The 72,089-nt window shown below is 42.4% G+C and overlaps 2 protein-coding genes across 5 annotated transcripts; both read left to right on the forward strand.

The window, feature by feature from the left end:
• Positions 1-8,335: 8,335 nt before the first annotated feature.
• On the forward strand, positions 8,336-27,365 carry LOC117053267 (kynurenine/alpha-aminoadipate aminotransferase, mitochondrial-like). The gene is made up of 14 exons (XM_033160880.1): positions 8,336-8,351; positions 9,388-9,525; positions 10,788-10,959; positions 11,570-11,702; positions 13,460-13,534; positions 14,533-14,742; positions 15,142-15,207; positions 16,437-16,519; positions 17,206-17,302; positions 17,556-17,617; positions 19,386-19,450; positions 21,228-21,334; positions 22,601-22,702; positions 27,220-27,365. Exons 2-14 carry the CDS (start codon positions 9,459-9,461, stop codon positions 27,262-27,264), a joined length of 1,284 nt encoding a protein of 427 aa, XP_033016771.1. The 5' UTR covers positions 8,336-8,351; positions 9,388-9,458; the 3' UTR covers positions 27,265-27,365.
• A 6,637-nt stretch (positions 27,366-34,002) lies between these two features.
• MFAP3L (microfibril associated protein 3 like) lies at positions 34,003-57,244 on the forward strand. Of its 4 annotated transcripts, none has more exons than XM_033160344.1 (3): positions 34,003-34,412; positions 51,442-51,852; positions 56,164-57,244. In XM_033160344.1, the coding sequence occupies exons 2-3, from the start codon at positions 51,570-51,572 to the stop codon at positions 57,033-57,035; spliced, it is 1,155 nt and encodes a 384-aa protein (XP_033016235.1). In that variant the 5' UTR covers positions 34,003-34,412; positions 51,442-51,569; the 3' UTR covers positions 57,036-57,244. The 4 variants fall into 4 exon arrangements, with proteins under 4 accessions (XP_033016235.1, XP_033016232.1, XP_033016234.1 ...); XM_033160341.1 differs by having other exon boundaries at positions 34,005-34,412; positions 56,161-57,244; XM_033160343.1 differs by lacking the exon at positions 34,003-34,412 and adding an exon at positions 47,577-47,684 and having other exon boundaries at positions 56,161-57,244.
• The last annotated feature ends 14,845 nt before the right edge of the window (positions 57,245-72,089 follow it).

The raw sequence follows: 72,089 nt of genomic DNA on the forward strand, positions 1-72,089 counted from the left end.
CAGGGGGAGCGAGGGAAGGGCGCGTAGCTTAGCGGGCCCGCCGGGGAGCCCGAGGCACGGGACGCTCTTCCCGTGCCTCACCGGAGCCCCGCGTAGCGGTGGCAGGGCTCCAACCCCCGGGCTGGATGGGTCGCCTCACTGCCGAGGCAACCCACGACCGCCGTGATGGCGACCTCGCCGGAAGTCTAGATTTCCTAGGAGTTTGACCAGTTTCCACGGTTCTCTGCAGTCGTGCCTTTTGAATCAGTGTTTTTAAGTTGCTCTTGTTCTTTTCACTTCTGGACTTGCATATGAGGCTTAAAGGGCTCTTGTATCATTCAGGTTTGTAATGCCAATATAAAACACCACATTGACCAGAATACTGATTCGCACTACAAATGCTTCTTCTCGGCTTTGTTTCCTGCATGAGCAGCACTCAAATGTTAACATAAATAATGCAACAGAAGCTCAAAGGCAGCTCTGTGAAAATGCTCTGAGCCATGTCCTTTGAGGGCAATCTGTTTCCCTTTTCCTTAAGAAATATTACGTAGAAATGAAGACTTTGACTGAAAGTGTTGACAGAAAAGTTGTGTTTAGTGTTCATGCAGGCATTATTTGTTTATTTATTTGCAGATTGACTTTTGGACATTTGACACAACCAAGCACAGCTGTGACATGTCGGCTGTGACATGATATGACAGCATTGGTGCAAGGCTCCAGCATGCTGCAGGAGAGTAATTTCTACAAGTGCTGTCCCCAAAAAAATTATCCTGCATTTTTTTTAACCGTTCTCCCATCAATGAGAAAAGAAATTGTGTTAGGAATAGCAAAGGAAAAAATAAAAAATTGTGTGAGATTCTCATGGGCGTTGGGATTACCTTACATTGAGGTGGTCGAGATTGTGGCCTTTCATTCATTGAACAAATCACCTCACCAGCAGTCTACACCCTGCAGCCTTTCCAAGTGGGCCATGCTTTGGTCAAAGCCCAAGGGAAGATATCATGAGGCAACTCCTCTCATGGGGCTTTTTCAGATCAGAAAATGCAGGTAACAAGACAAGCTGCAGAGTGGTAGACTAATGTTTAATGGAAATTAAACCACACACCACCTTCAGCTACCTCACAGTGATAAGGTAAGATCAAAACCCCACACCCATCAAAATTCCCTGAGAATGGGGCAGCAAAGGGGAAGCCCTTTTTGCAAGGGAGAACAACCTTTGTGAAAATGGTGGACAGGTTTTAGTGCAGCACAATTTCCCATTGCTTGTAAGGTTTTATTTGAGTTGAAATAAAAGGCACTATATTACACTTTAGTTGTGTTGTTTTCAGTATTTGTGCTGAGAAATGGCAGAGAGCATGTGTTTTGTACTCCTATTATTGGAAAAATAAATAATCCCATAGTTGGGAGTGAACTGCTCTGCTGTGTTTATCGCAAAATATTGATCCATGTTGCTATAATTAGCAATTAAAAGTTTTTGGCTTCTACGGTGGTTGTCATCATGTTCAGTTGCCTACATCATTGGCTTGTGCTAAATAAAGTCTGGATTTTGATTGCAGTTTACCAGATAGTATTATGGTTTGGCTGCTTTGAGTACCGATGTTTCTGGAAGGACTTTTATGCTGTTGTTAAGAAGGTAGTTCAGCAAACTGAATTCTCCAGTACTTAGAAACACGAAACAATGTAAAGGAAAAGCTCTGATCCAATCTTGTGCCATGGTTACTATAGGAACACTGGGAAAAGTGGGTCAGAACTCAAAACATCATCATTATTATGCCATCAATGTACATGGTACTTTACAGAGGAGGAGGAGGAGCAACAGCAGCAGGAACAGCAGCAGCAACCAAACTAAGAAGCTTGCAATCTACATTTCAGCAGACTGTGATAAATGGTGCAAGGATGGTGGAGAAGCTGAATGGGAAGGACAACATGAGATGATGAGATGTCATTGTCCTGGTGCAATTCTCTTGAGCCTTTAACTATTCATGAGGGACAGGTAATACTTCTCAACAATAGGGCCATATTCCCATCTGAGCAACCTTCTGAGATTCCCATCTAAGTGATAGGTGGGAGTCAAATGTAAATTTATTTATTTAATAATAATAATAATAATAATAATAATAATAATAATAATAATAATAATAATAATGTGATAAAACATCAGACATTAAAAACTTCCCTAAACAGAGAAAATATTACATTGCAACTTTGGGATAGAGACATCCACAGAGTCACAGAATGATATCGAAATATGTGTTTTGGAGAACCTTCTGCTTGTAAAAGCTCTGTTATCTAGTCTTATGCAGAAACACCTGAGCCCCTCCAGAATGGTATGCAGATGTTCTTTGTGAAAGTGAGCAACACATGTCCTGAATTGCTATCACTTCATTAGCTGTGTTACATTATATGTATATATATTTTAAAGGTACTGCTTTGGACAGAGAATATCCAGAGTTGAAAAGTATCAAAATCTTAATCCGCTGTCCTTGGTTTCGTGTTCATCATTTCCACAGCAGTTTCTTCATAAACTCCACAGGATTCCTTGCACACTTTTTTATGCTCCACCTGCCTTAACCATTAGTCATTGGGTGTGTAACTTGTCCATCATTTCTGTTCTGTACCATTTGATCTACCCTTTTGAACTTCCACGAACCTTCCTATTGCCACAGGTAGTTATTTTGGGGATAAAGCAAGTGGCAAACCGATGAGGTGGAAAGTAGCTTGGTGACCAAGTAAGCTGGTAAGCTAATGAGTGAAGAGCAGAGTCACAAGGAGGGGAGGATACAGAGAGGTCAGCTAGAATAGTCCAATTACAGCTTGCTCTGTACCTGAAATAAATTGCTTAGACTAAGGAAGCAAGCCAGAACTGGAGGTATTATGATGCCAAATAGAATCTCATTGGCCATTTGTGTGTCAGCTGATCCTTAATGAGCTAATAGGACGCTGTGGTCTAAACCACTGAGCCTCTTGGGCTTGCCGATCAGAAGGACGGCGGTTCGAATCCCCGCGATGGGGTGAATTCCCGTTGCTCTGTCCCAGCTCATGCCAACACAGCAGTTCAAAAGCACGCCAGTGCAAGTAGATAAATAGGTACCGCTGAGGCGGGAAGGTAAATGGCATTTCCGTGCGCTCTGACTTCCATCATGGTGTTCTGTTGCGCCAGAAACAGTTTAGTCATGCTGGCCACATGACTCGGAAAGCTGTCTGTGGACAAACGCCAGCTCCCTCAGCCTGAAAGTGAGATGAGCTTTGCAACCCCATAGTAGCCTTTGACTGGACTTAACCGTCCAGGGGTCCTTTACCCTTTAATGAGCTAGTAGCTACTGTGCCTCCTTTGGACCATCAGCAGTGGTGGCCTCTAACCACATTAAGAGACCAAGAGCACCCTATTCTGGCAACCTGCACCGAGTGTTGCAGTTGGGTCTAGACTGCTAGCACCCTGACAGCTTACACCCCAGAACATGCAGTACCAAAAGCTTACCCTTCCGTAGTTTGGAATGAAATCCTACAGAAGTTGATTTCAAAATAAGTTCCATTGAGTTCCATAGTGTTTACTCGCACATCACCGAGTATAGAATTGTAGCCTTAATACAGTATATGAAATTCAAATGGAATGTTTTAATTTTAACAAATTAAAAATAAGCATTGACAATCAGATAGCCTCCATTATCCAAACATCTTCAAATTTTAATAGGCACATTCACTCACTTGATACAGCATTATCCATCACTGTTTTATGTATTGATGTTTATGCTATATTATCTGTTTAGACCTTCCACAAATTTGTTAACCATGTCAAAACTCTGATAGATAAATATTACCTGGGTATTTCTTTTGTATCCAAGATCCAATTAAAAATGATTTATATTAGCTGTCCACAGGAAAACAACTGTCCCAAGGAAGATATATTTCCGTGACATGTTTACTATAGCTTTACTTTTTTTTTTACTAGGATTTGTTGCAACATAAAACATTGTTTTCACACTATGTGAAAGGAAATCAGTAATGTTTTGTTGCTGGGAAAAAACTAGGACTTTAATGGATTGCTTTTAACTTTTAACACTTCGTATAACCGCAATTCTCTCAGTGTTGCAGGTCCTGTAATCAGGATTGATGGTGGGCCATATCTTCGTCCCAGATAAGGTCAGCTAAAGTTTTGAAACATTTTATAATACAGCATTAGTACTCAACAAGATATGGTGGGGAAGGGGGGAGATGAGCAATGTCTCCACTGCACAGCTTCCAACACTCCCCATCTTCAAACTGTTCTGTAGTGATTCATGTGTTTTTATCCCCATTTATCAAAATAGGAGACGCCCAAAAAAAAAATGACAGCAGGAAAAAAACATGTCCACTAAAAAATACGGTAAATGCATCCAGTTTATAATAAATGATATAAACTAAGCATGTATGCCAGACTCCCAATGCTGCAACATTCATTTACAGAATTTGTGTGACTAGATAACGGAAATTGGGACACAAAATCTAAGCAACACAAAAGGTTAGGTACAGACTAGAAAGGTAAACCTGTACAAGTTTAGACCCTGGACTTAAGGTGTGATAGGATATTCCACCCACCCTTGCACTCCAGTGATATGTATTAATTCAACATGTAGCACGCTTGACCTTTCTCCTTGTCATTCCTCAAAAGCTCATTTCTTTAAATGTCGAACATTTTAAAGCGCACTGCCCCTTGTATACCTTTGTCTTTCTGGTCTCCAAGCTGGCTGGCTGGCAGGGCTTCTTTCTCTTTCCTTTCCTTTTTTAAAAACTGATGCGAGTCACTTTGGAAAGCAACAATCGTCTGAAAAGTGGGATAAATTATACGGTAGCAATGCAATGCTAGTGGGGGGTGTAGTGAAACCCACCCCTTTAATCCACATCTCTCCTGGGTTGGTGCTAGCAAAATGGGATTGAGGGCAGAGGAGTGTTACCACATTGGAAACAATAGGAAAGGGGAGGGAAAGATTTAGGCAGCCTAAGAAGTGTCTAAATTTTCTCCAAGTTTGGCAGGCAGCATTCAGATACAGTTGCTGCCTGGAATGACCCGGAATGACCTTGACACAAGGATGGGGGGGTGGGGAGTAGATTCAGTTTTCATTTAAAGGGAAACTTATCTGTTTTAGACTTTCCAAAACAATACACAAACCAAAACACAGCCATCCTTCGAAATTCGCACTTCTCCAAATTTTGCAGTTTGATTCCCCAGCTATGTGATGTGTACAGAAATGAACATGGTAGCATAAAGTGTATATAAAAATACGTATATTTGTGAAGATAACATACAAAAGATGCATTTTATTAGGGGAAATTAATTTGCCAAAAATGTGTACATTGGGGAAAACAAAACAAAAAAGTGCATTATTAGGAGAATTTTGCACTAAAATGCTGGTGAATTTTTATAGGAACTTCTTGCATTTAGAACATTTGCAAACTGATATGGAAATGCGGGGACTGAACTTAAATGGGAAATGGGGAGAAACCAAAATTGACCATTTCTCCCACTGCTACCCAGAATTTTGCCCTGCTTATATTAGAGTTCCTACCTAACTAAGTTGGAGAGGGAGGTTCTGATAATGGATCTCTGGCATTGGAGGAAGGTTCTGACCAATCTAGTGGCTCTTGGGACACCTTAAGAAAGCAAATAAATGATTGCTAAGTAGTGTTGAATCAAAGGTTGGTCATGACTGGGCGTACAGCCATGTTTCTTGCTTGATAGATGGAGTAATTGTTTAAGAACTCAGCAAATTAATTAGTTATAGAATATGCAGTTCAATACAGCACAGGCTATGGTTTCTCTTGCCAGAGAAGCAAAGAACTAAGTGCTGTTGTTTTAAGAAGGGGGGTGGGATACTTGATTCTTTCTTAGAAAAGCTACTAATTCATCAAGAACTATCATTAAAAGCTTACTGATTTCTTGGTTGTCCTTATTTAAAATGCAGAGCAATACATTGAAGGCTTAAAAAAGGAGAGAGATCTGCATTCTTACTGCAACCCAGCTTATTTCATTACCATTAAGGAAAGTACCTTACCGAGGATCATAACAGTATGTTTAAGTTAACATTCCACAGCTTTTGCCATGCAAGATGCCAAGTTTCTCTCTCTTTTTTTAAGTAAAATGCAGTGGGGAACACTTTTCAAGGGTTGAATGAGGAGAGCACCTTTGTATGCAGGAATGTTGTTGTTCAGTCGTTCAGTCGTGTCCGACTCTTCGTGACCCCATGGACCAGAGCACGCCAGGCACGCCTATCCTTCACTGTCTCTCACAGTTTGGCCAAACTCATGTTAGTAGCTTCGAGAACACTGTCCAACCATCTCATCCTCTGTCGTCCCCTTCTCCTTGTGCCCTCCATCTTTCCCAACATCAGGGTCTTTTCTAGGGAGTCTTCTCTTCTCATGAGGTGGCCAAAGTACTGGAGCCTCAACTTCAGGATCTGTCCTTCTAGTGAGTACTCAGGGCTGATTTCTTTGAGAATGGATAGGTTTGATCTTCTTGCAGTCCATGGGACTCTCAAGAGTCTCCTCCAGCACCATAATTCAAAAGCATCAATTCTACGGCGATCAGCCTTCTTTATGGTCCAGCTCTCACTTCCGTACATTACTACTGGGAAAACCATAGCTTTAACTATACGGACCTTTGTCGGCAAGGTGATGTCTTTGCTTTTTAAGATGCTGTCTAGGTTTGTCATTGCTTTTCTCCCAAGAAGCAGGCATCTTCTAATTTCGTGACTGCTGTCACCATCTGCAGTGATCATGGAACCCAAGAAAGTGAAATCTCTCACTGCCTCCATTTCTTCCCCTTCTATTTGCCAGGAGGTGATGGGACCAGTGGCCATGATCTTAGTTTTTTTGATGTTGAGCTTCAGACCATATTTTGCGCTCTCTTCTTTCACCCACATTAAAAGGTTCTTTAATTCTTCCTCACTTTCTGCCATCAAGGTAGTATCATCAGCATATCTGAGGTTGTTGATATTTTTTCCGGCAATCTTAATTCCGGTTGGGGATTCATCCAGTCCAGCCTTTCGCATGATGAATTCTGCATATAAGTTAAATAAGCAGGGAGACAATATACAGCCTTGTCGTACTCCTTTCCCAATTTTGAACCAATCAGTTGTTCCATATCCAGTTCTAACTGTAGCTTCTTGTCCCACATAGAGATTTCTCAGGAGACAAATGAGGTGATCCGGCACTCCCATTTCTTTAAGAACTTGCCATAGTTTGCTGTGGTCGACACAGTCAAATGCTTTTGCATAGTCAATGAAGCAGAAGTAGATGTTTTTCTGGAACTCTCTAGCTTTCTCCATAATCCAGCGCATGTTTGCAATTTGGTCTCTGGTTCCTCTGCCCCTTCGAAATCCAGCTTGCACTTCTGGGAGTTCTCGGTCCACATACTGCTTAAGCCTGCCTTGTAGAATTTTAAGCATAACCTTGCTAGCGTGTGAAATGAGTGCAATTGTGCGGTAGTTGGAGCATTCTTTGGCACTGCCCTTCTTTGGGATTGGGATGTAGACTGATCTTCTCCAATCCTCTGGCCACTGCTGAGTTTTCCAAACTTCCTGGCATATTGAGTGTAGCACCTTAACAGCATCCTCTTTTAAAATTTTAAATAGTTCAGCTGGAATATCATCACTTCCAGGTATGCAGGAATACACATGGTCAATTTACCTGTCTTTCAGCAGGGTATTATGAAGACCTAATTTATAAAGCCCCCAAACAACTAGGGGCCTACATATCCAAAGAAGCAGCTCCTTCCACACAGTTCTGTCTGTCTATTAAGATCTGAAGTTGTGGTCTGCCTGGCTGTTTTGCATCAAAAGGACGATCTCTTAAGCAGCAGTCAGGGAGAGGGCTCTCTCTCTGCGATGGCACTCCAATTGGTGCCATTATTAGTCAATATAGGCATTGGGTCAGTTTTATCTGTGGAGATTGTGTGAACTATTGGGTAGACGAGCTTGGCCTGAAGGGGCTGCTGTTTCACACTGGGAGGAGCCAACTAGCTTTTGAGAGGAGATAAGGAGAAAGGCTGAGCTATTCCTGATTTGAGACCATGCCAACCACACGTTCAATCTCCATTGCCACCTAAAGGGGAAGGTCCTTGTAAGATCATGTAAGTCCAGAGTCTAAATTTTCATGACTCCTTTCCTTGGTAAATTATTAAGTACTTGGGCAAAGTTTGCTAGAGATTTATGGTTTTTGAGGGAAGCTATGAGAAATACACAATTATATTATATTCACCTTAGGAGAAGAACAGCTTTCGGCATTGCTACTATTCTTTCTTTGTGCCTGACGGTTGAAGAAAAAAAGTTGTTGTTGTTTTGTTATTATTGGAGCATTTGGTCCTTCCTGCCCTTTTTTCCTACGTCAAGTTGCAGACTGTAAGTTTCATACTTTTATTAATTTTTGTTTTGTGTTAAAGATTTATTCAGAAGCTAACAATATTGATTTCATTTACATCAGGGCTAAGCCAAATGGATGTCCCTTTATTCCCCGTGAAAATAGTCTGGGGACACACAAAATAGGAGTGGGGGGGAGACATAATCCCCCATGTCAGTTCACATTTTGTCAAGGGGAAAGGGAATCACCCGTCTCTTTTGTGGTGAGCAAACATTTTGCCACTTCAGTGGTTACAAACTGCCACTTGAAAAACAGCAATCCACACTGAATGATTCTCATGCGCAGATGATTTGCCTGCTTAGAGAGGCAATGAATTCCTTGCTGGTTATGATGACCCACATCACTAATCTAGAAAATATTACGCTCAACTATGTTTCCACTCAGTAGAATTATCATGCTCTTTTTGTGGTCCCTGGTTGAGTAGGACCACTCCTGGAACTATACATCAGAGGGGCAGAGTGGAGCTGAAGCAGTCACAACTTGGGGAAACAGTGGCCAAGAACAGATGTGAATAACACACACACACACACACACACACACACACACACGAGGGAGAGAGAGAGAGGGAGAGATGTGGTGTTGGGAAACCCTTTTTTGTTTCTCAAAAGCACAATAATTTTCCTTGATATGTTCATGCATGAAGAATTAGCACAGTCCTAATTTATAGAAGTTTGTTATCCCTGATAAATACATTTGGGGGAGGGAATAGATGGTGATTTTAACTTTGTCTGGAATTTGTTGTTCTGCCTGTTGTTCATGTGATTTTTTTAAAAAAACTGTATTTAATGTCATTGCGTTTTTAAATTGTTTTAGGCTGCCCTGGGTTCCTCAGTTTCAGAGAATGCCCCTTAGTTAATATTGGATTTGAAAAGATATTTGGTTGCTCTTATTTGTGCCAAGTTTTAAAGTAGAACACGTGAGCAATTGAATATAAAGTACTGAAGCATTTGCTGTTCCAATGGAAAGAGATCAGAACATACAAGTGTAATCATTATCTGTGTCTAATTTCTACTGCAGTTTTCTAAGGAAATCTAAGGAACCTGTTCTAAGGAAATCTAAGGAACCTGTTCGCTTCTTGTTAAATCAAAATGGATTACTCCAAATTCCTGTCTGATGTAAGTGCAGCAAGGAAACCAAACGTTGCAAGACTCTCAAGTGAGTAGCTGCATTTTCCAGTCATCACATGATTTGCTTCACAATTTTCATTTTCTCCTAGCTTTATAGGCTATGCATATGCTCAGAAAATTCTTGTTGAGAGAGAGTGCAAGTTCCCATTCGGAAGAATAATGCTATTGGGTATTGTTGTTTTACCTTTTTGTAAACTGCTTTGAGGGTTTTTTACAATCAAGCAGTGTATAAATTTTATGAAATAAATGAATAATAAATTCAGTGGTACAGCAGATGGTTTGCACACAGAGTCTCATGTTCAATCCTTGATAGTATCTCCAGATTTTTTTAAAGACCAGGTAACAGGTGACGTGAAATACCTTTGCCTGAGACCCTGGCAAGTTGCTCCCAATCAGAGTAGATAATGTAGCCAGGTATATAAGGCAACCTTGCAATGCTGTAATTTACTGCCCAGTAACATCATAAATATACACATCACTGCATAACAGTAAAAACTAATAGAGTTAGGTTGTAGGCCTACACACACTCAACAGGGAAGAAGTTCCACTGACTGCAGTGAAACTTACTTCTGAGTAGATATACCGGTATATAGAATTGCACTCAACTCTATTTCATTTTCTGTTAGCTTTTGGTTTTTTAAAGTGTTTTCTCTGTAATGGAATTGGCTCTATCTGACTCTAAAGCTGCTTACACAGCACACATTCAAAGCCCCCGCCTACCCACCCCCAAAGAATCCTGGGAATTGCAGTTTACCCAATCACAGAGCTACAATCTCCAGTACCCTTAACAAATTACAGCTCCCAGGATTCTTGAGGATGGAGGATGCGTTTTACCTGTATGGCAGGTACACGGCACCAACAAGCTGTTCACAATGAAATTAAACATGAATGGGAAAACCTCTAGGTTCGTTTCTAGTTTCGGTTAAGAACCTCACTCCTACAGAAGCCCTTATTTCATGATATACCTAATCATGTAGACAATGCATCCTTCAACCACCATATTGTGTCCTCCAACTACTAGAAAGCCACAACATACAGGCTTCTCCAAGATAGCTGCTTATACAGATCAAAACTGGATTACATTCACCATAGGACACAATTGTGATGTTTAATATTCCCTTGTATTTCAAAAACACTGATGTTGTAAAAAGTGTTCTGTTGACACAGTAGGTAAGAACAGCATTTACTTTCACATTTGGCTTCCTCTGAAATTCTAGCCTTGTTCATTTTTTCTGTTAATTATATCTTTTAACTTATTAACTAATATTCTTTTGCTCATATCAATGACAGATGAACTGGAAAAGAAGATGACAGAGTCTACCGTAATCATGTTTAGTGGGGGTATGCCAAACCCTGACTATTTCCCAATGAAAACAGCAAGTATAACCCTCAATGATGGAACCACCATTGAAATTGGAGAACAACTGATGAAGAGAGCTCTTCAGTACAGTGCTACAGATGGGTATTATGAAAAATCATGCAGAGGGCCCCTCCAGACTGGTGTTTTATTGCAGGTGTATTCTGCAACATAATCCTGGGAACCATAGTTTGTTTGGGGTACTGAGTGTTCTTAGGAAATCCCTATTCCCTGCACAGAGCTACAATTCCCAGAGTGGTTTAACCAACAATCCCTCTTCCCAAGGAACTCTGTCCATAGATGGATGCACAACAGATACAAAATAAATGATAATTTAATATAAAACTTTGAGTGATTATTCACCAGTTGCTGGGCATCACAAGGGGGGAGAGTGCTCAGAGTTTCCCACAGGTATCTGGTGGGCCACTGTGAGCCCAGGATGCTGGAATAGGTGGGCCTTTTGCCTTATCCAGCAGGGGTTTTCTTATGTTCTTAATTAGCTCAAGCAACTCCCTAGTCATTTATTCAAAAGACTTGTTATTTAAAATAATACTAATGAACACACTCCTGGTCCACGTAAATAAGTTTTTCATATCTGTTTCTAAGTAAGTGTTAAGATGTTTAAGTATTTCTGTTTTTGTTCTTCATCGCACCAACTATATTATGCATGAAGAACTGAGGATATTTAAAAAGAGGAATAAATTCTGTCTTCCAGAATTCACAACTTATTGTCTTGGTTCAGAGACTTGCAGATGAAGCTCCACAACCCACCAACAGCGACGTATGCTCCTGAGAAAGGACAAATGAAGATATGCGTCACTTCAGGCAGCCAGGATGGCATTGCTAAAGTATGAGCGATTCAAAGGTCAACAGAACCATGTCAGTTCAGACAACTGAGCCAAATGCCCACTGAGTTCCTCTATAGCAATTAAATCAGAAGGATATTTTTCTGCTGATGATTCTTCTCCGTCATATAAAATCAGTTGAGCAAAGTTAATACTTGAAGATAAAGACTTGACATGACTGCTTCAAGAGCACTACTGGAAAATAAAAGTGCATTATTCCATCGGGTTTTTGTTGTTTTTGTTCCCTTCCATGGAAGTGTCTGAGATCCAGTGGAGGTCCCCACTTGTGGAAGGGAAGGGATTTTTATCAACTCCCCGTTCCTCCTTCAGTCCTTCACACTACTTCCTATACTGTTCAAGAGGGTCCTCCAACTCTCTTGAGCAGCTTTGCAGGAGGAAAAGGAGGAGGAGGAGGAGGAGGAGGAGGAGGAGGAGGAGGAGGAGGAGGAGGAGGAGGAATCAATTAAAATTACTTCTCCCCTTCATCCAGCAGAACTATCCTATTTTCAAAGTTAAGCTCATGGAAACTGTTGACTCCTGTCCCTAGTCATAGGAGTCCGAGGGGCCACACACACCCCAATAAAATATTTGAGGGTGCCGGGGGAGGGTCTAAAGTTGATGGCCACTGACATTCAAATGGTGTCAAATCTTACCTGCTCCCCCCAATCTTTTATTCAGGTTGGCACCCCTGTCCTCAGTGGAGACAGAACCAGATGAAATTGCTTCCAGTTATGTAGCTTTCCAATTATGCAGTTCTAAACTCTGAATCTTAAATATAGATAAATAGATGCACGTCCATTGTTCTTTATAGAGATGATTGACTTCAGGGACATATCCTAAGAATGTTTTATTCACCAGAGATCTGCTCCTTGACATCTTTGTTTTTAATCTTCTGCATGCATTATTAACTATTTTTATTTTCTAGTTCCGTAATGCTTGCTTGTGCTTAGCATCTATATGTAAAATATATGCTCAAGGTAAAAAAAAAAAAATTGTGTAAAATCTAAGTTAGGGGTAGTGCAATTTTATAATTTTTATTTATTTATAAAATGAGATTAATTCTGATTGTCCACTTCTGAGAAGGACCCAAGGCCAAATACTACACGGTTAAAAGTTGATCAAAACCAGTTTTTAAACAAAAACACATGAATAATGGAAGAAAAGATTAAAACCAAGAAGCAGATAGATATCAACTGTCAGCCAGATAAATTGAACTTCTGATGGGATATCTTAAGAAGGCATCCCAAAAACATTAAGCCAGAATCAGGGGACAAGGATTTCCACAGCACAGATATAACCAGAGAAAGATCTCCTAACGTGTCTCTGCTATATAAGCATCTCAAATACAGACAAGGCATTCAGGACAGCCTTCCTGGCTGATGTCAAAAGAAGAGCAAGATAATGCCACCATTTAAATTGGGGGGGCGGGCCAACCTGTGGGCCAGATATGACCTGATGACTTGAATCTGCCCTGCCACCTCCCTTCTTGGGCCTCAACCTGCCTTTGTGGCAATTAGGTTGAGAGAGAGAAACAGGACCTTTTATTTCTTTTCTCTCTTTTTTGCTAAGTCTAATTGCTATGGGGCTTGAGGTGGTGGTGATATGCCTCATATCAACATTGGTAAAGTATTAGGTTTTAACATTAAAACTTGGATAGGACTCCACCACACCACACCACACCACACCACCCTACCCACTAAAATCCAGTTCAAACACAATAGGATGCTCACTGTTTCAAACCTTTTTGATTTTTCTTGCAGGCTTTTGATATGCTCATCAACCCAGGCGACAGCGTCCTTCTAGAGGAGCCAAACTACCATGGGACAATGTTAGCAGTGAGTTATCTATTATTATTATTTATACCCCGCCCATCTGGCTGGGTTTCCCACAGCTTCCAACACAATATTAAAATAAAATAGTCCTTCATATATTAAAAGCTTCCCTAAACAGGGCTGCCTTCAGATGTCTTCTAAAAGTCTGGTAGTTGTTTTTCTCTTTGACATCTGGTGGGAGGGTGCTCCACACGGCGGGCGCCACTACCGAGAAGGCTCTCTGCCTGGTTTCCTGTAACTTTACTTCTCGCAGTGAGGGAACTGCCAGAAGGCCCTCTGTGCTGGACCTCAGTATCTGAGCAGAATGATGGGGGTGGAGACGCTCCTTCAGGTATACTGGACCGAGGCTGTTTAGGGCTTTAAAGGTCAGCACCAACACTTTGAATTGTGCTAGGAAACGTACTGAGAGCCAATGTAGGTCTTTCAAGACCAGTGTTATGTGGTCTCAGCAGCAGCTCCCAGTCACCAGTCTAGCTATGGCATTCTGGATTAGTTGTAGTTTCCAGGTCACCTTCAAAGGTAGCCCCACGTAGAGCGCGTTGCAGTAGTCCAAGCGGGAGATAACTAGAGCATGCACCACTCTGGCGAGACAGTCTGCGGGCAGGTAGGGTCTCAGCCTGCATACCAAATGGAGCTGGTAAACAGCTGCCCTGGACACAGAATTGACGTGTGCCTCCATGGACAGTTGTGAGTCCAAAATGACTCCCAGGCTGCACACCTGGTCCTTCAGGGGCACAGTTATCCCATTCATGACCAGGGAGTCCTCCACACCTGCCCGCCTCCTGTCCCCCAAAAACAGTACTTCTGTCTTGTCAGGATTCAACCTCAATCTGTTAGCTGCCATCCATCCTCCAACCGCCAACCAGTTTTAAGGGGCACGGTATATGACTTCTGTATATGAGTGGTTTCGAGCCTAGCTGCTGAAATAATGTCCTGGTGTTAATGGCCTCTGTGGGTTGGATAATAAATTATGTGTAATACCATGTTTCTTTTCATAACAGCTAAAAGCCTTGAGATGTAACTTCATCAAAGTCCCTAGTGATGCACATGGAATCATTCCCAAAGGCTTGAAGGAGATTCTTTCTAGGTGGAAATCAGACAATGCGCATAAGCTCATGGACAAGCCCCCTAAGTTCCTGTACACTGTTCCTAATGGTGGCAATCCTTCTGGGAGCTCCCTGACAGCAGAACGCAAAAAAGAGATTTACCAGGTAATTCCCCATGCTCCCATCCTCGCTGCTCTGGAAAGGCAAAGGAAGAATGGAAGGTTAGTACTGTATAGCAAAGAGACAAGAAAAGGCAAAGGCAGCAAAGGAGAGATCACAGAAAGCAGAGCCAGCCCAGGGCATTTTCCCACTTGAGGCAAAACAACATGGTGCCCCCTGCTTCCTCCTCCTCTCCGCTGCCACCTGAGGCGACTATTCATAGACTCAGCACAAAATGGGAAACATGAACATATTACATAAACTTGGGTCGCATCAATTTTCCAAGGTTTTCTCATGTTTGATAGGACCACTACTGCTTTGGCTTGTTGGCAAACCATAGTTGTGTATACACTGATCATTCCACAAAATTATTTTCTGTTCTTTTCTTGTTGGTTTACCTTTTAGCTTGCCCAAGAATACAACTTCCTTATAATAGAAGATGACCCATACTATTTCATCCAGTTTCAGAAGGTAAAATCAAACTAATAGCACTAAATGTACTAATTGATTTGCTCTGTGTATGTTTTCTTCTTGACACAAAAGAAAAGCACATTCAGCCTCTAGATTTTAAGGCTCCTTAGGCACTTGGGCCCACGAACGTAGGAATATAGGAAGCCTTACAACCAAGTCATCCCATTCATCTATCAAGAACAGTATTGTCTACACTGAATGTTGGCAGCTCTCCAGGAATTCAGTCAGGAGTCTCTTCCAGCCCTACCTGGAGATGCCAAGGATTGAACCTGAGAGTTTCTACACGCAAAACAGTCGCTCTACTACCGACTCACAATTCTTCCCCCAAAAGCAGGCGACAACCCAAGAGCAGATGATTGACAGTCTTGAGTCACGTGTCACACAGTTCTGCCTTGCCCTAGCTTGTCTCTTTTAAGTATATCAATTTTTTCTTGTCCTCCATCATGTCTAAGCACAATAGTCACATTTTTCTTTCTAGCAACGATGCTGGACCAGGAGTTAATGCTTTGATAGCTCCAGTATCTTTGCCTCTAACACCTTGATTACTGGTACTTCATCCTCTAGCTTCCCCAAAGCCACTTTCCTGGCTATGTGCAAACCCCATGATTGGTGCAAGGTGCTTTCAATGCATTGTAGAGAGCACACCACAGTGGCAACATATGGCCCTCTGCCTTTTGTGGGGAAAGGTCCTCCATATTGCAGAGAAACTGCAGGATCAGCTCTGAGACCCCTACACACACCCAGGCTCTCCTAGGCCCGGGCTTGGCATGATGATGACGGTCAATGTCTCATTTGATCTGTGCTGGTGTCTAGAGGTTGGTTCATTTTTTAAAAAAAAGTTTGTACAACTTCTAGGTAAGAAAGAAATACAATTTTTTTCCCCTTCCCATTTCTTACAGTACTGTTCAGGGGAACAGTTTGCTATCATATTAATGGTTACTAATCTCGATGTCTATGTTCTGCCTCCACTGTTGGAAGCAGTAGGCCAGTTGCTGAAAATTGCTATGTGGCTCAGAACCTGCTGGACTAGTTGCTGGACTATAGGTGGACCACTTCAGCAGTAAATAAAACTGACAGCCTCCATCCCTTTGCCTCTGACATCTTTGCCCCTGAATCTAACACGCCTCTTCTTGTGTTCTTGTCCCACCTGTACATAGCTCATGTGCCAAGTGAAACCTTAGTATTGGTTTGTTTTGTTTTTAATAATATTATGTCTTTTGCATTTTAAGACTAAAGCGCCCTCATTTCTTTCAATGGATGTTGACGGTCGAGTCATCAGAGGTGATTCTTTCTCTAAAATTATCTCTTCCGGGTGAGTAGAACATGGAAGTGGAGAACATGCTCACTGTAGCAATGCCCCTATCACCTTAATTAGTAGAGTGACGGTGGAGATTTTTGAAACGATAACGACATTTGAATCTGTCAAATACAGCCCAACAAGACAATGACAAAAATCTACCAACAGCATACAAATCAATATGGCTAACCTGACTCAAAACATCCACCCACCCCACTCTCACAGGAAACCAAAGATCACCACAGCCAACCACAAATGAACAATCAAACCCTATACTGATCGCGACCTCTCACTGCCAAAGAAACACAAGCAAACAACAGAGAACCAACACAAGCGACGCTGATACCAACTCCTACATCATCTCCCCACCCCACCCTCCCACCCACTTCCTTTCCCCCCCCTCTCCCTAATGTCTCAACGACTAAAATTGATCTGTAAAAATGTTTTATGGAAAAAATATGAGACATTTTTTCACTTTGTAAACCAAGAAAATCTTTAATAAAAAAAAATAATACTGCAAATTAAAATGCTCGTTGCACGGCCAGGGGTGTTTTCAGTGATTTGACAGCCCTCGCAAAATGCAGACGGCATTGCACGAAACAATGTGCAAAACAAAAAAGGACAAAATTTAAAACTGGGGACTTGCCAAATTAAGTAGGGTGCATGCCTTTCAACTCTTTGTTGTATTTTCTTTTCTACAGGTTGAGAATAGGCTTTATAACAGGACCTGCACCTCTTATAGACAGGATTGTTCTACATACTCAGGCCTCAACAATGCAACCCAACACTTTTGCACAGGTAAGCATTAGTCACATATTGGGTTGCTTTTCGAAACTAAGGCTGTAATCCTTATAACACTTAATTGAAAATGGGGCCCCAATTGAATGCTTAATCCTAAATAAACACATATAGAATTCAGCTAAAAGTCGAAGCACTCCCAGTTATGGTTCGCCTCCAAGGAATCCTGGGAACTAACAGTGAATACACAAATCTTGCATATTTTATTTAGATTGTGACATCACATTGGGTGCTTTCTTGCTTTCTCTTGCAGGTCATTGTATTGCAACTTCTTAAGAAGTGGGGGCAAAAGGGTTTTCTGGATAATGCAGACCGGTAAGGGGATTATGAAAATGCTAGCATTTGGGGAAGGACTAAAGCTCAGTGGTAGAGCATCAACTTTGCATGCAGAAGGTCTCAGGTTCAATCCTCGGCATCTCCAGATAGGGTTGGGAGAGATTCCCTGCTTGAAACCCTGGAGAGCTGCTGCCAGTCTGTGCAAGCAATCCTGAGCTAGTTGGACCAGTGGTCTGACTCAGTATAAGGCAGCTCCTTATGTTTCTAACATGCTCACAGTCCATAGGCTGTAAGTGTCACTTGTATCCATTCCATAGATAATAATATCTATGGAATAACAACAACAACAACAACAACAACAACAACAACAACAACAACAACAACAACAACAACTTTTATTTGTATCCCGCCCTCCCTGGCCGAAACCGGGCTCAGGTTATAGTTAATGGATACAGTTAACAGTTGACTACAGTATCTCATAGCACCAGATCAGAAAAAGCACCTTTGCCTGTGAAAGCTCTTGCCATGGTCCTACCGTCTCTACATTCTATTTTGAAATAATTGATCTTCAGGTGGCATACAATGAAGAACGATAAAGCTATCAAATTAAAATAAAACAACTCCAAAGAACAACTGCATGAAAGCAGGAAACAGTGAGCATTTGCCAGTAAAGCCAGATAAAAGATTAAAATACCTGAGCAGATATACAGGGTTAAGAACTTAATTCATTCTGGAGGTCAGTTCTTAACCTGAAACTGTTCTTAACCTGAAGCAGCACTTTAGCTAATGGGGCCTCCTGCTGCCGCTGCGCCGCCAGAGCACGATTTCTGTTCTTATCCTGAAGCAAAGTTCTTAACCTAAAGTGTTATTTCTGGGTTAGTGGAGTCTGTAACCTGAAGCGTCTGTAACCTGAGGTCTTTGTATGACACTAAAATAGTAAAGTACCTGGCACAAGGCATGCCTTTTTAGGGATAGGGTTCTTCTACAACCTATTTTCACCATTGGACCTCTCACACTTACCACCTCCCCTTTGACATGTGTCCTACTTATCTTCCCTATTTCTCTTGATGTCATTCATTCATTCTGTTATAGTGCTTGGCTGGTAGAGGTTTCTCATTAAATTTACTGCTGTACATCATGGAAGAGGTGGACAGCCTAGGGTTATGTAGGAGACTTTCTGGAAGAGAAAGTTTGTGGGGCTGAGCTTCAGTGAGAAGAAGGGGAAAGGTAAATCTCATCAGCAGAGCTTCACTTGCACAACATTGGGTATCACCCATTGTCCTCTTCATCCTCTCCTGCAAACTGCTGGAGAATTGCCCACCCCTTGGAGAATATACAAAGAAATCCACCCTGTCCATTTCCCCACCCAAATAGGGTGGAGAATTTGGGGAGCTTATTTTTCACTCAAACTTATAATCAAAATGCATTCTGAAGAAATCAGATTAACTAGGAAGGATGCAATCATTAAGTTCTCACACAAATATATGCTGTCTTCTTGGTCACATTGGAGCTTGTGGGCAACAATGCATTTTTATTTTTATTTTTTTGCTTAATCCATGAAAGAGGTAGAAGAAGGAACAGTGCTAGCCATTTCTTCCACAGTAAATTGTTGCCAGCTATTGTGTGACCTAAGCAACTGCCCATAGTCTCCATCCACAGTACAGTGATTGAGTGCCTTGTATTGCTGTTCAAGTTATATTAGTTCTGAATGTGACTTGTCTAGAACAATTTAATGGAAGCGCTACGGCTGACACATGACCCCCACTTTTCTTCACTAAGAATGCAAGCATTGATTGTTTGTTTTCAGAGTGGCAGACTTCTACAAAAAACAGTGTGATGCGATGCTTGCTGCAGCAGACAAGTGGCTGACAGGTCAGTGAACTCACTCCCATGGGCAATTAGACGTAACAATGCGCCCGATTTTTAAAAAAAAAAAAACCCACAAAAGATTCTGTACAGATTTAAAGAAGAAACACAAAGGCTAAGATGATTTTAACATGGTGGGAGTGAGAAAACGGATGGGTTAGGGTTGCGATTACTACTCGTCAAACAGTTGCTCCTTGAAACAAGCATCTGCCATTCAAAAGAACTCGAAACAGAACGGAGTGTGTCTCCTCCATGTGCCACATGTTGTGCACAGCATGGCTTATCAAGTTATTTGTCCACATCATGTAGAGTGTCTGTGTTGGTGGCACCAGGCACGGTCAAGAATGAGTGCATGGAAACTGTGCTTGCTGAGAAAAGTCCATTAGGTGCTGCATTCTGCGTTACTGTGGGAAATGCAACACAGAGAGATTATTTTAAGCAGTATCTGCTTTAGAAATGAAACATTTAGACTGGCCTGTAGAGCACATTCCTTGGCTTCACTTCATGGGACTAAGAGCTCTAGATCATGTTAGGTATCTTAGGTTGTTCTTGGTGCAACCATACAGCTGACTAGAACTGGTGACAGTTCTAACATAGTCTTTGCAGCCAGTATCGCTCGTTTTCCAGAGTAAAAACAGGCATGTCTGGAAGGCAGGAAGGTAAAAAGAATTAGCTAGATGAGATCCTTATAGCTAAATTAGCCAACCAGGACTATGGAATGGTACTTCCTGGATGTGTGATTAGCAAATGACATGGGGCTTCATTTTGTGCCTTCTATTTGCTGTCATCAGGTTATCACCCATAGTAGTATCTGGGTGTGTCTCACATCATCAGAAAAAGAGACATCGCTTTGCCATTGGGTCAAGCAGAAAAACAGTATGATGGTAAATGGCAACTTTAAACCCCGGTTCTAGTGCTTGTTTACTTGACCCACATGTGAACATGAAGCTCGGGTTGTGTGAATTCACCCTTGGAATGTCCAAGGACCATGTGTGCTCAAAACCTCTCATAAAATAAGATACTGTCTTATATTTTTTTTCCCCTCAACAAAACACAGTATGGCTTATTTTCAGGGGATGTCTTATTTTAACCGCGTTGCATTGGTACGCTGTATAGCCACGCCTCTCCAGGCTGTTTTAATGGGAGGTGCCGCGTCACTATGGCTTATTTTCGGGGTATGGCTTATTTTCGGGGAACGGCTTATATTTCGCAAATGCATAGAAATCCTGCTATGGCTTATTTTATGGCCATGTCTTATTTTAGGAGAAACACGGTATATATACAAGACTATGATAGCTATTACCGGGTAGTTGGCTGAGTATGGTAGAGAATCTGACCATACTCACGACACGAGAAACTGTTTCGTTGAGGCCCTGGAGGAGAAGGCTGAAGTGTTCCTCCACACCACTGTGTTTGTCATAAGCATTGAATATTTTAAAAACACAAATGCTTGATAAGCACATTAGGATGCTTGTTGTGCAGAGGGCCTCCTCGGTAGTGGCGCCTGCCCTGTGGAACGCCCTCCCATCAGATGCCAAGGAAATACTGTAAACAACTATCTGACTTTTAGAAGACATCTGAAGGCAGCCCTGTTTAGGGAAGTTTTCAATATTTGATGTTTTATTATACTCTTAATATTCTGTTGGGAGATGCCCGGAGTGGCTGGAAAAACCCAGCCAGCTGGGCGGGGTATAAATTATTATTATTATTATTATTATTATTATTATTATTATTATCATCATCATCATCATCATCATCATCATCATCATTATTTCTCCTCTAGGTTTAGCAGAGTGGCATGCTCCTAATGCTGGACTATTTTTGTGGATTAAAATTAAGGGGGTTTCAGATACATTTCAGATGGCCATGGAAAAAGCACTGGAGAAAGGGGTAGGAAAAATTACTCTGCTGCTCTGGTAATGGGAAAGGCTGAAATATTTCATGATGTGGAGTGGGTGGGTGAAGTGCCAGAAGTCAATGAGCTGATGTCACTGGGCTGTCATGTCTGAATAAGGATGAGTAAGAAATTCTGTTTTAGTTTGCTTAATTGGCACTTCCCGAAGATACCTTAATCCTACTCAGAGTAGACACATTAAGATTAATGGATGTGATTAATTTATTTACATCACTTTCAGTAGACCTACTCTGAGTCAAACATTGTTAGATAAGGCTCATTGGTATCCTTTGAAATTTTCATTTCCCTAATTTTGCAATACAACTGTGGTGCGTAGAAAAATGGGCATATTAGGGTAAAGTGTGCATAAAAATGCATATATTAATTAAAATAACATCCAATTATGCGTATTATTTGGCAAGTTGCATACAAAAATGTATATATTGGGAGAAAAGCACAGCAAAACGTTGATGAATTCACAAGACGACTTGTATAACGGTGTAGAAATGTGTAATGCTTCTCACCCAAATCATGCACCCCATAAATTTCTGTGGAGCTCAGCTTCTACCAGTTCTATTGCTGTAGCCTCATTGTGGTGTTAGCAACAAAAAGCCATTTCAGAGGAAAATGCAAAAGAAAGAACTTCCTGTAGAAATTCTGCAACTGAAAACGAAATACTCCTGAAAAATATAAATGTGTGCTACGTAATCCAGTTCAGTAAGGTGGAGCTCCATAGAATTACCATTGATTTATCCTTTTGAATTTAATTCCCTATTTTTTTACAACACAAATTATATTACAGTACATAAGTAATATGATTGGTTTCTATGAACCCACGTCATCCACAAGAATAAAGTGTATTATAATAAGCAGGCCAGAAATGAACTTGTTTCAGCAGTTTTTCTCTAGTTTAATATGTATGAAAAGGTCTATTTCTTACTCCTACCTGAGATAACTAGAACTTAGGGGACGGAGTAAACTACCCTGTTCTGCTACCAGAAGCCAGTACAAGCTAGTGCAATAGGACACAGGGAAATATTGTTCGTCGGGCTAAAATATATGCTTTTGTTGATGGAAATATGTTGAATTTCCACTCTATAACTCCTCCCTTCCATTTACTTCACTACGCAAACAGATAACATGTGGACAATAACAGATCTACAAACAGTATATTCATGCATGATAAATTAGTAGCATCTACATACACACAAGCAATATAATTAATGAACAAGTACTAAAAAAAAAAAAATCAACATTTTTAGGTGTCTTTACTTCCTGGGAAACCTTATATGATTGATCCCTCAGAATCATCCCCTTATGTCAGAGTTTCCTACTCTTTCGCTACTCCAGATGAAATGGACCGGGTAAGTGCAATCTACACTCTTGTTGTCCAAAAAAAGGGAATTACATGAGAAGCAAAATTCTATGATTCTAAATCCCATTGAACTCAATAGAACTTCCTCCTGAGTAGACATGTATGGGACTGCAGCCATCCTAACTGAAGCAGTAGGCATGGAGCAGTAGATTAATTGCTGGATCCACAACCTTGCCAGGGGAAAGGGTATGTGAGGATGGGAGAAACAGTCGAATTGTCCATTTTTGCTGTGCCAACTCTCAGGCTGGTGCAGCAAAGGGGCCTGAGCTGGGCCCTTCTGAGGGAAATGGGCCTGCTGTGGACCCAGTGGATTCATCTATGGCCCTGCTGTACAAAACTCCCATTTAGGGAATTAGGTTGTTAGCTACTGCCAGCAGGATTCAGCAAGCACAGCAGGGGCTTCTGGGGTGGTTTGCCCTGCAGCAGAGAGAAATCCCTGGCAACAATGCAGATCGGGGATTTGAGTTGCTGTGTAACTGTGATGGCCAGTGTCAGTAAATATCTACAGAGACGAAACTCCTCTTGAGTTCAATGTGTGTAGGTTAATTATGTATAGGACTTTGTTGTTGTTCAGTCGTTCAGTCGTGTCTGACTCTTCGTGACCCCATGGACCAGAGCACGCCAGGCACGCCTATCCTTCACTGCCTCACGCAGTTTGGCCAAACTCATGTTAGTAGCTTCGAGAACACTGTCCAACCATCTCATCCTCTGTCGTCCCCTTCTCCTTGTGCCCTCCATCTTTCCCAACATCAGGGTCTTTTCTAGGGAGTCTTCCCTTCTCATGAGGTGGCCAAAGTACTGGAGCCTCAACTTCAGGATCTGTCCTTCTAGTGAGCACTCAGGGCTGATTTCTTTAAGAATGGATAGGTTTGATCTTCTTGCAGCCCATGGGACTCTCAAGAGTCTCCTCCAGCACCATAATTCAAAAGCATCAATTCTTCGGCGATTAGCCTTCTTTATGGTCCAGCTCTCACTTCCATACATTACTACTGGGAAAACCATAGCTTTAACTATACGGACCTTTGTTGGCAAGGTGATGTCTTTGCTTTTTAAGATGCTGTCCAGGTTTGACATTGCTTTTCTCCCAAGAAGCAGGCGTCTTCTAATTTCGTGACTGCTGTCACCATCTGCAGTGATCATGGAACCCAAGAAAGTGAAATCTCTCACTGCCTCCATTTCTTCCCCTTCTATTTGCCAGGAGGTGATGGGACCAGTGGCCATGATCTTAGTTTTTTTGATGTTGAGCTTCAGACCATATTTTGCGCTCTCCTCTTTCACCCTCATTAAAAGGTTCTTTAATTCCTCCTCACTTTCTGCCATCAAGGTTGTATCATCAGCGTATCTGAGGTTGTTGATATTTTTTCCGGCAATCTTAATTCCAGTTTGGGATTCATCCATCCCAGCCTTTCACATGATGAATTCTGCGTATAAGTTAAATAAGCAGGGAGACAATATACAGCCTTGTCGTACTCCTTTCCCAATTTTGAACCAATCAGTTGTTCCATATCCAGTTCTAACTGTAGCTTCTTGTCTCACATAGAGATTTCTCAGGAGACAAATGAGATGATCCGGCACTCCCATTTCTTTAAGAACTTGCCATAGTTTGCTGTGGTCGACACAGTCAAATGTATAGGACTACTACAGCCAAATTGTATAGGACTACTACAATGTATAGGACTACTACAATGTATAGGACTACTACAGCCAAATTGTTGCATCTTGATTCTGGGGAAGGGAATTGGATTATTATTTTTTTGCATTCAATTTGACATTCTCTTTCTGACAGAAGAAACAACTGAAACAGTTTTTATTGAAAATCGTTAGTGCAAGTAAATAAGCCCCATTGGAAACATTAGAAAATTTACCAAGCTCATTGGCTTGAATATTCCAGTTTAAGTGCAAATTGTTTTCTTTTTTATGTTTGTGAATAAAAAGGAATAAGGTGCATTTGACAAAAAAGAAGTATAGATCAGTCAGTTTCTGGATCGTTGCAAAAACATTGACTTGCTCTTTCTGTATTAAAATAATTGTGAGTTTTCCAATAGTCTCAGTCAGTCTAGTCTTAAGAATTTTAAATTACAATAAAAGTCTGATAACTTGCAAAGAGGTGGCATATATTTTGCCCTCTCTTTGAACTCCCAGTAGACTTTACCACCTAGTGATCATTTTTACACTTTACGGCTATGCTGAAAGTATCCTTCCGGTTCCATATACTGCCAGTATTTTACATGTGCTGCTGAAACAGAAAGACTCAAGCCAAGAAGATACAAGAAAGGAGCACACACAACACAGCAGTGAATAGACTTAACTACAATGCATCATGCTAATGCCACTAAACCAATATACTGGAGCAAATATCTTGATTTTGTCAGGTATAGGTATTTGTCATTTCAGTAACTAAAAAATGAGTTCTTAGAAAGCAGACCGGTTAGGAAATAACCTAAAACCCATCTCTGAACCAGACCATCTAGCCTTTGGTAAAGGTGCTCTCCAAAGTCTCTGAAAGAGGTTTTCCCCAGCAGAAGTCTTCATACTGCTGCTGTATCCAGAACCTTATCTGAAACCCTGGAGGTGCCACTGCCTATCAGTACAGACAACACTGAGCAAGCTGGACCAATGGTCTGACTCTGTATAAGGCGGTTTCCTGTGTTCCCCTGCCAATTTGCTTTAAGTCAGCCAGTGCTCTGCAAGTAGATCCTGATCTGCCCATTCCTGTTCTGTGGCCAGCTCAGTTTTGAGAAAGGAAGTGTCGAACAACCCCTGAAAGCAGCAAAGTTTCCCATCATGTGATGACAGTCAGTAGTCAAGACAGGGAATTTTTCACCTGCCCTACCTTCTACATCCAACAAGCAAGAACAAGAGGGTGAATTTGCTTTGGGATATTGGATTAAGCATCAGTCTCCCAGGTGTCCCATTCTTTAACAAGTGGTGCCAAGGCTGAACCAGGGACCTAGGGCCTGCATAGTATTAGAGCTATCATTAAGATTTTGCTCCTCCTGCATAATAAGCTGCCCCCACTATCAAGTGTCCCCTCTGTGTGGACAGCAGGAGGGATTCTCTCGCTTTTCTCCACTTTTATGAAGGCTCTGGGCACACGATTAAGATTTTCCATAAGCAGAAAAGTCTTTCTTCTCCAGAAGTCACACCAAAACACTGAGAAGCCAGAAGGACATGCATGATGATGGGAATAGGGCTAAGATATAATAGGATTGTTTCCTAAAGGGTCACTGCAATGTCTGAGTTGCATGATTTACTGCTGTCATTTAAAATTCATAAGGGCAATGGTTTTAAACCCAGATGGCGAAAGGTGTGTTTCCATATCTGAAAAGATGGCTGTCTCCATCTCAAAACAGATTTGGGTATATTTATTTGTTTTACTGAATAACCAGCTTTTTCCTGCTGTATAAACATAAAAGGGAAACACCATGAAGAATGGTATCTAAATTCATATAGAATAATAATCATTGCATTTTTGGTATCTATGTATTTTTAAAATGTTGTGTTTTCAAATACTAAATAGCTGCCATGGGTAGCAAAAAAAAGAGAGAGAGGTGCCTGTACTTTGTAAGCAATGAGTACTTTCACGCGGGTGGCGCTGTGGTCTAAACCACTGAGCCTCTTGGGCTTGCCGATCGGAAGGTCGGCAGTTCGAATCCCCGCAACGGGGTGAGCTCCCATTGCTCGGTCCCAGCTCCTGCCAAGCTAGCAGTTTGAAAGCACAACAAAGTGCAAGTAAATAAATAGGTACCGCTCCGGTGGGAAGGTAAACAGCGTTTCCATGCGCTGCTCTGGTTTCGCCAGAACTGGCTTAGTCATGCTGGCCACATGACCCGGAAAAACTGTCTGTGGACAAACGTCAGCTCCCTCAGCCAGTAAAGTGAGATGAGCGCTGCAACCCCAAAGTCGTTCGTAACTGGACTTTAGTGCCAGGGGTCCTTTACCTTCTTTTATGGTCACAAAAAAGCCCTGATGATAATGACTTTATGAGAGCCCTGCTGGATCAAGCCAAAGACCCATGTAATTCAGCATCCTTTTCCCACCATGGGAAGCCTACAAGTAAGATCAGAGTAGAAAGAAATTTGTACTGCAATCCTATGCATGTTTACTCACAATTAAGTTTCAATTTAGTGGGGCTTACTCTTGTGTAAGCATAGGTAGGATCAGTGCACTGCACTGCACATAGCTTTCAAGTATCATCTGCATTGGATGAATTCCTAATGATCAAAGGCAACAACGGTATGTGCATTGATAGTTAATCAAGTCAAGAGAGTTAGCCCACTAAAACGAATATTTAATTAATGGACAGCACTCCCAACAAGAGTAGATTCATTATCATTATCATTATCATATAAATTAGTTGCTCACACCTTTCAATAAAGCCCATCTTTGGATTCCTTCAGATAAATGGGCTTTGTTTAACTTCAGGAATATTAGTTAAATAATACTGAATTTTGTAAAGATGAACTATGAGCATTTTGGAAAGCATGTTCTTGGTCTTTTTTTCAGGGTTTCCAGATACTTGCTGAACTTATAAAAGAAGAAACTGCGTGATACAGCAAACTAGCTTTTACCAAAATCTTCACTGGCTAATATTCAAAACTGTGCCTCTAATTTCACAGAATGAGCTGTTAAATAAATCATTGATTATACAGCAGTGTTTCATTATTTTAAATATTACGCATTTTTTGCTTTTGTTAAAAGAAAGAAAGAAAGCATTACTGTGGCCTATAATTTATAGTTAATATTATTTGGTGGTTACTTAAGGTAAAATTTCAAGCTCTTTTTTAGAGCATTATTCCAACGCTGCTTAATGTATTCTCAATAACATAACAAAACCCACATCTTGAAATAGCAGCATTATCTATTTCCAGACTCAGCACCAGGGCTTGTCACCATGGGGCAGATGCCAATGACCCAAGTCTTCAGGAGGACTCATTGCTGAAACTATACAAAGTGTTAGCTACAGCTCCCACAAGCCTGGTGGTTCTCTCAGCACAGAGCAAAGGAAAACCACCAACAGCCCAGAGCTGGAGCAGGCCCAAGTGTCTCCTCTTGGTCCCTGACAAAGATTTGCTCCAGGGGCATTGTAAGGGAATTTAAAAGGCAATTGCCAGTGGCAGTTATTGCCAGTCCTGCCTTTTTGCTGCTGTGCCTGACTAACCTGAAGCCAGCTTTGCCTTCTTTCATCCAGGGAAAGGGAGAGCTAAAATTTGGATTATCCAAAGCAACATGCGCAAGCTTACATCGTCATTGGAGAAATTTATTTTTACCGCAAACGTGGGCAGTCTAGCATCCCTAGAAAAATTATAAACCTTTGTGTTGACTCCCTCTAGTGGTCTCCTAAATGTAATAGCCACTAGATCGGGGGTCAGCAAACTTTTTCAGAAAGGGGCCGGTCCACTGTCCCTCAGACTTTGTGGGGGGCCAGACTATATTTTGGAAAAATAAATAAATAAACGAATTCCTATGCCCCACAGATAACCCAGAGATGCATTTTAAATAAAAGGACACATTCTACTCATTTTAAAACACCAGGCAGACCCCACAAATAACCCAGAGATGCATTTTTAATAAAAGGAGACATTATACTCATGTAAAAACACACTGATTCCTGGACCGGGCCAGATTTAGAAGGCAATTGGGCCAGATCTGGCCCCTGGGCCTTAGTTTGCCTACCCATGACATAGTGAATTGAGCACAATAGAAGGTGAGAGGTGGGGGCTCTGAACTTTGGCCTTCGCACAGAGCACTGCTGAGAAACCAGGACCCGCAAGTGGGGCAGGTCAGAGCACAAGGGAAGCTGCCTGCTTATACACTGTAGAAAAGAGTCAGAGAGCATGGCAGCTTTCTGCTTTGGATTCAAGGCTGCTGCGCCTATAGAAGAAGCAAGAGACTCAGTATAATGCTGAGATAAATTCCCTGCCATTTCCTTTTAGCTCTATGGATTTTTTTTTTTTACCAAAGCCCAAAAGGGGAGCACACCCAGTCCCTTCAGAAGTTTAGAGAGGAAATCCCTGGTAAAGGTTTTATATACAGTATATTTTAAATAATAATAATAATAAACCCACTATTCCCAGTTACACCCAACTCCCACCAGGTGGCACCCGAACTTCATGAAATATTATCTATGATTGAAAAGTACAGGGTCAAGTAACTCCATAAAACTAATAGCTACCAGTATGATATACTGTACTCTTAAAAACACATTGAAGTTATTAAGAATTTATTTAACTACCATGATTCCTCTGCAATGTGAAACTGAAACTTTTTTAACCTTAAATATTAAGAACACTGCTCCCCCAGCCAAAACAAAAACAAAAACAAAAACAAAAACAAAAACCAATACAATACAATACAATACAATACAATACTGCATTTTAACTTTCAGAATGAAATATTCGACTGTGGATGCTTTGGGGAGGGAGGGAGGAGATGGACTAGTTAGGTAGGAAAGACCTTTCCTCAAAACATATTGGGAATGTAAGCAATAAAACTCATCAGATTTTTAAAAAATGTTTCTTTTGTCAATACATACAGAGCTGATTCACATGTGCACATAGCACATGAATTGCTCAGTGCCTCACAAGACATTACACGGAAGATCTGTGATTGGATCTGCCAGTGTGATTCTCTTTTTCTAAAAGCAGCCACAGGGCCCTTAATTTGAATTGGAGTTACTAGCCATGATGGCTATGCTTTGCCTCCACAGCTGGAGGCAGTCATGCTTCCAAATAGCAGCTTCTGGAAACCAGGGGAGTGGGAAGTGCCGGTGTGCTCAGGTCCTACTCGTGTGCTTCCCATGGTTGCTATTCAGTGCAGGGTAGAAAACATACATGCGCAACAGAGAAAGGAAAAACTGAACTCATATCCACTGGTTTCCTGGGAATCTCCATTTCAATTTTGGGATTATTATTTTTTAAAAAAAATGTTTTTGGAAAGCATTGACACAACCCCTTTTCCTCACTCTGTGGTCTACTGCCTATATAATGTGTGTAACTTGCATCTCTCTCCCAGCCACTGAATTGAGTAGCACTGGGAACAGAGCAGCCACTTAGTGCCATGTGCACCTTGGAAAACCTATTTGATGTGCAACTAACTGCAATTTTATTCTTTCATTTAAACCGCAGGTGTCTTAGATGTAAGGTAGTATTATTACTGAAGAGGGAGGAACAGCACATTCTCTTAAAGTTACCTATGGCAATCAATTTTTAATTATCCTATTTCTGTTAAGACATCCAGATATAGGAGAGGTTTCTGTCTATATATGGAGGCTTAGATGTTTATTTATTTAATAAAATTTATGCACTGCTTGATTGTTAAAAAAAAAAATACACCTCAAAGCAGTTTACAAAAAGAAAAAACAATAAAGCCAAGAAAAAATTACAACCGTACTTAAAACCAGTGCTTTTTTCTAGGAAAATGTTTAGGGGTGCTCTCATTTTCCTACTCATATTGAAATACTACCCCCTCAATGAGGCCAAACTTAGATTCACAAAATGTTATGGGGTATGAGTACCCCTGCGTTCCCCCCAGAAAAAAGCACTGCTTAAAACCATCCAAAAAATACTGAAAACACAGGTTACCGGTAAATACAGGTTAAAATTATCTCAAGTTTCTAAGCATCTGGGTAGCCTTTAGCAGGTACCAAAAAGAGTACAGTGATAAACTCCTGCTTGGTCAGGGAGGGAGGGCCAAAGTGCAGGTGCCACCACAGTAAACAATTGAATTTTTACAAATGTGCAACAGGTATAATTTGGCACCTGTAGTAGTGCCTGTTCTTCCAATCGAAGCGGCCGAGTGGGCACTCTGTTACCTTCATCAGTGCATGGTGGGAGATGTGATGGAAGGTTTGGAGCAATGTTCTTCGCCCTTGAGCACCCACAGATGTTGCTGTGACTACGTATCAAATAATCCCTGATCATTGGCTAAGATGACTGGAGATGATGGGGACCCAGGGTTGAAGAACACTGGTTCAGAGAACACTTCAGCCTTGAAGCTTAACAAGAAAATGGCTGGCTGACTCCAAAAAGTATGGAACCTACACAAGAAACTCTTGACTCCATCCACATGTGACTAAGTTCAGTGCCATCAAGTGACTTAACCATCTAGTGACTTAATGACGGTACCTACACTGGAGATTGCTAGGAAGGACCCCCTTCCTGCAAAATGCACTTACCCTGTGTCCTTGTCCTTGAGGGTCGCTGCTGCCAGAAGTCACATGAGGCTTACAGGCTTGCTGTGGTGTTGCACACATAGATCTACTAACAGTAGGTCTGCCACAGAGGGTGCACAAGGGTGAGTCGTAACTAGATGACATTTAGCTGCGGGGGGAGGGAAGGTTTCACCCCTGGACCCAGCTTTGGCCTTGCCACATGTCGTACCCATGAGCTGTGTTCTGAGACTTGTGTACTCCTAGGGTTGTGCCAAGATTAGCTCCAGTTAGTCAGAATCACAATCTCTATTGCAGTTGAAAGGACAGCTAGTGAGAAGTGGTGGGGGGGGGGGGTCCTTAAAGCTTCCCATTGCATTCTAATGGGGATGTTTTCATTGGCCACCTGTTTTAGAATAGTACCATTAAGGCATTGTGGACATAGTGTGAAAACAGGATTCTGATTAACCTCCACTTGTGTCCTGCCATATTTCCATTCTACTCTTGTTGCTCCTTTTCTGCACTGAATACCCACCAGCATAAGGGTATTGCTAAGATGGCATGGCTTCTCTCTCACTAGATCAGCATTGTACTGTACCAGCAAAAGTTGGTTTATGAGTTATCCTATTCAGCCCAGCAGGCAAAACTCAAGGAGTGGAACACTCTGCTAGTTTTATATTGTTGTTGGTATAAAAGAGAATGTTAGAGAATTTTAGTCGAAAGATTGTTGTTGTTTAGTTGTTTAGTGATTCTTTTGGTTTGGTTCTGCTAAACAGTACATAATGCTGATATCAAAGGCTGGAAGGAAGATTTTCTTCCAGTATTCTTTTGACATGTGTAAGTCTACACATTTCATCTCTTTGTCACACTCATGAATAATTCGGCTGTTTTCCCTCATGACCCAAATCCTGAATCTTTTGACGGTTAAATATCATGCCCTACACCTCACTCTCTAGCTGTTGTGTAGTGCATTGTCACATTGTTTGCATTCTGCATCCTGTTCTTCTACATACATTACAGACAAGAAGAAGTTGTTTTCATTGAGGTGCTATAATTCATATTATGCTGGTCCTGCAATAAATGGAATGCAATCCAATTGAAAAGCAATTTAGCTGTGAATATTTTTTAACGAAGTTTACTTGGCTGGTGAACAGCAGACCACTAAGAGGCAACAAAAACAAATTGAAGAAATAGGGGGTGAAATAAAGTTAATTATACTGTTAAAATGACAATGATTTCTCCTGCTACTTATTTATACAATTCATTTCCATAGACTTTGTTTGTTTGTTTGTTTCTGATATAACTCATTCCCCACCCAAATGGCAAAAGAATGCACTCATGCCTTCTGAATGGTTACAGCAATTGCAAGCAAGATGGTGCCCTCCTGATTTGTGATCATACTCCAATTCCCATGAACCCCAGGCCGTCTAGTCAATGGTCAGCGATGATGGGAGTTGTAGTCCAACAACACCTGGAGAGGATGTATCTATCGTTCCCTCTGTTCCCAAAGTTTAGAGATACGTGTAGATCCCTATGTAACCACCCACACACAAGAGGTGTACACTTTAATGATGGGGATGAGCTGCTTCAAAAGAAAAGCATCGTAATAATATTTGAGATACTGCATGCCCATTTGATCTAGGGTGATACATGGTTTCAGCTGCTACATTGCACTCTGATAGAATCTTTCAATAGACATTGCCATTTCCTAATACAGTGCTACCTTGGGTTACATCCGCTTCAGGTTACATACTCCGCTAACCCAGAAATAATGCTTCAGGTTAAGAACTTTGTTTCAGGATGAGAACAGAAATTGTGCTCTGGCGGCAGCAGGAGGCCCCATTAGCTAAAGTGGTGCTTCAGATTAAGAACAGTTTCAGGTTAAGAACGGACCTCCGGAACGAATTAAGTAAGTAACCAGAGGTACCACTGTTTTCACTATGGGAATTGACACCAGAACTTGAAAGAGGTATAGGAACTTCAGAAAGATTGGCATTCTGACAGCAGCGATTTCCCTGAGCCATCTTAAATTAAGGTGGCTCCAGCTTTGAAGCTCCTTTAAAACTTCAGAGTTTCTATGCAACACTTGGCAGAAGTTGCACACCTGCCCACCTCCTTATCACAACCCCCAAGTATCTAAAGCTGGTGAAGCATGGAGCAAAACCTGATTCAGCAAAAAGCCGTGCTTTTTCATCGGGTGACACATTTACAAGTAATGTAACAGACTTGGCACAATTGATGTCAGGTCCAACTACCTGGCAGAACTGTTTTAAGATTGCTTGCAGACGAGGGATGGAGGAGGAAGGGTCGTGCAACATCAGTAACGTATCGCCTGCAAAGAGGTTTGGTTTATCTTCTACCTTCTTGACTTTGACCCCCCCCCCTTATTACTTCACCAGCCTTTATCATTTTAGCCAGAACCTCGATCACCACAACAAAGACTAAGGGTGACAGTGGCCACTCCTGTTCAGTATCTATGCAATTTCAGAAGACAGAGATGGATTTCGAAGAGGAGGGCCTTGGAAAAAGGCCTCCAGGCAGGGCATTTAGAATATATTAAGTAGCAGTTAAATTACCAGCATGGCACAAAGGTAATTTACTACTATACAGCAGGTGCTTTTTAAAAGTCTTTTTCCTTTGGGGGGTAATTGAGGGAATTCCCAATTTGTTGCAATATATATATATTTGGACAGAATCCCAGGAAATCCAAATAAATCATAGTAGCGCTTTAGAAAGACTTAATTGATTCCTATTGGGTACCAGTCATTTAAAACAGACACAGACATCTGTGTGCTGTGAAGGCAGCAGTCTTTACCCCAGCAGAAAAGAAAACCCGGTAACAAATAGGCAGTTGTATTTAAAGGCAGTCTGCTGAATAGTAACCAAACAGCAACCATCCCTTTTAAAAGCTTCTGCAGACTGCAGGGGATCCCTACGGTCCAGATACTAATTGTGCAGCGTTATCCCTTGTCATTGCAGGTTGCTGGGCGGAGATCTGCCATCTTCCTCCACCCCACCCCCCTCGTCCCAAGGTTACCAAAGGGAGTGTTCCCTAATGGCTGAGCCTCTTCCTCCCACCCCCCGTGCCCACCCTAGGTTCTGCGAGCGACCTTCGGCGGCTACCGAGAGGAGGGAGGCGGAGGATAGTCGCATTTTCACAGCAGCTTGGCTCGACCTCGAGCATGCTCAGTGGCGCTCTGACCTACTTATGCACGCCGAAGCCGGCGAGTTCTGGGGCTGCCGCTTCACTGCGCGAGGGAGCCGGCGACAGCGCTGCGGCTTTCGGGGGGAGGCGCGCGCGTGCGCGCGTGGAATGCTGCAGCGTCCCGACGTTCCACAGTAGAACCTTCGTTGACACGCCGGCGTTCCAAAATCGAACGCGTCGCCCGGCAAGCTACTGGAGGCGCAGCGGAGCTCGCAAGAAGGATTGCGGTCCAGAAGCCGGGACGCCAGGAAGGAAGCCGCAGCTGCGAGCACTCCTGTATCCGATTCCCTTTGCCGTATCGCCGGGCGCAGTGGCGGAGAGTAACGTCGGGACGGTGATTTGCAGGTAGAGAGAGAGAGAGGGGGGGGGTGTGGGATGGAGAGAGATCACCTTTCCAGCTACGCTGACGCTTACTAGCGAAGTGAGGTGGGGGTGGTTGGAGAGAGAGAGAGAGAGAGAGAGAGAGAGAGGTGATGTTTTCAGGAGGATGACGGCTCTGGTCGCTCTGTTTGTTGCAACTTGTAGGAGTGTGGCACCAGAAACAGGTTTTGATGATGATGATGAAACAGTGAAAAGTCGACGTGAGACTCGGGCAGGGCGTCTGCGGTTCCAGAGCAGGGAGCTATTTAATGTGTCAAATTGATCTCACCGCCTTTCTTCGGGCGAAAGCGCTCCAGGCGATCTCCATGCTAATGCAGCTGCCTGCCTACCTGGGAGGAAATGAATCCGAGCTCAGTGGGACTTACTTCTGAGTAGACGTGTGTAGGGTGGTTCTGGAAGAGGCAACGGGATAGGAAGGGAAAAGGAGAGGAAGATGTGTGCCTCTGTTTGGTAGCAAGGTTCATTTGGTCTACGTCATATGGGAGTAAAAACAAAAAGAAAATGAAACTTTTTTAGAGAGTGCCTCTGAGCATATGCAGAATTTTGCAGGAAGAAGGACTCCCAGGCCAACAAAGGCCCAGCAGGCTTAAGTCACAATCCCTTTCTTTTAAGAAATTAAGGATTTTTAGAGTTGGGGCTCCAAGCATCCAAAGTAAACAGCATTAGCAGTCTAGAGATTGCCTTGGATTTGATACCATTGGTGGATATGCAGGTACTTGTGAGTGAGAGTACCTCAAATCCCATTCACCTACCTCTGACTTTTTCCTAGGAACTGGGTCCTTGAACAAACTAGACATAAGGATGATATTGTGTTGCCTTTGGAGCACTTGTTTCTGGGAAGGGAGTCTATCAGAGTTGACGCCGATGAATTTGGAATGTTTCTTTAGTCTCAGGCTGTGTAAAGGAATGCCCAAAAGGCACCTTCAAAGCACACTCAGAGCCCTCTCCAAATTCCTTGCACTGTAGTTTGCTAAGGGTTGCTAGGAATGGTAACTCTCTGAGGGGTGAACTACAGTGCCCAGAATCTTCGAGGGAGGAAATGTGTATTCAGTGTGCTTTAAAAGTATAGTGCATGCACAACCAGGAAAAGAGAAATGTTGAGGGAGGGTTATTCAGTAAATACTGAAATGGCCAAGTACAGCTCAAAGGGCTGGAGTGAGTGCTTTTGATGGCAATCTGTGTGTATGCGACTTAGGAGTTGGGGAGCAAGTTTATTTCATGCCTGCCTAGGGGTGTTCGGTGGATTAACAATGCAACGAAAGCGTTGCAAAAGAGAGAGATGGAAACAAACCCATCAGGTAATCTTGGAGTCGGGTATGATGTCATGGCTGGAGCAATGTTGCACTTTGTGTTTTGAAGTTCCTTTTGTTCCTTTTGCCTCGTTGCCCAATACAGTACATGCCTAGTTTGATCCCTGCTTGCTAGAGACAAGGGATGCTTTCTGTGGGCTGTGGGTGGTCCAATATCCAAAATAGGGTTTATACTAATGTTGCCATAAACTTAACTAAGAAACATGCTAAGGGCCCCTAACCTTCACCCAGCCCAACCTTGATAATTTGAACTTGGTGTTTAATTTCTCATACAATTCTCTGAAGCAGTAAATGCAAGCAAATAACCTTTTCAAATTGGGATTTTTGCAAAAGTCCTTGAATTTAATTTAAACTGTCTGCTTTCTTTCAGCACTTTTAATTAAAGGTGTTTCTTATTAGAATAGTTCCACAAGATGCTTATCTGGATACTGTAAATGGCCTAAAGGAGCAGCCATGCAGTTTCATGCTTTTCATAGCAACCTGACATTATCCATTTCAACAGTACAAACCCTGCAATGAAGGGAAATCGTGTGAAACAAAACAGACAAGAGCTTCCAACTCATTCCTATTTCATTTGTAATATATAAACTCCACATGTGGCACTATACATTTCTAAAGCTCCAATAATATGGTTGGATCTTTCAGAGAATGAAATGCAACCTTTTCAGAACCTCCTTCCCCCCCACAAAAGATAACTTGTCCAATGGTGTGTGTGTGTTCCCCCCCCCCTGCTGCAATTCCAGAACCACAAGTCTTTCCCTTTTTCAAGGTCATGTCCTCTCCTTGTTTCAGAGGTACAATATCTCCTTGGTCGATATGAGTTCTCGTTTTTGATGTACATCAGTGCAACATAAATTTTTTTTTAATCAATGAGATTGAAGCAGCTGCCTTTGTTAGATTAGACAAAGTTTATCAAGGCCTGTACTCTGATTCCAGTAGTGGCCAGCCAGAGCTGTCCATTAATGTAAGGAAACAGACATTTCTTGTTATCTCTCCCTCAACTTAGGGGAGCTGAGAAGGAAGCTTTAGCTCAGGGGTGTTTGTTTGTTTGCTTGCTTGCTTGCTTGTTTTTCAGCAGAAGGTGTCAGGTTCCATTCTTGGTATCTCCAGGTAGGGCTATGTAAAATTCCTGCCTGAAACCCTGGAGAATGCCTTTCAGATATTGTAGACAATTCTAAGCTAGATGGACCACTGGTCTAACTTGGTATATGTTCTTTCCTATTATTGAACACAGAGACTGCCAGAGTGTTTTTAGCTCCCGTAAACATGGGAACTGGACTAGTGTGATTGCTGCCTTCTTTAAAGTTGTTCCTGCATCACCCCATCTACATCAGGGATGTCCAAGTCCCACCATTCCCAGTCAACATTTTTATACAGTATTTAAGCAAAGGTGGGACACATGGTAATCTACCATGCCAGCAATGTCCACCCCAGTTTTTTCTAGGTAGCAATAATATGTACTTTGGACTTATAACTTGAAAGTTTCCTTAACAGGCTGCACCAGTTACTGGATCACCATAGAAGCAGCTTTCCCACACAACTGATCTACTGTCTCATATATGAGCCATTCTCTCACTTTACTTTGTTGGTGTTACATGTATCTATTTTCATCAGATAAACACTGGAGGAAATTTAATATATATCTTGCTGCTGAGCCCAAGTAGTAGTCCACAAGCACAACATGAGCAGGAACAGAGAACGATATAATCCCAATGCACAATGTAGCCCTTAAATCCACACTATAGGCCATAGATGCTCAATAGATTGAAAAAGCAAGTAGCTCCCAATCTACCTATCCCACGGAGCTTAGAAAAGCACTAAAGAGTTATTGCGAGCATCTGTCATGAGAACAAAATCATACAGAGACCTGTGAAAGAAGAAATTGCATCTGAGAAGCTGGAGCTGATGGCAGTTATGAAACAGCACAGAGTCGCCATGGTTTATGAGAGCAGCAGGGAAAATTACTGGCTGCACACAGGAAAAGAGGGGAGAAGGGGTTGCTGTGGTTCATGCCTTGGGCGTGGGACAATTTGCTGCCTGAGGCAAAAAGGCTCTCTGTGTCCAATCCACATGCAAATGCTAGCCTGGCTGACAATGGACTCCGACTTCAACACAGCACAGCATCCTCCACCTACTTGAAAGCAGCAAGCTAGTTTAGGGGGTGCAAGGCAGGCCGTGTGACACACACAGCTCTGTCCTCGAACACCTTCCCACTGCTCCCCATTCCTCAGCATTTGCCACCTAAAGCAGCTGCCTCACTCTGCCAAGTGGTAAGAAATTAGTTCTAGGTCTTGCGTTCATAGCTGCTTCCGGAACATTAGTACACACCTACCATCCTCACTGGGAAGCCACAGCTATTAATCTTTCCCGCTCCACATAATCATCACATAGGAAGTGGACCTGACAAGGTAAAGTACGGTAGCTGACACGGGCCATTAGTCTTCTTCAGCAGCTGTAGACCTGGTTTATGACCCACACCAACATCTTTCCAAAGTCAGAGAGTTGCTTACAGCCCATGGATATTTCAAGGCCCGTCCTGCTGAGCCTGAGATCCGGTGTATTTCTTTAAAAATGGCAACGATACCACGGGGGGGGGGGGGAGGGAGCAGATCAAGGACTATAGAAATAAAAAGAATTATATATGATCTTGGCAGCACAAACCATTATTGCAACTCAGTGGAAAACAGCCCCAAATCTTGCACTGGATGTTTGGTATTGCTTACTCTGGAGTATAGCTATAATGGAGAAAATCACACATAATTTGAGATTTTGACAAGGACTAGAACCTCCAGACCCTTTTTATATGATCTGGCATTCCTTGATGACATATGCAATATACAATGGAGCCTTAATTTTCAAGACAAGCCTTCTCACAAACCAGACAAATCTGGAGCTATTTGATACCTGATGAATTTGATAGTCTTTACTTGGACTTTGTTATTTTAACTCATTGTATGTGCCTATTTTAAAGTTTTGTTCTTCATCTTTAAATTGCTGTCTTTTGTTATAATTGTTATCTCTGTTTTATACACATTATAACATGAAATAACAATTTTAAAAACTTTTTTTTAAAAGGGATTATAGAAGTGTAGCAAGTTCCTTGGCAAGGATGTGGGAGTCCCACACTGTAGACTTCTTATTATAAGGATCCACATAAACCTCAGTCTGTCCCTGCAGTCCCTTGGTTTTCTTAAAATATTAGCAAAGGCTGTGATTTTGTTCAGATTTAGCCCCAATTAAACTGTGCTCATAAAAAAGCCATTGTAGCCACTTCACTATAAATACCTTGTTGGAAAAGAGCTGAGAAGTGTTTTGTTTACAATGTAGTAACCAGTGTTTGGGGACTGGATAAAATATGTCCGTATACAACAGTTTTATTGTCCAAAAGTTCTGGGTTTCTCCCAGATGCCTTGGCACTTCAGTAAAAGAGACTGTACTGTATTTGCCCATGTTAAATAATAAAATCATTTTAGATGAGCATTCATAGGCCTAGTTTGCAAGGAAAAGCTTAAGAGCTTTATATTGGTTGGATAAAACTAGAAAACAAAATGAAATGCAGAGGAGAATATGAAAACCTTTCAACCAGTTACTCAAAAGAAAGCATTATGCATAGGCCTGTGCGCAAATATAGGGGAGTGTTAAAATCCTGCAGTTTAATTAATTAAAGTGTTAGGGGTGCTCTTCATGTACATATTCTGAATGTCAAAACAAAATAAAAAAATAATAATAAAAAAATTCCTTCCAGTAGCACCTTAGAGACCAACTAAGTTTGTTCTTGGTATGAGCTTTCGTGTGCATGCACACTTCTTCAGATACTTCAGATTCTGAATGTGTTTGCTCCAACAAATAGAAAAGTATTGTTGCCGTTTCCTTTGGCAAAGAGCAAGCACATGAGAAATGCTTTTGGTTGAAAATGTCTCTGCTTTGTGTTTTAAAAGATACAGAATAGGTCAACCAACAGCTATTGGCCAATCCTGTTTTAGCTAGCTAGAGCTTACAGATTCATGGTTAGCAAGCTGATGAATTCTTGTTGCTTGTGAGTGGGGGACAAATAATATGACAGCATTGCTGCCTTCAATCCAGTGCTGTCAAGTATCCCGTTTTCCCCGGGATTCTCCCTTATTTTAAGCAGTTTCCCGCTGCTCTCCCTTATTTTTTATTTCCCTTAAATTTCCCATTTTTAATGGAAGCAGCTCCTCCCCTGCTGGCCAGGGACTGGGTGGGAAGACCTCGTCTACTTGGAGAGAAAAGCCTCAGCCCTCAAAGCAAGTGGGAGCCGTTTCCCGCGCTTACAGGGGGGTGTATTCCCCCCCCTGCATCAGCCCCTATCCGTTGCCGCCGAGCCCCTCAGCCGGCCAATAGGGTTAGCTGGTGGGCGGAGCCTGGCTGCCTTTGAGCAGCTGCTGCTTCCTGTCCTGTTTTGATGGGATCAGACAAGAAGACGATGAGGCTCCATCGCTCGGAGCACATGGCTGCCCTCCTCTTTGCTCTGCTCCGAGCCCGCTTGGAGTTTACATTGCTGCTCCACCCACTTTCACTTCTGGCTCCGCCCACCACTGATATGTGACTGTCCCCGGGATAGGTGAGACTGCTGATCCCTTATTTTCAAATCCGAAACTTGACAGCTATGCTTCAATCCTGTTAGATGCCTTCCTGGAAGCTTCAGGCTCTGGGCCATCTCCAGCTTTAAGGTCACTTCAAACAGCATTACTATTACAGGTGTAAATACACCCTAAGACTTCATTCCTCCCAAACTATATGAGGATTCCTCAGTCCTTTTGCAAAGTCCATTGCTTTCATAGAGTTCCAAATCTGCCTTCATTCCTACTGCAGCCTCAAAACTAGTAAATATATTTGTTTTGTCATGCTAATTATTGACTTAAAACAATTATTCTAAAATTGCAAGTATTAACTTGCTCTGATTAGATTTAATAACTGCTTATGAACTGCTTCTGGTGTTTCAAAAACTGGTCCTAATCACAAAACTAGTAATCAGTCTCCTTACATCTATCTTACAATATTGGAATAAGGAAAGACCATTCATTAATACCTGGTAGTTACATGTGCCCCTGGGGTCCTTTGGGAGGAAAGACAGATATATATCAAATAAATAATAATGATATTTATAAAAAAAAATACATGCAACATACAGAAATAGGTCTACGCCCTTAAGCCCTAGATATTAGAGCTGAGTTGAAGGTTCCATCTCAGAACCTTTCTTTTGAAGTTTTGTGTATAGAGAAGTATATGTAGGTAGGGAATGGAAAGAAATTTAGGGAGATTTTGAAGGCTGCAGATCAACAGATGCTGCAGTTTTGCGAGCATAGAGTGGGCTTGCCACGTTCCTCCATAAAGCCTCACTTGGAGCAACACTGACTAAAGATTGGGAAGAAATTCAACTGAGTGTGCATTTAAAGGCACAGCCACCTAATTTTCACTTTCAAACCCGCATGTGAAGCAAAACACAGCCGCCTTCAAAATTCACACTTTTCCGAATTTTGCTGTGCAAGTAATGTGTACAAAAATGCACATACTGGGATAACGTGTGCATATGTTAGAGAAAACAATACACAAAATATATCTCTGTTAGGAAATTTATTTCCAAAAGTGTGTATACAGTAAAAAAAAAAAATGCATACAAACATGGCTATGTTCAGATAAATTCACACTAAAATGTTGATGAATTTTCATGTTTTTTTTAAAAAAATGCAAACTGATGTGGTGAACTGAACTTAAAACAAGAAAATGAGAAGCTGATTGGTACTGAGATTACCGGTAACAGATTAGCCTATCCTTCTGACATAGTGTCATTCCACTGAGCATTATGGGTATGCATGGTAATTGGCCAGAGACCTGCTGCTGCTACAACACTGAATTATTACTATTATTGATTACCGGTAAATTTGTTTGTTGCTTTAGCTTGCCCAAGGCAACCCAAAGCAACTTGCAAACAAACAAGCCCAAAACAAAACCCACACAGGTACATTGAAACCAAGAGAGCGGATTTTTAAAAAATAAAAAGCATTAAAAACATCCCACCCACTTCTAATAGCCCACAGATAGTTGAAGGTCAAAAGCCTGGTTATAAAGGAATGGTTTTGCATGGCACCTAAAGATATATAAGAAGTGGGGTATAGAGCTTCTGCTTCCACTGCTTGCCCTAGGAAACTAAAAATTCATAGAATGTCTTCCCATCACCAAACAAATCCCTGAACACACCCCTCCACTTTCACCGCCTACGGATGGGTCTTTGGAAGTGGTGCGGTATTCTGCAGATTTGTTCTCTCCTTTGTGACTATCAGAGCCTTTTGTTGAAACATTACCTTTTATGAGAACTACAAACTGTTCAGTGAATTAAAAAAAAAAGCTTGAGAAATGTAACACTATTGTCAATAGTAACACTTTGTAGTCTTGTAAAAGGAGTTAATAACTCTTTTAAAGAATGTGTGCAAGTTCCTTAAGAACAGTTTCCACCCAACAACCAGGAGGATTATAAATGTATTGCTAAGGATGTTGGACCTGTAGGCCCAAGTCAGAAATACGCTTGCTCCTTAGTTTGAAATAATGATAGCACCCAAACCTGTAATTTGGGGTGACCTTGCTGAACCCTTGGGTTCAGTTTCTTTTGCAGTATTTGCTTTTTCCTTTCCCACCCCAAATTACTTGGGTAGCAGGACAGAGAGGCCTCACACTGAGTCCTTCGTTAGGCCTTCAGCTCTGCTACAGCAGTGCCCATCTCAACATAAGGAACAGTATAGGATGCCGTTTTGCATGCTTGCAACACAAACCATTGGAAATGTAGCTCTCATTATTCTACTAAAGGCAACAGACGCTCTGAGCACTGTATTTACTATGAGTCGTATTCAAAGTAGCACTAAGTGGCTGGGGTACAAATATTATTATTAAACTCCTTGTGCAAGCCGGAATTAAGATTGCCGGAAGAAATATCAACAACCTCAGATATGCTGATGACACAACCTTGATGGCAGAAAGTGAGGAAGAATTAAAGAACCTTTTAATGAGGGTGAAAGAGGAGAGCGCAAAATATGGTCTGAAGCTCAACATCAAAAAAACTAAGATCATGGCTACTGGTCCCATCACCTCGTGGCAAATAGAAGGGGAAGAAATGGAAGCAGTGAGAGATTTTACTTTCTTGGGCTCCATGATCACTGCAGATGGTGACAGCAGTCACGAAATTAAAAGACGCCTGCTTCTTGGGAGGAAAGCAATGACAAACCTAGACAGCATCTTAAAAAGCAGAGACATCACCTTGCTGACAAAGGTCCGTATACCGTATATTCCAGCGTATAAGACGACTGGGCGTATAAGACGACCCCCAACTTTTCCAGTTAAAATATAGAGTTTGAGGTATACTCGACTGCAGATTCTCCACCCGGCGTATAAGACGACCCCCGACTTTTGAGAAGATTTTCCTGGATTAAAAAGTAGTCTTATACGCCAGAATATATGGTAGTTAAAGCTATGGTTTTCCCAGTAATAATGTATGGAAGTGAGAGCTGGACCATAAAGAAGACTGATCGCCGAAGAATTGATGCTTTTGAATTATGGTGCTGGAGGAGACTCTTGAGAGTCCCATGGACTGCAAAAAGATCAAACTTATCCATCCTTAAAGAAATCAGCCCTGAGTACTCACTGGAAGGCCAGATCCTGAAGTTGAGGCTTCAATACTTTGGGCACCTCATGTGAAGAGAAGACTCCCTGGAAAAGAACCTGATGTTGGGAAAGATGGAGGGCACAAGGAGAAGGGGACGACAGAGGATGAGATGGTTGGACAGTGTTCTCGAAGTGACCAGCATGAGTTTGGCCAAACTGCGGGAGGCAGTGGTGGATAGGGGTGCCTGGCGTGCTCTGGTCCATGGGGTCACGAAGAATCGGGAACAACTGAACAACAACAACAAGCAAATGGAACAACTTCCAGTCTCTCCCCCCCCCCACCAGCACCCCCTAACTTTGTTCTGGCAGATCCCCCAACACTCTGGATCAGATTTGGGATTGCCATGGGGGTGGGGTCCTGTTGTGGAAGTCGTTCCACTCACACAATTATTCAGTTGAATACTGCCCTATAATTCCTCACATTTGGGGATACCTCTGCAGCTGCACCAACATCTTAACAGGAGCCCTACCACAAAGTTGCTCCCACTGTTGTTGCTTCCTGGTAAGCTTTCGAGAAAGGGAAGTAGTGGCAGAAGGCTTGGGCAGATGGCCTCAAGGTAAAACCCATTGCAAATTATCACTAAGCTGGGACTGTCGATAGTACTTCTGGGCCCAAACACCTTGTTACACAAGCAGGTGTCCTCCAACCCCATGGATGTTTTGAAACATTGGATGGATTGGTGTCCTTGAGTTCTTTGTTTGTTCTTTTGTTTAAGCTCCTTAAGTTTTGGTATCTATAGCCAGACATGAGTTAATACCAAGTATGTATAGTAATAATGCAGACTAACGCTCTCTAGACACTGTTTGCCATCCCTGGGATATCGTGTCGTTTCCTCCATACACTCTGGAGACCAGAGGCCAACAGGGAGCCATGAAACCTGAATATCCCTGGTTGGTTTTTTTGTTTTTTGTTTTTACAGTTCTTCTCACTCTTGCTGCCTTTTTTTGTTGCCATGCCCTGTTGATTCTTCTTGCCTATGCAGGAGGTAAGGAACTTTGGGATTCGTTCTCAAGAGAGAGAGAGTCTTTCTTTTTCTGTATTTCAAATCACAAACTATAGGGTTTCCCCTAGAATGCACTCTGTATATGGGGACTCTCTCAGGCCATGCCCACCACCAGACCTATTTTGCACCTTCTTCTTGTGTGTTTTTGCCTGGCTGTAGTGTGTCCTTGCGCTCTGACCATGCTTCTTGTTTGACTGGATGGAGGGAAGTGTGAGTGTGAAGAAACTAGCTCACTGTACAAAGGTAAAATTCATATGTCTTGCTCCTCCCACTTTCACATCTGGCCCTGTGCACCACTTTCATGTGGCCACCTGGAAGGTTGTCTTGAAAGGGATGTGGGCACTGGGCTGAAAACTTTGCCCTGCTCCTGTTCTAGAGGAGGTTCTGGTCCAACAGCTCACCAGAATATACTGGTTTTGATATGGCTGTAGCAAATCTTATGAGATCTACCAAAGTCTCTAGACACCCTGTATAGATAAAGGGATATAAGTTTGCACATCCTCAAGTGTGACCTACAATTTAGCCTTGTCTTTCTCTTCCTGGTCGGAATGCACTGTTACCACATAACAAGTCAACACCCTTTGGACACCAAGAACTCAATGAAATGTACCATTTTCCACCTTTGGATCTTGCTTCTTGCTTCTGCTTCTGTTTTAGGAAAGGAAGCAAGAAGGACAAGCACACAAAATTAGATTTGCTCCTTAATCCTGTCTCTGACTAATGGCTGATTCATTACGCGCACTGGAAAACAGAAGGGTGTTGTTGTTTTCTTGCCTGCGCATAGCTGAACCAGAGGAAGCATATGAAATAGGAATAGATGAAAGAGTTCCTAAGCAGGTTCAGATTGTATTTCTCTAACCACTGAGTGACTGCAAACAGTCTCCCTGCATGTCAGGGATTAGGGGCAATGGCTTCCAGATCAGAGGGTAGCTTCAGTAAACAGAGCCCTGAGCCCTAGCAGATTTTTTTTGTTTAAATTAAACACTAGAAACAGTTAAATGCAGGGGGGGAGGTACGGTAAGTGGCAGGGAAGCTGCAGACAGAAGATGGGGGGAGTTAGCCTAAGAGTCCTGATTTTGCATTTCTCTCCTTCGTTCTTAACAATAAGAGGGATTTAACTGCCTGATACATATGTGGTGTTACGTGCATATATTGCACATGCACCGCAGCTTTGAAGAAGCAGCTGTACTCAAAGTCATTGCCTGGGGTATTCTTGTAATGAGTTAAACAAATATCTAATAAAGAGATACAGCTGTTTCTGCAATAATAGCTTTGTGTACCAAGCTGCAGAGAGTGACTTGCCTGCCCTCATAAATAAACAGGGCTTCTAAATAAATCCAGATGATTTATGCAGCTGTCGTATACACAAGCCCCTCAGAACTCTTCTAAAGAATAGATGAAATCAACCAATCAAGGAACTAAGTGAAACATATATATGGATCTTCATCAAAAAATATTTTTTTTAAAAAAATCTTCACCACAGCTGCATAGTGTTGTTTCTGTCTGCCGGATTTTACCAGCAGAGCAATATTGTTTAAAAGGCATGCAGATAAAATTCAATACAAAAAAACCCACTAAACCATTTTCATGCAGTAAAAGTATGTTTCTGTATGGAAGAACATTACTCTTTTCTTCTCTTTCTTTTTTATTTCAGCCTTAGCATTGATTCAGATGTTACATAAAACTCTGGGGACTGCAGATGTGGGAATCTCTCATGCTTCTGAATCCCCCCCCCCCAAAGTAATGTTTCTGGACAGCAGCTGTCATCATGTCTGACCATTGGCCATGTTGTCTGGGGCTGATGGAACTTGGAAGTCAACAATATCTGGAGTGACGCTTGAGACCTAGGGGCTTCAAGGATTGCTGCTGCCATACAAATCCACCTGGAATGCATGGATTGGACTGAGAGTCCCCCCCCCTTATCCGTGCATTGAGCGTTATAATTTCATTGGAAATTCAAACACGAGAGTGATTTTTGCATCCATAATCCAATTCATAATCATCCTATAGGAAATATCTAGCGTTGATCATGTTCAGAGTAGATCCATCGAAATCAGTAGACATGTTACTTAAGTTCATAGATTTCAGTGGGTCTCCTTTTGAGGATGACTAATGTTGGAATGTAATGTGTGGTGACATTTAGGGCACAATCCTGTGGTCACTAAGAAGGCCATGGGATTTTGCAGTGTCCCTTCCCCTGTTTCCCCAAGATGCCCCCAGGTGGGTCTGGGGAGAGATGAAAGCCCTACAGCTGGAATACCTCTTTCCCTTTACTACCACAAATTCTCCCTCCCCTACTCCTACTAGATTGCTCTGCCCATTGATAATGGCAAAAGGATATTCCAAGTTGTGCTCTTTAAAAGAAAATGAAGGTGACACCTTCTGGTTTCAAAACCTGTTGTTACAGATCCATATTCTGAAAGCATTTACAAGTCAAAGAAAGATTTTGCTGGGGCCATGCACAAAGAACAGAACTAAGATACCGGGTAGCTTGGCTAACTTCACTGGTACTTGCTACTCCACAAGTGATTAGATAGCTGGAGAATGTCGTGTTTTTTTTGCACATTTTATATTCTCAAGGAGAGTCCATATTCAAAGTTCAATACTTTATAAATTGGGAAATTATTATTAGTCATGGTGGTAGCACTAATCGTTAATTCACGAATCGCCTTTTACAGGTCTGTCTCAAGGCGATTTGCAAACATATAAAAACAGCAAACCTATTTTTAAAAACAGTACAAAGAACAACTGCAAATAGGGTTTGAAATGCATAACATAAGACAGAGACCTTTTCATTTGGCTGGAAAAACTTGTTGAAATGCAACTCCTCTGCCAATTATTGCAATCATTCATTGCTTTTCAATTGCTGCTGGAATGTGGCTGTGCGAGTATCATAAGCACTTATGCACAGTGCCTGTGGCATTGCTTGTGAAAAGCAAACACAGCCTTCTTCCTGTTCCCATGCCACTTTTACTTAATTGTTAAAAATGTTCTTGATGCTTGTGTGTCCTCCAGTGTGCTATTTCGTAATTATGCTGCTCTCTGATACTTGTGTTTTAAGGGTGCTACCAGACTGGGTGTGTTGTAGGTTTGGTGTTCTTCAGTTTATTTGCTTCTAGTGAAGGCTAACAGCAGCTTGGTTTTCCCCACAGCAAGGCTATACCCCGTCCTGCAGAGATTCAAATCCCTGCTGATAAGGAAATGCAGTATCACATGAAGGCTGTAATCCTAACCCCACTTTCTTGAGAGTTAAGTCTCATTGACATTTTTATGATTCGGCTAAGTTCGCCCCCAGCGCAATTTTTACACCTGAAAACCAGGACATGTCAGGAATTTTCCTGACATATGGCAAGTCTACATGTACATAATTACACTGTAAATGTTCTAGGCTGGAGCTTACACAAATGTAGCACCAAGGACAAAAACTGTTCCAATAATCTTGGAAGGCAGAAACTCTTTTGATTTCACAAGCTCATAAGAAAGAAATAAGAGTATCACTCATTTTAAATACAAATTTACTTTTACAGGTGGGTAGCCGTGTTGGTCTGCCATAGTCAAAACAAAATCGAAAATTCTTTCTAGTAGCACCTTAGAGACCAACTGAGTTTGTTCCTGGTATGAGCTTTCGTGTGCATGCACACTTCTTCAGATAAAGTATCTGAAGAAGTGTGCATGCACACGAAAGCTCATACCAGGAACAAACTCAGTTGGTCTCTAAGGTGCTACTAGAAAGAATTTTCGGTTTAAATTTACTTTTGTTTAGTTTGTTGAGTTGTGATTCTCCAGCCCATATCTATATGTGTAACTAAAAATACTTGAATCTGTGAGCAGATGAAAGAAATGATTATACAGTCCTTTCCCCAAAATTAATGATGTGCCTGAAACAGATTGCTATGAGAGAAGTTATTGCATCTACACTCCACCCAGAACTGGTATTGGAGTGATTAAATGCTTCATTTGCACATTACAACATGTGATTTGTAGATGTGGCAGAGTGATGTGGCTTTAAAGCAAGCAAATTTGACTGCAGGTCCGGCGTATGGTAATAAGCATCACAAAACAGATTTGTTTGCAAAGAATGCACCCGTGACAACTGCTAAGAGAAATACTATCTGCACATGAAATAATATGTACCTGGGTAAGTTTAGCCTTGATTTGAATATACCTGCTAATTTTCCTATGATAAACATACAGTACCATTTGTATTCCATCATGGAGTGAGGTGGGGGAAACAAATAAGACAAACAAACCCTGTCGTTCCTGATTGGTAAGACTGGGGATGGAAAGGACCCTGCCTAACATAATCCTATGCATGTCTATTCAGAAGTAAGTTACGTTCCTAGGTAGGAATGGATAGAGTTTCTCATTTTCCCCAATACCAGTTTTCCGCATTTCCTAAGAACCCTTACTAAAGAGTGATCCCCATTGAACAGAATGGGACTTACTTCCAAGTAAACATGAAGAGGATTACACTGTCAGGCTGTGTCTAAGGCTCTACACTCCAGGAAGCGAGTTCCCTTGAAGACATTAGATCCTTCTTCTGAATAATGCATAGGATTGTACTACATCAGATCATACTGTTCGTCTGCTATATTCCCTTTTCTGCTTGCTGCAGGGGAGTTGGGAGGGGAAGAAATAGATTTTATTGCGAGAGAAGGTATGCACACATGCATTTTGGTGTACTAGCTTTCAGATGGGTGTGGTGCTATGAAAATGCTGCCATAGTGTAAGTTGAGTGTGTTTCAGTGCCTATAATTCAGCTAGCGCTAGTGAAAAGGGTGGGACTGGAGAGATCCCGGAGGTGATGTTGTTCAACTATAAATGGCTCATAGAGTTGGAGACAATTGCTTAGAAACTGTGTAAAGCCAGAGAGATCACAGCTACCAATGAGTGGGACTTATCGATCACCCTTTCTAGTCTGTCATTGCCTTGAGTTCACATCGTTGAGTGCACATTTCCAGTGAACTTTTGAACCCAATGTGCTGCCAGAGGTGGAGCTAGCTGCTCCAGCACCCAGAGCGGCGCACATGCTGTGCACCCGGGGGTGGGGCTATGGGTGCGGGGCAAGCATCCCAGGGGGCGGAGTAACCCATCCATGGGGGATGGAGTGAGCCGCCCATGGTGGGCTGCTTCCTGGGCAGGGGGAGGGAGGGAGCCGGGCCACTTTGCCAGCAGCCTTCCTCCCTTCCCTCTTCCTTTTGACAGCTCAGGGGAGGCTTCCCCCCACCTGAAAGCAGCCCAGGAGCAGGGGGCAAAGGCATGCCACCCGCCCACAACTCCCAAGCCTCCCCCGAGCTGTCAAAATGATGGGGGAAAGGGGGAAGTCCACTGGCAAGGCAGTGCAGCTCCACCCCTTCCCCCAACTGCTTGGGGTAGACTTGGGAGTCATGGGCGGGCCACAGGTGGCATGCTGAATGTCACCCCCTTCAGTGATGGCACCCGTGTCGGACTGCCCCCACCGCACCCCCTTCTTCCGCCCCTGTATGCTGCATCAGTAAATCCTGATGTTTTGCATTTCCTTCCAAGCCCAAATATGGTGGTTGCATATGATAATCTTGTTTAGAAATACACTGGTTTGGATACTCTTAAAACATGTCTTCATGAAATTCAGAGTCTCTTATGTCATCATAAAGGGTTGCATTAATTAATTTGCAGGGCACAGTACCACATAAAGAGGTTGCCAAGCATTGCTTTGTTGTGTTGGGATTAATGTGGGTGTGACAACATTTTGCTTCTATAATGCTTTCTACTCTTCATTACATGACACAATCAAGGGAATGATTACAACTGAGGGCTGTGAAAATCCTCACCAGACATTGACTTAACAAAATAAAAAATAAAAAATAAAAAAATCCTTCCAGTAGCACCTTAGAGACCAGCTAAGTTTGTTCTTGGTATGAGCTTTCGTGTGCATGCACACTTCTTCAGATACACTGAAATAGAAGTCACCAGACCTTTATATATAGTGAGAGTACTCTCTCACTATACTGTATATAAAGGTCTGGTGAGTACTCTTTTACTATATATAAAGGTCTGGTGATTTCTGTTTCAGTGTATCTGAAGAAGTGTGCATGCACACGAAAGCTCATACCAAGAACAAATTTAGCTGGTCTCTAAGGTGCTACTGGAAGGATTTTTTAATTTTTTTATTTTGTTTTGACTATGGCAGACCAACACGCCTACCAACCTGTAACTGAGACATTGACTTGTTAACCATTTACTGGGCTAGCCTAATTTCTGCAGAAGCTTTTTGCAGACCATTCCCTTTGGTGTTTCTGCTTTTGGGCAATTCTCAGTCAGGGAGGAAAGAAGGCCTCCTGGTTCTTACAGCACTTGCACTGAACATCAGCTGTTTGGTGTTTCTTGAAACACTAATACAGGGAGGCAGCGACAGCAGAGAGATGGTTATTTACTCCCTGGGCATATCTTCTCAAGTCCTAGTGTGCTACAGCTGCTTCCAAGGATTGCTGGACTTTTCTGCCCCCATGAGTCAAATTGATAGATTTGTTGCTCTATTAATAATATTAACCACATTGCACTGCTTTAATGGAACAGATCACAACTTACATTCTTGTTCTAGTGAAACCTTAATTGCATCGCCAGTGGAGAGGTTTTTTGCTGGATAAGTGACTGCTAAAAGGTTATAATAATTCAAATGTGTTTCAGGGCTCTGTCTGCATTATAAGCTATGACCTTAGCTACATTCTGTCACACAAAAATCATGTGTGCTTAAATATTTTTGCATCCCACCCCCTGCAGCCTTTTACATATGTGCTTATGTGATTACCTCTAGATGTTGTAGGATTACACCTCCCATCATCACTTCCATTGGCCATGTTGCTTGCGTTTGATGGGAATTGGAGTCCAGAAGCATCTAGAGGATACTACGTTGGCTACTAATGGTGTAAGCAGGTTGGCATAACTGAACTGGTTAAGGACATATTATTCCACCTTCAATAATGTTCCTCACTCCCGTTTGCTAATATAACTTGTCTTATTTTGCAGGGTATTATTTTCTTGGCTCTTAAAATTTCATGGATCAAGGTTAATATTACCCGTGGCTTCTTCAGGACAGTGTACTACACGATTCCTGGCCCATCCTTAAACCTGCTCTGCAGTGCACAAGAAAACAGATGAATATGTTCAGCCACCACCTCTTTTTGTCCTATTGGACTACCCTACACCTTTCCATCTTGCTAGCAGTCTTGACAGCTGCTGAAGATGTCACGAACAGCACTTTAAACCACACTCATATGGTCTTAGGATCTGTGCCTGTGGTCGTCTCCAGAATTGATCACATTATAGTCAAAGAAGGTTACAGTGCCTTGATTGACTGCAACGTTCAAGGTCATCCGGGGCCAGAGTACAAGTGGTACAACTCCAACGGCCATTTGCTGAAGGAAGATGGGAATACAGGTATGTAATTGTGGAGCTAACACATGGTCCGCCTAGTGCATAAATGAGATGCTGCAGTTATTGCAAATGGGGCATGAGTTGAGTGGAGAAGTTTAAATCCTTCGACCTAAACCAACACCCTGATAGGGATTCAGCACTTCTCCCTCCCCAGTCATCAGCTGGATCATTTGACAGACTGTGGCCTGTGTGTGCAAATAAGAATTTTGGGCTTTTGGCCATGCCCACCCATGGCATGCAAGCACTAGTCATGTGCGAAGGTGGCCAAAAATGGTTAACAACCCCTACCGTACACCATAAACACATAATAACAAACCACAATTTAGAAACAATAAAATCAGATAACGCGTGAAAGTGATGGCAGCAGCGAAGATGAGGTCAACATGACAATGCAAATAAGTAAATAAAGCGCAGCTGAACATAGAATGTCATTTCAGCACCAGTTCAGGTTGATAGGATTAGAGAATAGTTTTTAGGAATACAGTGGTACCTTGGTTCTTAAATGCCTTGGTTCTCAAACGCTTAGGTTCTCAAACTCCGAAAACCCGGAAGTAAGTGTTCCGGTTTTCAAACGATTTTTGGAAGCCGAACATCTGATGTGGTTGTCGGCTATTGTTTCCGAGGCGCCTGCACCAGTCAGAAGTTGCGCCTTGGTTTTCGAACATTTCGGAAGTCAAATGGACTTCCCGAACGGATTAAGTTTGGCGCTTTTGTTTTTGCTATTTATTTTGCGTTTTTGTTTTTGAGGCTTTTTTGGTTAATTTGTTTTTGTGACTGTGTGGAACCCAGTTCAGCTACTGATTGATTGATTGATTGATTGATTGATTGACTGACTGCGGAAATGGTTAAAAGCCCCCCATCTGAACAATGACTATCATCAGTGCAGGGAAGAAAAAAATTAATTTTTCATTTTTATCATCTACAATACTGTTATTTATTTTATAGTACAGTACATTGATTATTGCTTTCATTTTATGGATCAATGGTCTCTTTAGATAGTAAAATTCATGTTGAATTGCTGTTTTGGGGGTTGTTTTTAGAAGTCTGGAACGGATTAATTCGTTTTGCATTACTTTCTATGGGAAAGCACGCCTTGGTTTTGGAATGCTTTGGTTTTGGAACGGACTTCTGGAACGGATTAATTTTGAGAACCAAGGTACCACTGTATATATCAGTTTACAGCACCTGCACTCAGTGGCACTATATCAGGGCAGGACTTTGGGGCAGAAGTCCGGGGCCCCGCCCAGCAGAGTGAGCGGCAGGGCAGGCTTACCACATTTTGTAGTAAGTGGAGTATGACATATCGCCATCTCATTTATTTATTAAATTTAGATCCTGCATCTTCCTCTAAAGGATCCCATGTCAATACTAAAACAATACAATTAAAACTCCTTAAAAAAAAAAAAACAGTTCAAACCTCCTAATGCCCTAGAATAGCAGTTGGCGCAGAGCAACCATTGGAGAGGAGCCTTCCTTGTGAAATGCCCTGGGGCAGCTGGCTGCTGGGCAAGAAGCAGGTTTTGTTTTCTGCAGTTGCTTCCTGTGCAGCTAACTATGCGCAGCAGAAACGCGTTTACACATTTTGTGCCCGAAGAAAGCAAAGGAAGGAACAAGCTGAACTGTGGAGGACGGAATTTCAGAAGCAGCGTAGGAGGTTTAACAGCACATGCTTTTGTGCTCTGAGCGATTCCGCTAGAGTTTGAATGACGCCGCTGGGGCTCAAAAGACCTGCAGTTTGCAGCGATGTTATTTAAAGCACTTGCAAAGCACTTCTCACTGTGACAATCAGGAAGACTGCCTGTGGTGTGCAGGGCGAGGCGTACAAGGGCACAGAGGGCAGCCTTGCCTTCGCCACTGCAAGCCATCAGTATTCTCTGCCCACCTGCTCCTTGCTCATGCACTCTGCTCTCTGTTTCTTTCCCCATCTAGTTGCTCTAACCCAGACATGTATGTTGGGGTTTCTGGCATTAGGTGAGTGTTGCAGCTCAGTGGGGGAGCACTGATTTTGCATGCAGAAAATTCCAGGTTCAAATCCTGGCATCTTCAGGTTCAGCTGGGAAGGACTGCTGTCTGAAATCCTGGAGAACTTCTGCCGATGTGGCCAATGCTGAGCTAGGTGGGTGGTTGCTTTGTCTCAGTATAAGGCAGCTCCCTATATTCCTAAAAGGTTGGGTAACCAGTGAGGAGAAGCTCCTTTGCCAGAGAGCTGCTGTCAGTCAGTTGAGACAGTACTTGGCTAGATGAACCAAAAGTTTGACTTGGTATAAAGGAGCTTCCTAAGGTGGGAGAAGCAGCTTTAACCTCTCTCTTCCCCCAGTTCTGCATTTTAATGCTTTTAAAAGGTAAAGGTAAAGGGACCCCTGACCATTAGGTCCAGTTGTGTCCGACTCTGGGGTTGCGGCACTCATCTTGCGTTACTGGCCGAGGGAGCCGGCGTACAGCTTCCGGGTCATGTGGCCAGCATGACTAAACCATTTCTGGTGAACCAGAGCAGTGCACGGAAACGCCGTTTACCTTCCCGCTGGAGCAGTACCTATTTATCTACTTGCATTTTGATATGCTTTCGAACTGCTAGGTTGGCAGGAGCAGGGACTGAGCAACGGGAGCTCACCCCTGCGACGAACCCCACCTCTCAATTACTAAAAATTGTGTCAACAAGGGTACAGGGGTGAAACCAACCCCCCTCCACTTGGTTTGCCTCAAAACAAACCCCTATTACTTTAAGGGCTTATTAGTAATGAGAGTCTATTTCCAGCTTTTGTGGCCTGGTATCCTCAATACTCTGGGTTACTTAAATGAACAACCTCTTGCCTACAGTAAAGGCCCCCTCCCCCCAGCTCGGATCCCCACTGTATCGATTTGCCTCAACACTCTGGCAACTTCGTGGCACTCTGGGTTTTCACCATCTAACCCTTTTCTGTGTGACTCTAGGACACAAACTATCACCCCCTTCCCTCAGGTAAGTTTTTCCCTTCCTTGAGTCCACACTTCTGTAAGATTTGATACTCTGCTGGACCAATAATGACAATTCCTCCTTGGCACAAAAAGAACTGAACTTTATTTTCTTGAGAACATAGTTGTTTTAAATATTCATGTGTTCACAATCTTAGTTGCATTAATACAGAAACTCTTTCACTCTATAGTTTCAAGTTAAACTAAACCTAACCTAAACCACCACTATCCTGGCCCTACACCCTTCTTCTTCCCTGTCTCCACACACACCCTCCCTCTTCTCAACTGCCAAAACAACTGTTCGCTCCTTTTAAACTGGGGACCGCCCCACCCCCAAAGGATGAACTGTCAGTCAAGATGAAGGTGGATTAACTCCTTCTGAGCCGGGAGGTAATAACTTCTCCACCCTAGGGCCAATCCGTCACAACCCCGTCACAGGGATTCGAACCGCCGACGTTCTGATCAGCAAAGCCCTAGGCTCAGTGGTTTAACCCATAGCGCTACCCGCGTCCTTTTGATGCCTTTAGTCATTGCCTAAAAATGAATATATGTGAGAACATCTCTGTTAGGTGCATTTAAGTCTATTTATGTTACTGGGGTTAACCTACTGGGGTTAACTGTGCTATATTGTGTTCCTGGTTTAGAAGACTGGTTCATGTTTCAACTTGCTTACAAAACCACTTAAATTCCATTTACTCACACAAGATGCATTGGGTTTTGGACCACAGGATTCCCTTCAGGTCAGATAAATTTAAAATTCACTGTTCCAAAGGTTGTTCTTACTTCCTTTATTTTGACCACAGCTTACTCTGCCAGAATGTGCACACAGCCAGTTTAGCCACTGAGCAAGATAAACCATAGCAATCCTGACAGGAGATGTTTGGGTTATTGTCTTGGCCCGTATAGAAATGTAATAAAACATAACAATTATTATTATTATTGTGGAGACCAAACCTATGTGGGTGTTCTGCTTGCGTGTAAACCCTATATGTGAGCAGGAATGAAATATGTAAGCTTCACCCCACTCCCACCACTCTCCAGCTTTGGAGGGGGGGTCATGTGATGCAGGGACAGGAGCTTACATTATGCATGGAAGATCACCCCCCCCACACACACACACACACCAAGTTTGAGGATGGCAGGGATAGCCATTTGGGGACAGGCTTAGTGCACTGTCTTTGCATTCTCATAGTCCTATTTGCATGCAGAATGCCCAAATAGAACTGTTGTAGAACATTATTTCAAAGTTATTTGCAGATAGCCTTGATGCATGGTTGTGATTAAAAATATATATATTCTGCTGACACTTAGTTTGCTTAAACAAAGGCATTTTCCTGATCACTTCTGCATTCTTTCCAGCAGGGAAATGGATTTTTGACAACGGGCAATTGAATATTACTAGTGTGTCATTTGAGGATCGAGGAAAATACATGTGCGTTGCTTCTAACATCTATGGCCAAGTGAATAACACAGTGACTCTGAGGGTTGTCTTTACCTCTGGAGATATGGGGGTCTACTACATGATTGTATGTCTTGTAGCATTTACCATTGTTTTGATCTTAAACATCACTCGGCTGTGCATGATGAGCAGCCACCTAAAGAAGACTGAGAAAGCGATCAATGATTTCTTTCGGACGGAAGGGGCAGAAAAGCTGCAGAAGGCTTTTGAGATTGCGAAACGCATCCCAATCATCACATCGGCAAAGACCCTTGAACTTGCCAAAGTCACGCAGTTCAAGACCATGGAGTTTGCCCGCTACATTGAAGAGCTGGCTAGGAGTGTGCCACTGCCCCCTCTCATCATGAACTGCAAGACTATAATGGGAGAAATCATGGAGGTGGTGGGGCTAGAGGAGCAGGGCCATAACTCTGTAAGGCAGCCAGCTGTAGGACAAGAGACCGCTGAGCCGGAAGAGATGTACATGATTCCCAACTCCTTAAAGCGTAGCAACTCTTTCACCGCTGACTCAGATGCTTCTTCTCTGCACGAACCACCGCTGAAGATTGCGATAAAAGTGTCGGTCCACCCGTTGGCTAAAAAGGACTGGGTGGATGACCAGTCACACGGCAGTATACAATTGGAAATTAAAAAGGAGAAGGAAGAGGAAGAAATTGTCCAAGCGCCAGAAGAAACTCCTGAGCTGACCTCAGAGCCTTCCAGCGAACCGAACCCTCCTGAGACAACTCTGGGAAACAACATGGACGCATGCACTGTTTACGAAAGCCATGTATGACACAATCTTCAAATCTATGCATAGCAAGAATATTAGGTGGAGCACTCTATAAAACAGAAACAAAAAGGATAATGTTTTTTGCCAATAAGCCTTACCTGAAGACTATCATAGCAAAAGCCTACATGTATGGATTACTGGGCCCTTTCTTCCTGAGGGTTGAACCAGACATTACAGCTGAATACACACCATATGCTTAAAGCGCATCTCCCCCGCCCCCTCCAAACAAAAATGCTGGGAAATGAAATTTACCCCTTGTAGCCACAATTCCCCACACCCTAAACAAACTACAGTTCCTTGTATTCTTGGAGGGGGTTACTTTAAATGTATGGTATGTACCCACTTAGCATGAGTAGCAATCTCACCTGGTTGTGTGGTGTTTTTTAAAATTTAAATACCACACATGGGATTCTCCACTTTTCGACTTGGGTTGGGAGCCTGGGGGTTTGTGGAACCCAGGAGATTTAACCTTTTCTCTCCAGCCACAACCCCAATGAACCTCTTTCCTACACTCTGCATGTGCAGCAGTTGGCATTTAGCAGCAAAAGTTTCCATTGCTGAAAAAAAGTGGTCCCTCCACACATCTGATGCGAAACAGCTGCTAATTGTGCTATGAAAGTCTGGCTTGGCCCTTAGTTTAGTCAAGAGGTTTGTGAAGGAATAATTGCTATTACAGTAATATGAATTGCATTTTAATGTTCAGGATATTTAAAAAAAAAATCACAAAATATTTACCTCAGAATTGTTTGGGTCAGCGTTTCTTCCAATGGGTACTTGGAAACCATGTATAGTGCTTAGAAACAGGATTTATAAGTCAGGGTCCCCGAAGACCCTTGACTTCGGAGCAGGGCTGCTGAAGTCAACGGAACTATTGTTTTGTTCTACTGTTGAAATGTTTCTCAGTTTATGTAACACAGCAAAGAGGTTCTCCCCCCACACCCGCACTGCTGCTTTCTGCTCTGTGGCTTGCTCCCTTACATGTCTCTTGTGACTTTGCTCCCATGATTTTGTAATGCTGTTCAAGAGGGAGCATTTCCCTAGCCAAATGAAAATTTATGTGGGATGCCATTTACTAGCATTTTGTAGCAAGCGAGAAGAAGGTCAGATGAATTTATTTCATTTGAAAGCAGGCAATTTGTATTTAGAGGATGTGGAGTGGGGGAAATGTCCTCCTTCTGTTGCTCTGTGGGGAGGATACACTAAGCCACTTGTTTCCATTGGAAGAGGGCTATTTGTCTCCAGCTAGAAAGCTTTATACAAACAATGAGTGCAGTCTGGAGCACAGTCGCCCACTCCCCCAGCTATGATGGCCACATGCAAAGGAGAACAGGGCCCCTTGTGTAAGAGAAGAAGTTCTACAGGTGATGTTTGTCACGAAGGGACTAGAGGATCTCCACACACCAACATCCCCTTCTTCTACACCACTGTTAGAGGGATGGGCAGCCCTGTCCTCTTTTGCATCTCATCACCCTAACACAGTCCATCTTCTTCCAAGTGTTGTTGTTGGACTGCATATCCCATCAGACCCAGCCAGCCTTACCAGTTGTCAAGGACAATGGGAGTTGTAGTCCAGCAACATCAGGTTGAGGGAGGCTGCCCTAATCTATGCACAATACTATTGAATTGTAATGAAATGTGAATGCAGGTCACTGTTTAGTTTGTTACTAGCATGGGAACAGTACTTGCAAATCTATGATTTGGAGGGGAATTCAGTTATTTGCTCAGATGTTTGGAAAGAAGCCATTAGACCTCTGTGAAGTCAATGAATGTAAATCTACACTGGCATTTATGGGCAGCCTGGTACTGGGCATGTTTTGAGCTGAAGGATAACTTCACTGCATAAATTATGTGAACGTATTGAAGGATGCAGGGTGTAACAATCATAGTGATCTGGTTTATATCTTATTAGTTATAATGTAGGCCCGCAGACGCCAATTGCTGTAGCACAGATGGTCATCTTAGCATAGCTCCAACAGATTCTACTTCCCAGACGTCACCAAGAAGCATATAGTTTTCCTACAAGATCAACTCTTGGATAGCCAGAGAGTCATTATGTATATACTTTAATAGACAGCCTGTGCTAAGGAAAAGACAGCAGTACATTAAATGTTCACATGAAACGTCTTCTGATCTCACTGAGCCTCCTTTTAGGAATCTCAGAAGAGACCTACTGGATCCAACACTACTGGATCAGATGCAAAGGGGGAAAGTCTGTGTGGATGAGTGTACTAGCTCCACCTCCCATAGTTCTGGTCACTCTCCGTGAGATGAGTGGAGACTGCCCTCCTGTACTTGTGATTTTTCCCTGCACATTTTAGAACACCAAGGGATTCTTAAATCTGCAAGGAGCCTCCACAAGTAGAGGGCAGCCAAATTTCAACTTGTGGAGGATGCCAAGAATGGCAATGTGGGTGTGCCAGCACACCGCCCTCATGTATTTATTTAGTATGCCATGCAAATGTCTAGATGGGGCTTTTGTTAAAAAGGATTTCTTAAGCTGCCACAAGTTGCACGTACAGTCTTATGCCTATTTGATTGCTGTCACTACTCAGGAATTTATAGATCTAAGCAGAGCCTTTGCCCCGAGAAAAAGCTTGGATGAGTTAGAAAGAGAAGTAAATTAACTTAAACGTTTTCCTTTCCCTCTCTGCTTTCAGCTTTTCTTCCTTCCATTCATTCACTTAGGACACCCTCCTTGTGTGCAGCTATTCACAAGACCTGTACATTAGACTACAGCTACCCAAGCTACTTAACCTGGAGTCACCATATTTAAATCCATGTGACTTTTTCCATAGCAAATGGTCCAAGAGTTAAGCTTTTCCAAAGATTAAGCCCTGTCTTTCATCTATTTACATGTCTGTTAAGTTCGGATGTGGATATACTGAGTGCTGGACTGCAGACTTCCCATTTTACTTTGTAGAATTTCATAGCTTCTATATTCCTTCAATATTACGTTATTTGGGGATGGGAGATCTTTTTTTGGGGGGGGAGGAATTCCATAAATTAGCATTTTAGCTTTGGAATAGTTGTGTATCAATAACGGACTACAGCCCTATACACACTTAGCATGAGAGTAAACCCCTTTGTACTCAGTGGAACCTCTGAGTAGACATGTGTAGGATTGCACTGTTAAATGCAGTGTACCATAACTGCAAAATGAAATTTCAAAAGGAGTGTAGATGCTGCTTATTGCCTATTAGTTTTAAATCCAATCCTTTTCTTAACAGTCTTACTGTATTCAGTATTTGATATGCACAGGCAATGAGTCATGCAAACCTCAGACTAGATAAATTTCCTGCCCTGGAGAGCTTGCAACTGAAAACCAAGATTAATATGTGAACAGGAGCAAATGGCACATACAGCTTGTATTTGTTTTGTGCAGCACTATACAAACTAAATGGCAGCAGGTTAAGACAAGAAAGGGTCTCCTAGCATTTTATTTAACCAATTTAATCTTCTGTGCACAAGAATTTACTTCAGCCAATTTGAACCTGTTTCCCTCCAGAGGTTTTGAACCGCAAACTCCCCTCAGCCCCAGACAGCACCTGGAACAGGAACAGGGTTCATGGGAGTTGTTGTCCAAAACATCTGGAAAGCGCAAAATTGTGGGAGGCAGCTCTACATCAAGTGCATGGCGCCATCCTCAGTTGTAAGGTGTATGTATTCAGGGGGTGGGAACTAAAAAGTGGTATTAAATAGCAACGACATGCACAAAAGCACCACCTTTAACAGTTAAATTAAAGCTTTAAAATGTATGCAAAATAACCATAGTGATCATCAGGCTGAACCAAGCAGCTTGGTTCTTTGGCAGTGTCTTGGCAAAGCAAAAACAGAAAGGAATGCTCCTCACTGTGCGCGCTGTCCTTTCCTGCGTTTCCATGTGTCATTGTTGACTGTTAGCAGGACTCTGGAGTGTGGTCTTAGGCTAAAAGCTCAAGAACAGGCATAGGCAAACTCTGGCCCTCCAGATGTTTTGGAACTACAATTCCCATCATCCCTAGCTAACAGGACCATTGGTCAGGGATGATGGGAATTGTAGTCTCAAAACATCTGGAGGGCCTATGCCTGCTCAAGAAGAATCCTTTCCCTGTCATGGTGAAGGTAACTCCACCAGTAAGAGGCCTGAGGAGCTAATTTACTGGATTATGGTCTAAATAGGTTGTGCAGGAAGAACCAATGTGGTATTCCTCCATGTGTTGTGGACCTACAGCTCCCTCCATCCCTGATAATTGACCACGCTGGCTGGGCCTGATGGGAGTTAGAGTTCAACAAATTAAAGAGGGCACCAAATTGGCTACTCCAGGGGTTAGTGTCATTTTATCACATCTCAGATACAAAAGGAGCTATGATGCAGGCTAAATTCTTCCGTGAATGTGCTTAGTCTAAAACAGAAACCCATTCTTGGAAGGGTGAACTAGCTATTGACTCCTTAATGCAGCTTTTTTTGTCTCTTCTTAAAAGATGTGTTCCTGCCCTCTGCTTGTCAGCTTATCTTATAGGGGCTGCACTTTAAGATGCCAGTGTCTGCCTATTTTTACTGAATTGTTAACTGTGAGTCTAGTATACCAGGAGAATTTGTGGCTTTGTCATTCTTCTGGTCAACAGATAAGTTTTAAAAAATGTACTGTAATGTATCAACAGGTTTTCCTAACCTAAGGCAGCGCGCCGACTACTGCTCAAGCAACTGTAATCAATGTTAAAGTGTTAAGTATTCATTCAAGCCTGAACTTAGAGAATTGCCAACAATTACCTGGGCCAGCAGTGAACAACTACCTGTGGCTCTGCAGGTAGTTGGGCATCAACCTCGGACAGCAAGTCCAGCAGTCAGGGCTGATGGGGTGTTTCTTGTTATCCATCCTGACCGTGGCTATCCTGGCCAAACACTATTTATGGACTGCAAACCTATGTTCACAGAATGTAGAATTTCTGCATTTTTCCTCGCTGCAAAGAAACTGCTTGCACTGAAGCTAATGTTGTCTTCATTATTTCAGGACAAATGTAATGAACATGAGTATTCTGCTGCACAAATGCGTAATTGCTGTGTCTTGATTTTTAAGAACAGCACATGCTGAGATTTTTTTAGATGACTGGCAGTAACTGGGATCCTGACACAAGTTAATTTCAGGAAGTTCACATGGGGGGTATTTTCTGCCCCTTTCCACCTTCAGCAGACCTTGTGTTCCATGAAAACCTATTTTCTGAAAGTCAGAAAGGCCTTCCTGAACATTTGGGATAGGGTTTGGGGGGGATGGGAATCACTCATAATTGGGCTTGGATTCTGAAGTAAGTTCAGGCAAAGAAAGTTACCTGTTCTTTTCTTTGCCCAGAAGCTCACCCTACACTCCATTATGAGACGGGATGGCATCCTCTGAGGCCCTTCTCTGAGTACCCCTCTGAGAGAGGCTTGGAGAATGGCAACACAGGAGAAGGCCTTCTTTGTTGTAGCCCCGCTGCCTGTGGAATGATCTCCCCAGTGAGGCCTACCTGGCACCAACACATCTTTTTGGTGCCTGGTTAAGATTTTCCTCATCTCCCAGGCATTTGATGGGATATGATCCAACTGGGTTGAGGTTGCTGATAAGGTTCTCCTCACCCCTTGTGAAGATTGGTGTTTTTGTATTGATTTGTTAAATTCTGGTGGCCATTTTAAACAATTTTGTATATTTTTTAAAAACTTGATTGCACAAGTCACCTAGAGACTAGCTTGTGTTAGATGACTAACGAGTTAAATAAATAACAAATAACCAATCTGCACTCCTCCCCCACAAGCTTTTTTCCAAATGCTCCAGCCTTAAGAAGGGGAACACATATTTTAATTTCTTGTCCTAAATGGCTGCCACAGTTCTGTGGCTGAGTTTTGTCAGAAATTGAAAATGAAATCCAATTCCTTCAGAGAATTGAAAATGACGGGGCTCATTCACAGTGCTCAGAGGAAGCTGCCTGGGCTTTTGGAGTTTAGGCAGACATATACCAAATACACAAGCAGTTTATCAGATACAAATAACCAGGCAGACAATATTAAGAGCTGTTTGTTCACAAGTTACTTATATTGAGGAGCTGTCCAATGTCAAAAGCTTTATATGACCATAAATATAGGCCAATAGGTGGTGACGCTGAAGTGTAGCAGAAACCAGACTAGCAGGATCACTTTAACCGGGGGTTATTTTTTTCCAGCCAAGTGGTATATAACTTGTATGAAATAGATGAAGTAAATAAATTCCTTCTTCTGGCAAGCCAGCACAGTAAAACTGAGAGCTGCTCCTGAGCTCTGATGCCAGGGTTCCCAGTTTGAGACCCCCTGGTGCTTTAAACACAAAGCACCAAAATGAAAAATAAAGAAAATCATATTCACAAAAATCAGGCACTCTGCTGGATGTCTTACAGGAGTGTTTCCAGTATGGGCATTTGAATTTTGAATGGGAACATTTGCCTAGATAATGCAAGCATTTCTTTAAGAATTCAGTTTGAATATGCTTCCCACAACCAGGGCTACAACAAAAATGAAATATGATTATGAACACCAGAATTCCATCACAAGATTCCTTGTGGAGCCCATTTTACATTTCCTGTATCTCTTGCTAAACATCTGCACCAGTGTGCTACCATGACATCTCTGGATGTTGCTGGGCAATTCACCGTGTTTATTTAGTCAAGCTGCTCTTAGCATTGGACAATGAATCACACAATACTTCTTTCTCTGTGTAGTCTTGCACTGAAGAAAATACAAAGAACAAAAATGTTTGGGGGGTTTTTCCACTCTTACTGCAATGCAGCAGTGAACTATATTCTATTTTCTTGAAAGGGTTTTTTGTTTGGAGTTGGATTCACCATTTCTTTTTTGCTTCAAAATGTACTTGGAAGTGGGGAGCGCAAGGAAGTAGGAAAGCTTTAAAATAGCAATTAGCGAATTGTGAAAACACAGAAGTCTCCCATCTCCAGTTTAGGTTTCTGTCACATTGACAAAACTAAACACAGGCAGTCTATTTTCTCCTTAGAGAAGCTTTGTAAGCTGTTTATTGTTTCCAATCTATGTGGTCACCATAGAAATCGGCACAAATGCCAAGGAAATCTTCACCCATCTTATTTCGATCACCTCTGTTCCACTGGATCTTTGAGAACAATTAATTGCCCAGAGTGGCTGAGAAGCATTTGTTTTCTAGGGGTGTGAAAGGAGATGTTTTCACAGCAGCCAAGCTGTAATTTGGCACCAAAATCTTTCTGTAAATGAATCGTACAGCGTGTAATATATAAACAAGCTATGTGTGTGTGTGAGAGAGAGAGTGCTTAACATTTTTAATGCCCTCTTGAGAAACGATAGAAAGCGGTTCCTGGGAACAGTAAGAAAAGCTGTCAGGAAACAAAAGATCATTGATTTCCTTCAAAGATGACTTACGATCAAAGAGATGTGCATTGAATAGGAAAGTAGCGCCATGAAGGCCCTGCATTCCCTAATGTCTCTTGTGAAACTTCAGCCACACTCATTCATTGAAAGCATCTTTGTAAATTAGCTTGCTACACCTACTGATCTCAAATCTACTCCTTACACATCAATCCAATTAAGAATCTGTTTCATCACAAACAGAGGCTGGTCTTCTTGTACAAGAACATGAAGCATATGCTGCTGTGAAGGTTTCTGAAAGAGAGGGAAAGTTTATATTTTCAAAATGGATGAGAAGGTCTGTGCTGGGGTGGGAGGGGTGGATAATGTGAAGCCCAAGACCAATTCATGTGGTAAGGAGTACTGAAAGACTGTGAGACCATGATCCAGCCAAAGGGATGCACTTTGGAGTCCTATTGATTTCAACAGCCATGTGAAAGAAAGTTAAGCTCCTACATAAGTCTCTCCCACTGAAATCAATGTCCCATAGAAGGCATTTAACTTTTATCATGCCCTATGTGCAATGGGACTCAGGCTCACAGCCAGCAGCCATCATAATAAATACAGCCTCCAGCCCTTCTTCAGGTGAAAGTTAATACCCAGCACACATGTATATGGCCCAATGTACACATGATGTTGTGCACACGGTGGTAGCCACACACAAAGAATCCTGGAAATTGCAGTTGGTTCAGAGTACTCGCCTCAATGACCTACAATTCCCAGCACCCTTAACAACCAGCTACATTTCACAGGAGTCTCCATGACTGTTAAAGTGGTGTTAAGAGTGCTTTAAACATATGTGGTGGCAGTCAACTATGTTTTACACAGAGCAGACCCATTGAAATTAATAGCCCTAACTTAGTCATGTTGCTTAATTTCAATGGGTCTACTCTGAGCATAACTTAGTTGAATACCACCACATCTTCTGGGCTCAGAAACAGCTCTGGCTCCAGCTTCCCCACTGGGTAAGCTGGGATGAGCATTGCTTTCAGGTTCTACCTTCTTCTGATCCATCCAAATCACTAGCTGAATTGGAAGGTGTAGTATAGCATTAAAATAATGATATTTCTACCCCCCCCCCTGCAGCCTAGAAGCTCAAGCAGATTTACCTTCCCAGCGGATTTATGGTAAAGGTGGAATTATTATGCCCTGACATTTCTGAGTGTTCAGATGTGTTAATACTATCCTCAGTAGAAGGTAAATCTGATGCTTAGGTGGTCATCCCCTTGGTCTTTTAATTTTTTTCATACAGTCCTAAGGAATATTTCTTTTTCAGCCTTCAGGAGTTAACAAGCTGCTCTGCTAAACTAATCATTGTTGCATATCACTCCAATCTCCAAGCGGTATGGGGTTCCAAATGTTCACCTACGGTTTGGTTTCCTTGGAATGAGGGACAGCGGAGGCTGTGGTGTCTTTATGGTATATGGTTTATTTACACAAATATGCAACCTGAGCCTAAGACGGAGGGGCTCACAGCATTAACACCAAAGAAGATCTTGCTTCTCCCACAGTCACAGCCATGGGTTCAAACAGAAATGAAGCATGACTCACTGGCTTCTGCCTGCAGCCTGCTTCCAGCTCTCTGACACAAGTCCTTGGCTTTTGTCTTTCTCACTACTAGCCAGGTGAGGGAGGGGGCCCATCCATTTGGCTTCTGGCACAAAGCCACTTCCATTGTAATACCAATGTCTATGCTTAGGCCTATTAACTCACCAAGAAGCTGGCCTGGCTACTTCAACAATTGAATCCTCCATTAGATTTTAACCCTTGCTGGATTCAGGACCCAAGAATTACATGGGACTCGGGCAAATCACATCAATATACTTAAGAAGAGTATGAAAACATCAACACACACACACAGTCTAATGAGAGCAATTGTTTTATTTATCATTCCCATGAATCTTTTGGCTTAAGCAGTGGCATCACTTTCCAGAGGGTAAAAATGGTAAATCAAACACAGTACAGTCCTTCTATATAATACAGAGAGAGCCCTCTTGGGTAAGGTTTGTTGTTAACAGGGCCCTCTCTGAAGGGCAGAACCCTTGAATATTTAAATTATTTAAAACATTTAAATTAACTAGAACTTTGTCTCAACTAAACACCATTACAAATCTGTTGAATAGAGCTGAGCTGAAGAAAAAGAAAAATCCCAGAAACTTTCTCTACACACCCATCCAGAAAAAGGTTTTGCAGCTTTTTCTCTGAATACTCACCACCTTTGAATTTTTTTGGCAGCAAACACAATTTCTCCCCTCCCTCACAACAATGCCCTGAAATGATGTTAGGTCAGGCTGCAAAATGGCTGCCAGGCTGCCAATAGAGATTTCTTCCAGGTCACCTATTTATTGAGCATTTGTTCTGATTAGTTTGTGGGGAAGTTGGACAGCCGGCCCCGCATCAAGCATTAGCCCAGTTTCCAGTGCATTTTCCTTATCGCAAAAATCTTTGGGGTCTGATCTGCTGGTCCCACTCAAAGTGGCAGCAAATACGAAACCTTGCAAAAAGAGAGACACTGTACAATTGCTAACAGCAAGCCCTACGCTCTGAGAAATTGTTAGAGAATTCTTCTCCACCATCACAGAGGAAGGCAGTGAAATGATCCCCTCAAATTCCCCACAAGTAGGATGGAGAATTTCAAGGTCATTTTGTCCACAGCTCTGATTGTGAAACACTGCCAAAGACTTGCCATAACATCTAGAAACCTGCCAGCAGTTTCTGCCACACATCAGGCAACCAGCTGTGCCTTGAGCTGCTTAAATATGCTGAAGGGCTCCCAATTATCACTGCCTCTAGGGGCAAGTGCTTCTGGCACCTGGAGAAATCCCCAACCCTCCTCACCTCTTTCACAACATCCTGGCTTCAGTTCAATCCACAACAATGAATAATTAGCCCAAGTTGGCACAAAAAGCCCTCTGCTGCAGCAGAATGTGTGTATAATAATTACAGGGAGCAGCAAGGTTTGTTCCGGCAGTAAAGTCACTATCACATAGGTGAGTTTGCAATGGTATCTAGCTATCTAGCCTCTTCCACAACCCATGGAGGACTCAACAGAGTCAACAAGGTCAACAGAGCTGGAGAAGGCTAACTGGGGTCTGCAGGTTCATTTCTACAACTCTGCAAGGTACAGTGGTACCTTGGTTTACCAACTTAATCCATTCCAGAAGTCCGTGCTTAAATGAAAGCATTCTTAAACCAAGGCACGCTTTTCCATTGCAGCGGGGGACTCAATTTACAAATGGAACACACTCAACAGGAAGCAAAACATTTTCTTATTCCAAGGCAAGGTTCACAAACCAAAACACCTACTTCCGGGTTTGCAGCGTTCTTAATCCAAGTTGTTCATGAACTAAGCTGTTCTTAAATTAAGGTGCCACTGTACATTGTTTTAAACCACCCCCAGATTAGTGATGACCATATAAGGGGTGGAGGTCTTATCCCTGTGGTTTGTTAAAACTATATATATTAAACAAGCAATCTGTACTCAGTACTAAACTACTGAAATTAGTGTACATGCAGCCTAGCACCACTGTAAAGTTGATTTCTGATACAGTTCCCAGAATAAGATGGTGAAAAAATGAAACACCAAAATTACCAACCATTCCCATCCTTTCTTCAATATAAATAATCCTTCCTTATTCTGCTCCCACTACATACATCCCCGTGGCCCTGACCCCAAATAAAATCCAATTCAGCTCCACTTTGCTTAAGCATTAAAAGCACCTGATAATAAAATCATAGGAGGCAGGACAGCCCCACTCTAGGCACACCCACACGCCATACTGGCCACATGTTTAGGAACACCTTCCAACACAGGTAGGCTGTCGCTGAGAGCTGGAACTTGAAGCAGTCAGGGTTCTAGTTCATGGGGACATCCTAGTCATGTTTGGTAGGCTGCATCCAAATGCATAGACCATGGGTAGGCAACCTAAGGCCTGGGGGCCGGATGCAGCCCAATCGCCTTCTAAATCCAGCCCACGGACAGTCCAGGAATCAGCGTGTTTTTACATGAGTAGAATGTGTGCTTTTATTTAAAATGCATCTTGGGGTTATTTGTGGGCATAGGAATTCGTTCATCCCCCCCAAAAAAAATATAGTCCGGCCCCTCACAAGATCTGAGGGACAGTGGACCAGCCCCCTGCTGAAAAAGGTTGCTGACCCCTGGCATAGACATTGCACAGTGCAGAAATGAGCAGAACCGAACACACACTACTTCATTCCCTTTCCTGGCATGAATCATCATTGCCTGTGTTGATTCCCCAGTTATTCCTGCATTCTCTTGCTTGTCTATCTTTATTGTAACTGCTTTCCCAGCTCATCTGGCTCACAAAGGTTTTACCCTCAATACATCCTCTTTCCTGGTAGAATGAACAGTCTTGCATGACGAACGAGTCACCTCTTGCTGACGGTCCCCACCTAAGTGGGGGGAGGTTCCTTAGTAGGTTGCCAGTGACTATGATGGCTAGGCATAGATCTAGTTAAGCCAAAAGCAGAATGAGGTAAAGGCCAGTCCTCTTTCTTTGGATTTCAGCAGGGATACTGAGACTTTTTAGTGTCAATCCAAAATCTGGCCAGTTTGGATTGTGGGTGCTATTATTGGTCTAGTGCCTTAGTACCCCACAGATCCTTCTCACTTGACATTTGCACTAACACCAGACTATGATTGTGTAGTGCCATTATATTATGGTTTACTGACTGCTTTGAGGATACATGGCACTTGGAAGAGTTGTACGGAAGTTATTCATCTAATGCTGCAGTATCCAATTGCAGCACGGGTCATGTTGCTGCCACAGCAGAGTTATGAAAGCTCAACACAGTGGCACCAGCAAAGGAGGAGGGGGGGTAGAGGGTTGGCAGCTTGCAACAAGAAATAAAACAATTCAAAATTCAATAGCAATAAAACAATAGACGCAAATGGCAGCATAAGAAACACAAGTCACAGAGACTTGAATACAGCTGAAAGGTAAAGCAGGTGGAAAGGTCTGGAGAAACAGTGCCAAAATTACAATAAAGTAGTTATCAGGCAAGCTTCCCCAAGGATGAATGTTGTGGAAGAGGCTCTTTGTGGAGATGGGTGGTCCTTCAGATAATCTGGTCTGAAGCTGTGAATGGCTTTAAGGTAAAACAAGCAGCTTGAATAGGGCCTGGAAATGGACTTGGAGCCTGGCAAAGCACAGCTTGCACAGTTTGCGTGACCAGTTTCCCATCCATGTTCTCAATTAGCTAGATTTTCCTGACCATTTTCAAAGGTGATGGCATGTACAATGTATTACGGTAGATCAAACGGGAGGTTACCAGGGCATGGATAACTGAAGCAAGGCTACCTTTCTTAGTCCAGGAAAAGTGACAGCTGTCATGCCAACTTAAGCTGGCAAAAGTTGTTCAGGGCTAGAGAAGCGTCAATGAGGGGCATGTGAAGGGTCAATGAGCTACACTATGACCTGATCCTTTAGGGCAGCTTTCCCTACTTGGTACGCTCCATAATCCCTGACCATTCGCCATGCTAGCTGGTTCTGCTGGGAGCGTCATCCAAAATAATTGGAGGACACCAGGCAGAGAGAGTACCAGGCTGCAGTGTGAGTACAGTCCCCTCTAGAACAGATTGAACACCACTCACCTGAGCAGATGAACCACCCACTGCCATACGTCCGGGTTTTCCTGGACATGTCTGGGAATTGGGCAGGAAACTGGAGTCCTGGCAGATTTTTGGCCAATTGGGAAAAATATCCGGAAAAACCTGGATGTATGGCAATCTTTTAAAAATTCAATAATTGCCCAAAACTTAGATTTTGGTGGGAGATGTCCCCCCAAAAAGCTCAACAACTTCAAGGGGGGCCTCAACTTTGTCCAGATTTTCACTTCTGGGAATATGGCAACCCTAACTAACAGTATTTTCATCTTGTTTACGTCTTGCTTCAGTTTATTGGTCTTCACCCTCACCTTCACCACATCCAGGCATTGTGAATATATTCACAAGGCATCTGTTGTTTTTTGTGCTTAGGAAGCACTGGTGCAAGAAATCAACAGAGACAGACATGTGGCCAGGTTATCACACTGAAAGCACCCCAGGTGTCAAAAGATATTCTGTCTGGATAAAGGAAATGCATGTTAATCCTACCTTCACCAGATGGCTTTGAGTATATAATTAGACACAGGAGAGGTCATGTTCAGGCAAGATTCAGAAGCCCAAAGAAAATTGTTTGCATTCATTACAATCAATAGCATTAAATTTCCAGGGAGCTGTCACAGGTTTTCAAGAGCTTAATGCTAAGCAAGAAAACCACACACGTGTATCTAAACTGTGCCTACAATTTTTAACTGACCAAATGGTACCATTAATCAACAACAGACAAAAATCATAAAGCGTTGGAGGGGCCTACCATAATGCACTCCTAGTAATCCCTTTAGCTTCCTTTAACCAAGCATCAGGTTGGATGAAAAATAAATGTACACCTGTCTTTCCTTTCATTCTGCATGAAACTACGAGGTGTGCTTCTCTGGAAGAAACTCTCAGTCAATTCAGTGGGGATCCAATGGTGTGCATGGATACTAATAGCTTTCTACACCTATGCAGGATCCTGGATCCTTCTGTAGAGGCCTGGGTTTCAAAGAGGAGGAGCCAGACTGACATTTCGTCAGTTTCTCCTTGATTACTGATTGGTGGTGCCAAAGGAAAGGGGCAGAACACACTTCTGTGGAGATGAGAAGGTGGGTTTTTAAAGTATGTATAGTACTTACGGGCTAGTTTGCAGTCTTGCAACCCTATGTGACACATGCAACACCACAGTCTATGGCAGGTAGGGGTGAGTTGGGCTGTTGAAGAATTCCAATGGAAACAGGTGTGGAAATTGTCAGTGTTTGCTTATTCATCCCATGTCCAGTACAGTGGTACCTTGGTTTGCATACATCTTGGTTTGCATACATTTTGGATTACAAACATGTCAAACCCAGAAGTGCGTGTCCTGGTTTGCAACCTTTTTTTGGATTACAACCCATTTATTTATTTATTTATTTATTTGGGATTATGAACAATTTTTTTTTTTCTGGAGGCCCCATTGGCGAAAGCGCGCCTTGGGTTACAACCTGTTTTGGTTTACAAACGGACCTCCGGAACGGATTATGGTTGTAAACCAAGGTACCACTGTATTGGAATAAATCCAGCAAGTACAATCAATATTGTTGTCTTCGGTAACTGACGATGTTACCTCCGCCCCCATTTGAATCATGTTTCCTTTGAACTGAAATTATGGTCTTTGCATTGAGATAATTGGTGTGGAATGATGTATTTAAATACATGATTGACTGCATAATTAATTAGGTAAAATTCTGCCACAGCAGTGCACGAGACGAGTAACATAGCTTTTCTCAGAAGAAGAACTGCGGCAGAATGGAAACAGTGGTGCATGCAACAAATGTAGGTTGGAATGGAAATTGATGCCTACTTACATCCCTAGGAGTAAACAATGCTTTTTCCTTTGAGGGCCACATTCCCCTAGGGTTAATCTATCAGAGGCCACATGCTAGTGTGGGGTGTGGGGTTGGAACTGACAGTGAGCAGGCCAGAACCAAAAATAGGTGGGGCCAAAGATTGGTGTGCTCACCTTCTTTTCACTCTCTTTCTGCCACTGCTATTTTGCTTTTTCTGACATGCCCTCCATCCCATTTTTCCTACCTCGCCATGT

The sequence above is a fragment of the Lacerta agilis genome, chromosome 9, assembly GCF_009819535.1.
Source record: "Lacerta agilis isolate rLacAgi1 chromosome 9, rLacAgi1.pri, whole genome shotgun sequence".
NCBI classification, from domain to species: domain Eukaryota; kingdom Metazoa; phylum Chordata; class Lepidosauria; order Squamata; family Lacertidae; genus Lacerta; species Lacerta agilis.

What these genes read in the sequence shown, in the direction of transcription:
- LOC117053267 (XM_033160880.1), top strand. Translation starts at nt 9,459, where the DNA reads ATGGATTACTCCAAATTCCTGTCTGATGTAAGTGCAGCAAGGAAACCA. An exon ending in ATTTCATCCAGTTTCAGAAG is followed by an intron (nt 15,208 to 16,436) that starts GTAAAATCAAAC and finishes TTGCATTTTAAG; the next exon opens with ACTAAAGCGCCCTCATTTCT. An exon ending in TCTAAAATTATCTCTTCCGG is followed by an intron (nt 16,520 to 17,205) that starts GTGAGTAGAACA and finishes TCTTTTCTACAG; the next exon opens with GTTGAGAATAGGCTTTATAA.
- MFAP3L (XM_033160341.1), top strand. Translation starts at nt 51,570, where the DNA reads ATGAATATGTTCAGCCACCACCTCTTTTTGTCCTATTGGACTACCCTA. An exon ending in GAAGGAAGATGGGAATACAG is followed by an intron (nt 51,853 to 56,160) that starts GTATGTAATTGT and finishes CATTCTTTCCAG; the next exon opens with CAGGGAAATGGATTTTTGAC.